Source organism: Glandiceps talaboti, chromosome 5, assembly GCF_964340395.1.
Source record: "Glandiceps talaboti chromosome 5, keGlaTala1.1, whole genome shotgun sequence".
Lineage (NCBI taxonomy): Eukaryota > Metazoa > Hemichordata > Enteropneusta > Spengelidae > Glandiceps > Glandiceps talaboti.
The window spans coordinates 25,976,246-26,048,334 of record NC_135553.1 but is presented as its reverse complement, the minus strand read 5'-3'; the positions used below and the strand labels follow the sequence as shown (position 1 = coordinate 26,048,334).

General features: G+C 35.6%; 2 protein-coding genes across 2 annotated transcripts; one reads left to right on the top strand and one right to left on the bottom strand.

The window, feature by feature from the left end:
- Positions 1–20,471: 20,471 nt before the first annotated feature.
- LOC144435543 (uncharacterized) lies at positions 20,472–21,104 on the top strand. The gene has a single exon (XM_078124130.1). It carries the CDS (start codon positions 20,472–20,474, stop codon positions 21,102–21,104), a length of 633 nt encoding a protein of 210 aa, XP_077980256.1.
- Positions 21,105–29,741: 8,637 nt separating this feature from the next.
- On the bottom strand, positions 29,742–68,158 carry LOC144435755 (transient receptor potential cation channel subfamily M member-like 2). The gene is made up of 23 exons (XM_078124369.1): positions 67,780–68,158; positions 67,366–67,503; positions 66,755–66,935; positions 65,618–65,787; positions 62,761–62,953; positions 62,080–62,281; positions 60,966–61,113; positions 60,199–60,271; positions 59,863–59,975; positions 59,190–59,324; positions 58,209–58,289; positions 56,973–57,231; positions 54,232–54,331; positions 52,863–53,094; positions 52,224–52,541; positions 51,471–51,614; positions 50,123–50,377; positions 46,944–47,118; positions 43,887–44,037; positions 40,908–41,086; positions 39,967–40,056; positions 31,245–31,377; positions 29,742–30,117 (listed from the first exon to the last, which is right to left on the bottom strand). Exons 1-23 carry the CDS (start codon positions 68,140–68,142, stop codon positions 29,865–29,867), a joined length of 4,086 nt encoding a protein of 1,361 aa, XP_077980495.1. The 5' UTR covers positions 68,143–68,158; the 3' UTR covers positions 29,742–29,864.
- Positions 68,159–72,089: the final 3,931 nt, after the last annotated feature.

Here is a 72,089-nt window from a genome sequence, read left to right as displayed (position 1 = left end):
TAAAGTTATGATTTTTCAATTTCAGTTTTTTTAAACAATAATATAAGAATACATATAAATATGACTTTATAGCTACGTATACTTTGGTTTTACAGCTTTGAATGCCATGATAATAGCAATGTTAAATCTACACTAGCTGAAACAGGAAATGTTTTTTTTAAAGATGTTTTGCTGGAAGTAATGACTTTTGTACTCGTAACATACACTTTCAACAATATTGAACAAACTATGCGTAATTATAGATGTATACATTTATGATATTACAATGAATACCATCAAACTGATGTTTGGATCTATACCCTAAAATCAATGAACAAACATGATCCTGATATCAAACAATAATGTCCCACTTGCAGCTAGTGCAGTTTGCAAGTTGAAAAGTTAAACTATTTTACTCTACTCACCATAACATAAACACCAACATCTGGTCTCACTAAATACTGTTGATTTTCTGACCGGGATATGCGAGTACATATGTAGTCAAAGGAATCTGGAATCAAATCTTGGAGGTCTGGATCACTCCATACACCTGAATAATATGATATCATACATGTAGTTTACAATTACCATTACTCAGATAATTTTGAGCATTTTGTATTCGTTCTCAATATTTGACATAACTATCTTGACAAATACAAGTTAAACTTGAGGAGTTTAACACATCAATTTCAAGATTATAATAAATTTGCAAAATGCAACTTTTTGCTGGTTTTTTTTACATTAACTTTAAGGAGTCTGTTGAAAAAATGCATCAAATATCTTTTATGAAATTTATTCAATCATTCTGATTAATAGGGTTACCTCTTTACAATTAGTTACTAATTAACAAAAACAGTAGCAAAAACTCACAAAACTATGCTAAGTACTAGGATTTGGATCATTACAAGGTATACAGACCTTACGTAAATGTACATGTACATAGTATTTGCTTTGTGTGAAGTACGTACCACTGTACACTGTACAGCAACCATTCAACTTACTAGGAAAGACACAAGTCAAAACCATTATTGTTTGACGACTGTGCTAGATTACAAAAGTGTATGATAAGATGCTTTTGTTGTCGGATAGTGTAAACAAGTTGCAAGTTCTCAATAATGTGCATTGCAAGATAATGGAAGTCATCAGAAACTCCACTCTACCATGAGCACCGTACAAACATGTCACAACAGTAATTTTAGTCTGTGTCCGTCTTAACTGAAAGTTCAGTTCCACTGTCGTACAAGTTTAAGTCAAAATATTAGCATATGAATTGATATTCTCCTGAAAAGTCCTGACATTAGCAAAGACGATCCCATCATCTAATTCAACAACTAATTGTTATAATGTTTAATAACTGACCTTCCATGATAGTAAACGTCTTGCCCGTACCAATTTGTCCGTATGAAGATATTGTAACATTAAAGTCCTCTGGTACAGAGTCGACTACAAGACGGAATCTCTCGTCGTACAATCCTCTTTGTATAATACTGAAAAATTCATTAAAGTAGAGAAATGATTAGGGTATGTACATGTATAACTATCAAATTAAAATGATGGTACATGTAGCTTAGGGCAAGTTTGTGCATATAATCAACGGTGGTAAAACTAGTTCTGATTAGCGGCTGGCAGTATCATGAGAAACCAACTTGGTAATATGTCTATGACTGCTCTCAATCATCCAGGTATGAAGTTAACAACAAAGTAATTACAATCTATCATGATACTGGAATTGCTGTACGGTTGTTTTTGAATGGCAAGGGTTTCATGTCCTATCCAAGACACTTCTTCAGGCCAACATGATCTAATGGTAAATTGTTTATAAGACACCTGACAGAGTAGAATTGTCATGTGATGATGAGAACCCAACACAAGTCTACTCCAGATGTCACCAACCATCATCTGTCATTACACCATCAGTTGGCCTGAAGAAGCATTTAGGATAGGATGTGAAAGTTGAAACTGTTGTCATTCAAAACAACAGCAAGTCAAGTATGATAGATTGCAATTACTTTAATTGTTACACACTTGGTAAGTTATAAACAAGACCAGTACAGTGGTTGATGAATGATTTTTAATTTGACAATGTACCTTGCACTAGCTTTTAAACAATCTCTACATACTATAGTAATAAGCAAAGAATATCTGCAGACCTATCACACTACCAGTATACATAAAAGAAACTACTTTATTTTCTCTCATTAAAGTTTTATCCAATAATAATGTCCACATTTATTGTTCAATAAAAAACAGAAAAAAAAAAATTATACAGCAAACCTCATAATACTGTTGGGCTTTCCTGTTTGATACAACACTATGGTGGCTTGTTAGAGCCAATTAAAAAAAGTTGTTTGGTTCCGGTTACCCGACCGTACCTAGTTTTTCACACCAACCTTAAACAATTGTTTAAGTATTCGCAAAAAATCATGCGAAAATTGTGAAATCTCGCAAGAAACAGTGGATGCAGAAACTGACATCAACTTAAAAAAAGACAATATAAACCTATTCTTCATATCTGTAATGGCTGTACATCTGATAGGAAGAAATAAACAACACAGAAACTATTTGGAAAACAGTGGAAAACCTGAACTAGACACTCACACATGAAAAAAAATATATAATAAAATGAAATATACATAATCTACCTACCCCACTTATTTCAAAATTAAAGGTAATCGGTACCAGACAATTTTTTTTTACACCTTAGTGCCATTAGCTGATTTTGAATTTCCAACATTTTCATCTATGAATTTTTCAGTTTATTGTCAAAGTTGAAAACAGAAAATGTGGAAAATATACAACTTAACAAAAAAAGTGAAAATGTTGGAAACTCAAAATGAACCTGACTAAACCCACCATGGTGGAAATGTATTCACTGTGGTGGAAATAATTCCACAGCGGTGTAAATAATTGTCACCAAAAATCACTGTTTTGACCTAAATCACACTCCGGTGGTAAGATCATTTTGATTTGAACAAATTCCCAACTAGACTTGACACCCACGGTAATGCATACACCAAAGGTCATGGCAACCGATTCAGCAGCATTTGACTAAGTTGTTTATACACACATCCACAGACAGACAGACAAACAGACACTTGGCCATGCCTATAGCACTACTGAACATTATCAGTTCAGTTGTGCTAAACAAATACAAATAAACAAGACAAGATAGACACACAGACAGACAGACACACACACAGACAGACAGACAGACAGACTTACCCTTATCAGTTCAGTTGTGCTAACAAAAACTACTTCATTATTGTTTTTCTAGACAACACAATGTGAAACAACAAAGACTTGAAGTTCATTGCTTGTAATTCAATGAGAATAACAAGAAGCTTGCTTACCCAACAGCTCTGTTCTGATTACCAACATTCGTCACATGTTCAATTTCTGTCACACTTTTTGTAACAAATGAGATGAGATCCTGTAAATAAATGAAAAAACAGTGAGAACAAATAACATCACATAAATCAATCAAATATTAAAGTTATGATTTTTCAATTTCAGTTTTTTTAAACAATAATATAAGAATACATATAAATATGACTTTATAGCTACGTATACTTTGGTTTTACAGCTTTGAATGCCATGATAATAGCAATGTTAAATCTACACTAGCTGAAACAGGAAATGTTTTTTTTAAAGATGTTTTGCTGGAAGTAATGACTTTTGTACTCGTAACATACACTTTCAACAATATTGAACAAACTATGGGTAATTATAGATGTATACATTTATGATATTACAATGAATACCATCAAACTGATGTTTGGATCTATACCCTAAAATCAATGAACAAACATGATCCTGATATCAAACAATAATGTCCCACTTGCAGCTAGTGCAGTTTGCAAGTTGAAAAGTTAAACTATTTTACTCTACTCACCATAACATAAACACCAACATCTGGTCTCACTAAATACTGTTGATTTTCTGACCGGGATATGCGAGTACATATGTAGTCAAAGGAATCTGGAATCAAATCTTGGAGGTCTGGATCACTCCATACACCTGAATAATATGATATCATACATGTAGTTTACAATTACCATTACTCAGATAATTTTGAGCATTTTGTATTCGTTCTCAATATTTGACATAACTATCTTGACAAATACAAGTTAAACTTGAGGAGTTTAACACATCAATTTCAAGATTATAATAAATTTGCAAAATGCAACTTTTTGCTGTTTTTTTTTACATTAACTTTAAGGAGTCTGTTGAAAAAATGCATCAAATATCTTTTATGAAATTTATTCAATCATTCTGATTAATAGGGTTACCTCTTTACAATTAGTTACTGATTAACAAAAACAGTAGCAAAAACTCACAAAACTATGCTAAGTACTAGGATTTGGATCATTACAAGGTATACAGACCTTACGTAAATGTACATGTACATAGTATTTGCTTTGTGTGAAGTACGTACCACTGTACACTGTACAGCAACCATTCAACTTACTAGGAAAGACACAAGTCAAAACCATTATTGTTTGACGACTGTGCTAGATTACAAAAGTGTATGATAAGATGCTTTTGTTGTCGGATAGTGTAAACAAGTTGCAAGTTCTCAATAATGTGCATTGCAAGATAATGGAAGTCATCAGAAACTCCACTCTACCATGAGCACCGTACAAACATGTCACAACAGTAATTTTAGTCTGTGTCCGTCTTAACTGAAAGTTCAGTTCCACTGTCGTACAAGTTTAAGTCAAAATATTAGCATATGAATTGATATTCTCCTGAAAAGTCCTGACATTAGCAAAGACGATCCCATCATCTAATTCAACAACTAATTGTTATAATGTTTAATAACTGACCTTCCATGATAGTAAACGTCTTGCCCGTACCAATTTGTCTGTATGAAGATATTGTAACATTAAAGTCCTCTGGTACAGAGTCGACTACAAGACGGAATCTCTCGTCGTACAATCCTCTTTGTATAATACTGAAAAATTCATTAAAGTAGAGAAATGATTAGGGTATGTACATGTATAACTATCAAATTAAAATGATGGTACATGTAGCTTAGGGCAAGTTTGTGCATATAATCAACGGTGGTAAAACTAGTTCTGATTAGCGGCTGGCAGTATCATGAGAAACCAACTTGGTAATATGTCTATGACTGCTCTCAATCATCCAGGTATGAAGTTAACAACAAAGTAATTACAATCTATCATGATACTGGAATTGCTGTACGGTTGTTTTTGAATGGCAAGGGTTTCATGTCCTATCCAAGACACTTCTTCAGGCCAACATGATCTAATGGTAAATTGTTTATAAGACACCTGACGGAGTAGAATTGTCATGTGATGATGAGAACCCAACACAAGTCTACTCCAGATGTCACCAACCATCATCTGTCATTACACCATCAGTTGGCCTGAAGAAGCATTTAGGATAGGATGTGAAAGTTGAAACTGTTGTCATTCAAAACAACAGCAAGTCAAGTATGATAGATTGCAATTACTTTAATTGTTACACACTTGGTAAGTTATAAACAAGACCAGTACAGTGGTTGATGAATGATTTTTAATTTGACAATGTACCTTGCACTAGCTTTTAAACAATCTCTACATACTATAGTAATAAGCAAAGAATATCTGCAGACCTATCACACTACCAGTATACATAAAAGAAACTACTTTATTTTCTCTCATTAAAGTTTTATCCAATAATAATGTCCACATTTATTGTTCAATAAAAAACAGAAAAAAAAAAATTTATACAGCAAACCTCATAATACTGTTGGGCTTTCCTGTTTGATACAACACTATGGTGGCTTGTTAGAGCCAATTAAAAAAAGTTGTTTGGTTCCGGTTACCCGACCGTACCTAGTTTTTCACACCAACCCTAAACAATTGTTTAAGTATTCGCAAAAAATCATGCGAAAATTGTGAAATCTCGCAAGAAACAGTGGATGCAGAAACTGACATCAACTTAAAAAAAGACAATATAAACCTATTCTTCATATCTGTAATGGCTGTACATCTGATAGGAAGAAATAAACAACACAGAAACTATTTGGAAAACAGTGGAAAACCTGAACTAGACACTCACACATGAAAAAAAAAATATAATAAAATGAAATATACATAATCTACCTACCCCACTTATTTCAAAATTAAAGGTAATCGGTACCAGACAATTTTTTTTTACACCTTAGTGCCATTAGCTGATTTTGAATTTCCAACATTTTCATCTATGAATTTTTCAGTTTATTGTCAAAGTTGAAAACAGAAAATGTGGAAAATATACAACTTAACAAAAAAAGTGAAAATGTTGGAAACTCAAAATGAACCTGACTAAACCCACCATGGTGGAAATGTATTCACTGTGGTGGAAATAATTCCACAGCGGTGTAAATAATTGTCACCAAAAATCACTGTTTTGACCTAAATCACACTCCGGTGGTAAGATCATTTTGATTTGAACAAATTCCCAACTAGACTTGACACCCACGGTAATGCATACACCAAAGGTCATGGCAACCGATTCAGCAGCATTTGACTAAGTTGTTTATACACACATCCACAGACAGACAGACAAACAGACACTTGGCCATGCCTATAGCACTACTGAACATTATCAGTTCAGTTGTGCTAAACAAATACAAATAAACAAGACAAGATAGACACACAGACAGACAGACACACACACAGACAGACAGACAGACAGACTTACCCTTATCAGTTCAGTTGTGCTAACAAAAACTACTTCATTATTGTTTTTCTAGACAACACAATGTGAAACAACAAAGACTTGAAGTTCATTGCTTGTAATTCATTGAGAATAACAAGAAGCTTGCTTACCCAACAGCTCTGTTCTGATTACCAACATTCGTCACATGTTCAATTTCTGTCACACTTTTTGTAACAAATGAGATGAGATCCTGTAAATAAATGAAAAAACAGTGAGAACAAATAACATCACATAAATCCATCAAATATTAAAGTTATAATTTTTCAATTTCAGTTTTTTTAAACAATAATATAAGAATACATATAAATATGACTTTATAGCTACGTATACTTTGGTTTTACAGCTTTGAATGCCATGATAATAGCAATGTTAAATCTACACTAGCTGAAACAGGAAATGTTTTTTTTAAAGATGTTTTGCTGGAAGTAATGACTTTTGTACTCGTAACATACACTTTCAACAATATTGAACAAACTATGGGTAATTATAGATGTATACATTTATGATATTACAATGAATACCATCAAACTGATGTTTGGATCTATACCCTAAAATCAATGAACAAACATGATCCTGATATCAAACAATAATGTCCCACTTGCAGCTAGTGCAGTTTGCAAGTTGAAAAGTTAAACTATTTTACTCTAAATACTCACCATAACATAAACACCAACATCTGGTCTCACTAAATACTGTTGATTTTCTGACTGGGATATGCGAGTACATATGTAGTCAAAGGAATCTGGAATCAAATCTTGGAGGTCTGGATCACTCCATACACCTGAATAATGTGATATCATACATGTAGTTTACAATTACCATTGACATAACTATCTTGACAAATACAAGTTAAACTTGAGGAGTTTAACACATCAATTTCAAGATTATGGTAAATTTGCAAAATGCAACTTTTTGCTGTTTTTTATTTACATTAACTTTTAGGAGCCTGTTGAAAAAATGCATCAAATATCTTTATGAAATTTATTCAATCATTCTGATTAATAGTTACCTCTTTACAATTAGTTATTGATTAATAAAAACAGTAGCAAGAACTAAGCTATGTACTAGGAATTGGAACATTACATAGTATACAGACTTTACATATTCTCCTGAAAGGTCCTGACATTCGCAAAGACGATCCCATCATCTAAATTCTAATTCAACAAGTTGAACTAATTGTTATGTTTAATGACTGACCTTCCATAGTAAACGTCTTGCCCATACCAATTTGTCCATATGAAGATATTGTACCATTTAAGTCCTCTAGTACAGAGTCGGCTAGAACACAGAATCTCTCATCGTACAATCCTCTTTCTATAAAGCTGAAGAATTCATTAAAATAGAGAAATGATTCAGGTATGTACATGTATAACTATCAAATTAAAGTGATCAAATTAAAATGATGGTACATGTAGCCAAGGGCAAGTTTGTGCATATAATCAACAGTGGTAAAACTAGTTCTGATTAGTGGCTGGCCTCAATTCAGTGGTGTGGTACGGTACCGTCACCGACTATTTTTGTTTTGTAAAAAAATCTGAACATGCTGAAGCGAACTATACGGTTAGACATGTCTTACAGTACAATTTCTTTTGGCATGAAGTTCACTACTGTGCTGAGTCCATATGAACCTGTGTTTGGCAGCATGCATGATGTAGTGATTCTCTAGGTAGACACAATGATGGCAACAAAAATTCCAACATTAGTGTTGTGTCTTTTTACAGTAATTGCAACAGGAGTACACACTACATGTACTGGGTATGTATCAAAATAAAAACAATTGACTCCTATACTAGTACCATATGCTGGAAAGCAAAACATACAATCAAACCGCATTGTTTTTCAAAAAAAATTACCATCATATTGACGATGTTTTATGAACCTAACTTGCCTTCTTTATTAGTTGAAACACAATTTTCAAAGCATTTTACATTTGTATGTGTTTTCTGTTGTTTCACGTTAACCATGGGCACACACTTGGGAAAATTTGATAAATGTTGGCATTTATTGTACTTGTATTTTCAGAACTTGTTGGCATTTTTAAAGTGCTATTTCATAAACTGCTGTGTAATGAAGCTCATATATGTCATGTACATGTATGTTACCAATTGCTCATACATAACATAAACCCCTTAGTGATGGTGATTTTATGCCAAAACATTACATATTCTGTGATTATCTATTGTATGGAGCACTCATTGTCCCTGAAAATCACAGATTCATAGACAGCAAGGGGTAGTTACCAGACAGTCACGATGTATACAAACTTATAGACATGAGGCACACAAGATGTACATGTTCCTTCACAGAAACCAAACTTCCTAGTAATTTGTAAATGTTATACTCAACTGCTGACAAATAAAATTTAATACATTGCCAGAGTTAAAGTATGGGTCAAATAAATCCCTGTGAGTTGTTTTTCCAATACAAGTTTTTTGACAAAGGATTAGAAATCATTTTATAACGATGTTTGAAGGCTTTAGATGCAAAGTAGTCCTGGGTGAAGTTGTGGTTATGTATCTTCAGTTTGAGCACTGTTGACATAAGAAGAGATTTGTTTGGCCATAAATGGGGAAATGACTGAGATATGCATATTATCATAAGGTTGTTATATTGTCTGAGTATATATGAATTGGTCTATTAATTCAAACATTAAATTGGTGGGGTTGCAAACATCATTTTTTTACCTGAGTGGTTTTCTAATGTTGACGTCCATTTCAATCACTCCTTCATGCCATGCAGCAATTTCGTCCTGGTTCACTGGTCGACGTCTGACCACCACCACTTCCTCTGACTGAAAAACAAAATGATCAATATGTTTCTGATTAGAGAAATAAATACCAAGGAAAAGTGTCATTATTATACCGGTACTTACTGAATGAAGAAAAAAAGAAAAAAGATTTGGAATTAATAAAAACCTTATTTTCCCCATGTTCCACCACTTAGATTTTCCTAGACTTTTGATATGTTGTTCAGCATAAAATTCTGAGTAAGACGCACTTAAAATTATTTCTGTTGCAATTATGTCCGGGTCAAACCTTATTTGGACTATAGTGTGGTATGATTGAACTACATGTCTTCTTATCAAAAATAACCTTTCTGTGTTTGTCTTTCACTTTTTCTCCGATACCCATGACTGTCACCAAGTTTAATACATGAAACCCCCCTTTGTCTTGCTCAAATTATTGTTTTACACCATAAACTAAGAATGACATATATTCCAAGGTGAACACAATATCACTCAGGATTCTTGGAGAATATATTATATGAATGATTGATAAACTAAATTAGAAACACAGACTTGTTTGATAGTGATCTACTAAAGGGCTAAGTACTATCGCCAGGACTTTTATAGTACAGACACAGTGCGTGCAAAGCTTTGAGGAAAATTAGATTTTACATCTTCCCATGTCATACGTAATCCTGTTTTTCCCAGACAGTACAACTATCACTTGGGACAAAGTCAGGATTAAATTGAATATCCTCATTGAATGACCGTATACTATGAGTAAAATTTTGTCAGCAAATCATAAGGTGGACAACATAGCCAGTAGTAAGTGAATTGAATTACTAGTATCTTGTTCTGAAACAGCTGTAGTACAGAAAAAATTTTGATGACATTTTTTTAATTTCTATTTTGAAATCAAGGACATTCATCACAATTCATAATATTCAAACCTGTTCAAAAACATTTTCATTAAAATTACCAGATTGCTCAATGAAGAGAAGGAAGTTTGAGTCAGTGCCATTATTAAACTTAACATTTATGAACAGAATTATGAACAAACAAGTGAATGCATGACATCAAGTGGCCATGCCAAGTCATTTTCTAATATACACTGCAACAAGTCATATTGAGAATGACATAGTCCCCGCTATGATTGGGTTTTAAGAAACTGGCAGTTTATGTTGACATTTTCTTGATATCACAACTCTGATCATGCAACAACACTTGTGAACCTAAATCAAACTAGTTAGATATGTTGTGTCTGCTCGCTGGACATGGAACGTGCCTACTCATGTTGGGTCTCCTCGTTGGACATGGGACATGCCTACTCTTCAAGATGATGTGATGGAATAAACCATTCAACAATAAAGGATGGGCTGGGTACTGGGGGGGGGGGGGGACGACCTGTTCAAGCATGTCTGAGTTATGGCTTTGGACATGGAAAATTCGCAAAAAAAATGGCTGCCAGGCAGCCATACTACGATCATATCACGACGAAAAAAGATATGCACATGTATGTCATAGAACACTGTCCTAATAGCAACTTTGAATGAGATCTGTTCACGCATGTCTGAGTTATGGCTTTGGACATGGAAAATTTGCAAACCCTGTACCAAGTTTGAAAAAAATCGGTCCAGCCATCTCCAAGAAACGGCTCTGGATGAACAGACGGACGGATGGACGGATGCACACATGGACGGACGGACGGAACCAATCCATAAGTCCCCATCCCAGACTTCGTCCGGCGGGGACTAAAAAGTCTACATTTTAGCCAGAAACAGGGGTTAAATCGCCTCAGTGGTCAGGAGTTTTAAAATTGCCTACAAACTCTGGGGGCGGGAGGAGGCGGGGTATCTACTTCCCAATAAAGATGACCTCAAACAACCCATGGAAACAACCTTGTTCAAAATATGGGGTTAAAACGTGACAAAAGTCGTATGTGTATTTAAAGAGGTGGGTCATAAAACTTCAAAAATCAAGACTCAAAAGTCTACATGAGTTAAAAAAGGGGAGGGAGGTAAAAAATGCAGTACATGTTATATACCTTTTCTATGGGTGTTCACCCCTGTCTAAAATTTGTCAAAATACCCCTCTGAATAATACTATAGACCTATAAATTAGTGCATGTGTAGTGTGTGATACTGGTATCAGCAAGCTTTGAGTAGAAAGTATCTATTCATACAAATGTCCACTCTATCGTTTATGTAGAGCCACGCCCAAATTCAAATAGGAAGTAGGAATTTGGTGCTTATTTCTATTTTGTATTACCTTCCAATAGAATGTCTTCAGCATTACCGTTTTCTAGAATTTTCAAATTAACATTGGAGGTGTAATTGCATTGGGCCAGAACTTATAAAGTCACCCATGTACTTAAAAGCATTAGTTTAGTGATTTGTAGTGACAGTAGAAATTAGATAACTTAAAAAAAGAGAAATAACACAAAAAACATAGATCATTAATTGCAGGATGGAAATCAAATTTGGAAATTACCCTTATTTCTAATTCATTCATTGAAGTGTACATTAGAAAATAACTTGGCTACTTGATGTCACACATTTAGGTTTCTTGAAACGTGCAAACTGGTCAATGAGTATACATGCATTGACAGTTATTGACATGGGTTTGCAATTATATTAACCCATTTAACTCCATTTCTTGTATCGTTCTTTATAATAGCTAAATTAATCCATGACAATAATAAACTCAATCAGAGAGATGTCCTGGAATTTTGGGTTACTAAACTATGAATATTTGTATGTCCATGAACAGATAATGATACTTCTCATAGGGTTCCGCTCTATAAATACATGTAAAGCAATGGATTCGGTTAGCAAATTACCAGATACAATTAAATTGCTGAAAATGTGAAATGTAAAATTAACTATGCAGGATATGGAGTGTCATTTGCAAGAGCAAAAAGAATGTTTCTTGTCAACAGATAGGAGGGGAGGGTCTCAGTGTGGAAGGGGGGGGGTTGTTTTGTGGATGAACTGGAGGGGGTCACTATTATTAAGAACAACAGAAATTAAAAGTCACCGGCCCACCTCCAGTCATAAAAACTGATAGTTCCCTTCCTGCTGGTGATGTTAATTGAGGTCACTTGAGGTCAAAGGTTAATCAAAATCGATAATCTAACTATACCTTTCAGTAAGACTGGTATATAATTAGTCTTCTATTAATATGTTGATATATTTTGGGTTGTTTTTTTCCATTTATGTCACATTGCCTACTGTAATAGTTAATTATTTAAATGAAGACATTTGAATCAACTTAATTTCTAATTACCTTTTTTTTCAGTTTGAGTTCTTTCATTTCTATCCATTCTGGATTCACTACTGTAAAGAAATGGAACATTCAACATTATACACATGATAACACTTATAAATCATAATAACCATACATTATCAAATTATCTATGACCACAGGAAATTCAGTTAGGTGGCAATATTTTTTCAAGCTACCTTTTTACAAATGTAAGGAAGTTTCTTAAAAAAGAACACAATGGCATATGATTGTAGCACTTCATTTTTTTTTCTTTACCAAAAACACATTTTTTTGCCAAAATCACACACAATCACCAAATATGGGGGTCCCCAAAAATATGCAGTCCTACGTTTTTTTTAATTAAGGAGGCTCACTATTAATTATTAAATTACACTACAGGTTCTCCCAAATTTGTACAGGTGTAAGGGTTAGGGTTTGGGTTAGGTTAGGGTTACACTTGAAAAATCAAAATACATGTATGACAAAAATATTCAGTGTCAAGAGTCCAGTGTTCTCTCTGAACAAGGTAACAGGGGCACAGCGCCCTCTTGGAAATTCATTGGCGCCCCCTTGCACGTTTTGACGGGAAAAAATGAATCGAATATTTTTTCAACAAACGAGGCAAAATGATTTACTTCTCTCGCGGTTTCGCTACGAGCTCATGGTCGCCATTTTGGAAAGTCAAATATCTCGGTAAAGAGGCTACTTATATAATATAAGTTATGTCAAACTTAGTGCGAATCACATTCATGCATATTTTTTTCAAACTTGTCATTCATTCTATAGCTCTCAAACAGTCAACATGTCTTTCCTCCGTCATTTAGCTCAATGAAGATCAGGAGGTACACAGAATATTTTCCACATCGGCCCTTTTCAGGGCGAACTTGAAGCCGACTCAGATCTGGATTGTTTGTATGCATGCATGTGAACACACACACACACTGTCTCGTGTACGCTAATACGGTACAAAAACAAAATGAAATGTGAAACTTTGAAAGGCTAGGCTCGTGTTGTTCACCAACACTAATAGATGATACTAAATAAAATGTCACTAAAATGAACAAAATGGTACATTCTAGTTACTTAACAATTGAATTGTAATCGAGACGAAAATGGACCTAATATTTTCGTGCCCATCGAATTCGTACCACGATCGAACTTACAGAGATATCGGGTGAGAAGGTAGTCTATGTGCTAGACCTCTGATGTTCTTCCGATACAATACAACATACGACCGAACATCGCTATCGAGGATGTTCGGGCAAGTCCTCACTGCGAACTTCGTTCGCTTATAGCATGGAAGTATATACATTCGTCTAGCAGCAAGCCCATACCAGCTCAGGGCGCAGGACACTCCTCCAGGCCGGACACCAGACGCGTGACAGCTACGCGTGACAAATCAAGTGCAAATCCACTGCGTGCGCCGGACACCTCCAAGCTCGGGACGCCCCCTAGGAACATATTCGCGAAATGCTTTCGTTTATCCTTTTGTGATTTGTATATCGATACCGCACCGTGGTACCGTAAGCGTACGTCTATCGTTGTTCTGTCCATCTGCCTTTTTATCGATACTCTTAATTTTTTTTACCCTTTTTATGAATCGAAATCGGTTGTCCTTGTAAACTGTATTTTTTGCTTTTTATCTCTTAATTTCCTTATTACATGTCTTTGTATGTTTTCAATAATATTGCATTTCGTACACTTTTTCTTGTTTTATTTTGTTGACAGCTAGCTATAGATAAATTCCTAAAGGATCACTGATATAACAGTAATAAATTACATTTTATTATAATTACATGTAACGTTGATGTAAGCTTGTAAAAGCACAAAGCAAAGCCTTAGAAAACGACCTTACGTGCACAATATTGCCACCTTCCGCTATGTGTCATTTCAAACTGAAAATTAACTCATAAATACAAAACATGTGACATTTAATGTGATCTCATTCGAAGTAGGCCCACGCTTCCAAGTGGAGGGCTTATAAATACACCGTGTACATAACCACCTAAAAGTTTAGTATGGGGGGGGGGGGGGGCATTAATATTCTTACAAACATGAAGGAGGTCCCTTGAATACGGCTAAAAGAACACTGTTAATACATCTAAAATAATAACTCGTGGCTACTTATAAAACTAATGCTACACTATGATATCACCATTTGTTATTTTTTTTTATGTTTTTATTTATTATGCTTCATCACTGGGTATACACAAAAAAATGACAAGTACAATGCATAATAAGATTGAAACAGATCAATGAGGCTGCAATTATTTTGTTAGGATAACCAGGTATCAGGTACCAGACGAGTATTCCACAACATTCTTACTGGATTGAAATTAAAATTAAAATGTGAAATAAAACTAAAAAGATTACAAATTTATTTAGAAAACATGCATAAATACGTGCTAAGATCATAATTATAAATTCTTACAGTTTCAACAATGACGGAATGATAAATCGTTGTCTGTCAATTAGAAATACACAAGCCTATTGAAATAGGAGTGTGTGAAAGACTGTGTGAAAAAAAAAACCGTAGGTGTCAAAGTTAGATGATAATTTAAAGACCTGGTATTGTGATAGCCTAGTTGAGATGTATTGAAATGAACGAACATTTTCTAAGACTGTCTCCAGCCTTGAGATACTTATAATACGATATAAGACTAGCACAATAACATAATTTGGGACAGTCCCCAGCCAGGAGCTACTTACAATACGATATTAGACTACTACAAAACCATGTTCTCTTTACATGCTGAAGAGAACTATACCATGGCTATGCATGTCTTACAGTGTGAGTTTTTTGACGTGGAAGAGTGACGTGTTGAGTGTCCATTGAACCTGTGCAGCTGTGTTTGGCATGTACTAGTAATTTTCACTAATCAATTTTCACTATTAATATCGTACTTTTGTCAAAAATGTCACACAAATCTTTAATCACATATGAAAACTACGTCATTTCCAGGCAAAAATTCGGAAACTTTGGAAACCTATTTACATACACTTTAAAACTTTATGATTTTGCTAGCTGCAAATTTTAATTCTGTTTTTATCTACAATACTTTTCCATTTAAAAAAAAAAATAGGTATATTGTTTTTGTGTGACACAACATTGTTCGTTTTACGGTTTATTTTCTTACAGGGTTTGCAAAGTTCTATTAACAACCCTGGTCAATCTAAAATCTTTCAACAATTACTTCTATGGTTTTCTCATAAAAATAGTCAATTCCCTCGCTTTAATACCAAAATTCACTACTGGTATGCAAGTACGCAAATAAATTTATTTTTTCATCATAATGGCAACAAATACTCCAAACCACTACACTGGAGTCCTACTCTGCAGCCTATTGAAAGATGTTGTTCTAGTACATGTAACATGTGAAGTACTAGTAACATGTCAGCCAAATTTGAAAAGTTATCTGAAACATCGAAAATATAGTACGATTTCCACTTGAAAATAACAGAAAAGAACATTACATTTACACACCGGTGACACTCAGACAGACAGACAGACAGACAGACAGACAGACAGACAGACACTTTTTAATGCCTATAGCACTAATGACCCTAAGAAGTTCAGTTGTTCTAATTCTAAAAATGAGTTACATATTGTGCAGCATGATACTTACGCTTCTGTTTTCTAAATCTCCGAAAAAACTTTACAATTTTCATAAGAAACATCTGTGTAGACATAAATACATGATTAAAAGTGTTACACATGTTACACATGTCGCCTTGTCACATCGCTTGTCAAACGAGTTTACTTTCAAACTTGGGTCAAATCACTCTCTCTCTCTCTCTCCCGATCATGAAAACATTTGGACGTTGTCCTTTTCTTATGACAGCCATTTAAAAAACAAGATTCCATCTATTTTGTAAATTTTGAGCGAAAAACCGGCCGAAATTTACAACATAAGTGTCAAATATGCGTCAGAAAATCGCTGAAAAATCATCATTCCTATCAATAATTCCAAAATTGATAAAAAATATCACGGAGGAAATGTCAGTCGAGATTTTTGCGTTTATTGTATCTAAAACTTGTGAAAGTTACAGCGAGTTGAAAGGACCCAAAACACGGCTGGTGAACACTTTCGTTTCTGTGTCTTCCTATCAGATGTATAGCCATTATAGATTGGAAGAACAGTTTACATGTGATGTCAATATATCCACATCCACTATTTCTCGTGAGACTTCACAATTTTTACTATTATATTTTTTTTCTCGAATACGTAAATGTTTAGAGTCAGCAGTGAAAAACGGGCTGGAGTCGGATAAACCTCAGAACACTAAAAATTAGTGGTCTGATAGTAAAAGGAACCAAACAATTATTTGTTTGGCCTAATGGTGCTGAGATTCATGAATATGCAAATATATGTCATTGCCGCCACTGAGTATTTTCCGAATACCTCCGACAGGTGTACGTATGTTTTACCTGTCGAACTCATTCGAAGTCGCCATCACATTTCCAAAACAAATTATAAATGAACATATCTAATATTCACGTCAATTTTAGTCAGTGTTGTGGTGAAAAAGAGTCAACGGTGATCAAATGAACTAGATATGATGTCATTGTTCCTAATTTTAGGGCATGTTGTTTAATCTCATCATGGAAGTATAACATACTGTTTCGTGTTGGCTCAGACCACGAGACACGTTTTTCGCTGTCACTTGCAGCGAATACAGCGAATGACACGTTTTTCGCTGTCACATTTACATGAAATCGTGGAAGTATAACATACTTCCATGATTCCATGTAAATTGTGACAGCGAGCCAACACGAAACTGGTCTGAGCCAACACGAAACATTTTTTGTTGTAAAAACATGAAAAAGCAAGGTATTTTTTCGCATTTGGTGACTTGGCGAATGTATCGAGTAGTATGAGAAACCCCACACACGTCTATTTTTGTATATATAAAAGTTATTTTATCACAAGCAAGAAAAGTTACCTTGTCGTTCTGCTCCGCTAAATTTCTCTGGCGCAACTGAATTGAAGGTGTTAATGTTGTCACGTGACCAATACTCTACAAAAGTTATTTCATTAACATGTTAATGAGGGTGACACTGAGCACGCAATTCGGATGTTCAATCGCACATGGACCATATCTGTTTACTAATTGTTGTTTTTGTTATTGTTTTTATGTTCTCTCTTTACAGTTCTGAAATTAGTTCTTTGTTTGGTTATATTTTTTTTGCTCTTTAAAAATATCTTTTCCCTACGAGGTGCCATGTACAATGAATATACACTTTGGGACAGCGTGTCTGCCCGACATCCTCGAGAAGTGCAAAGAGCAGGATACATGTATTGCATATATAAGCGATTTTCTCATATATCTAACGTTCAACCGCGCTTCAAGGCTGTCTTGTACAAAAATGTGCTTACCGTGGGAGGGGTGTCATAGAATAGTTCAAGGTCAAACTTTCAATCGATCGATCGATCAATCGATCGTTCAATCAATTACATGCTCGATGAGCCCTGTGTGCTCGTAAGCTCTGTTTAATCTCTCTAATGTCGATTTTCGTAGGGAGTCTTTTAGCGCTACTCTTATAAAAAGATCTTCATTGGACTTTTTGGGGAGTTATATTGATATACGAGTGGTATGTTTGAAAGAGAACACGTACTTCTAAACGATTACTTGCATCTAGCAGTGATGACCCTAGTCTATCTGCTAGACCTCGGATGTTCTTCCGATAGAATATGACACACGACCGAACATCGCTATCGAGGTTGGAACATCCAAGGCAAGCCCTCACTGCGAACTTCGTTCGCTTATAGTATCGAAAAAAAAGCCCGAACGTCTAGCAGCAAGACTATGATGACCCCGACCAATATGCACTAAATATGCAAATATTATCAATAAATATCATTGCCCTAAACATTAACGCTTAGATAAATACAGTGCATCCCTTTGACTAGTTATTGTGTTCCTGAAGCAATGAGCTCTGGTCAAAAAGCCAACGGACTGGATTGTAGCGAATCAAGTTGTAATGTACCTGCAATGAGACGGCCTAAGTATCAACAAGTGACAGTCGCCAGTCAAAAGAATCCATACTCAAAACTCGCGAGTAGAAACAAAAGAATGAAATACGGACAAACTCAGGGGGCGTCATACATCCCAAGACTGTATCTTGCCGCGCCATATGTATATGTGTGTGTGTGTGTGTGTGTGTGACAGATTCGTTCCATTGCATAAAAAGTGACCCCCCCCCCCAAAAAAAAAAAAAGAATGAAAAATGATCACTTTGCAGCCAAAAAACAACAGTCTCCCAAGCCCCGTAATACAACACGTGTCCAGTCCATAGATGCAAAGTTTTACATGTCGCAACTTGAATAAATAAAATGTAATTTGTAAAGACAAACGTTGACACCCATATTCGGCCCGGGTTGTCATTCGTTTTAGGGTCACCCACTGTGGCATTGCCCCACCAAACGATGATTGACAGTGTCAGGACACTCTCAATCACCGCTCGGTAGAACTTGATCAACAGTCCCTGGCTGACATGGAAACTTCTCAATCGTCTTAAGAAGAACAGTCTTTTCTGTGCTTTCTTCACAATATGATCAGTATTGATTTCCCATTTCAGATCGGCTGAGAGGTAAACACCGAGAAACTTAAAATACTGCACTATTTCAACCTCTGAATTGTTGATGACTAGAGGAACAATATCAGATGGATTCCTTCGAAAGTCCACAATAATCTCTTTGGTCTTTTTGACATTCAGTTCAAGATTGTTTTCAGAGCACCATGTTATGATAGAGTTCACTTCATTACGATATGATGTTTCATCGCTTTTGATTAATCCGCCCATGGCGGTGTCATCAGCAAATTTGATGATAAAAATATCATCAGACGCAGTAACACAATCATGGGTAAATAATGAGTATAACATCGGCGACAAATAACAACCTTGAGGTGTACCAGTATTAAGAACTAGAAATTTCGAATAATTATTTCCAATTTTAACAACTTGTGATCGATCTAATAAAAAATCCTAACCCATTTACAGATACTAGCAGTAAGTCCCAGCGATATTAGTTTGTCATATAATCTGAAGGGTGAAATTGTATTGAAAGCTGAGCTGTAATCGATGACTCAAAGTCTGGAATAGTTAGGTATTTTCTGGTCAAGGAAGCTCGTTACATTGAATAATGCTAATGAAATTGCAGATCTGTTCTTTCTATAAGCAAATTGGTATGGATCAAGAGACGGTGGGAGTTTAGATCTAATGTACTGACTTACTAGAGTCTCTAAACATTTCATAACTATCAATGTTAACGCAACTGGACGGTAGTCGTTCAAACATGTAACCGGTGAATGCTTTGGCGCAGGAATGATGATCGCTTTCTTAAATATATTTGGGACATAACAGATCTTTAAGGACCAATTGAATATGGGGCAAATAATTTCACACAGTTCATCCCTGCATGATCGCAAAAGACGGGGACTAATTCCATCAGAGCCTGGCACCTTCTTCACTTTCAGCTTGGATAGAACGCGATGAGTGTCTTCATGTGATACCTCAAACGGTTGAGGTAGACTGTCGCTACTGATCACATGTTGTGTGCCCAGGGGTTGATCAAAACCTGCATAAAATTCATTGAGTTTGTCTGGCAAGGAAGGTTGTGATTATGTGGTCTAGTTGCTAGACATAATATTTGCATACATTTTGGGAAGATTTATTCACATGCCTACCCATCCATTGTGTTATACCAGTAATATAGCAACAGGTCTGACAACATTAAATGACATACACAAGACACTGTAGACTCTCACCTCTAAAGTGGATAGACTTGCAGGCATGGAGAAAGAACTACATGAAGTACAGAAATCAATTGCATATGTAAGTAATTCTTTTGACGACTTCACAAAACAAATACAGAGTCTTAAAGACGAAAACAATGATCTGCAACAACAGCTCGCCAAATCTACTAGGGAACTTAATGATCTACAACAATACACACGAAGAAATAACCTGGAGATAACTGGAATACCACAGGATGATGACGAAAACACTGATAATATCGTTGTAAAGGTTGCTGCAACTATTGGTGTCAACATTTCTCCAGCAGACATCGACATATCGCACCGTCTACCTCGGAAATCAAACTATCACGAACGAAATCATCCACAACCAGTACCCATTCTTGTCAAATTTGTTCGACGAGCCGTTCGAAACAACATTTATTCTGCAAGAAAACATCTCCGCGGCGTGACTTCTCGAAATATCGGTGCCAACAGTAATAATAGGATATACATTAACGAAAAATTAACGCCAGCAAATAAACAACTGTTCTACCAGGCAAACCAGCGACGTAAAGAAGCTAACTGGAAATACATCTGGACCAACAACTGTAAGATCTTCATAAGGAAGATTTCTAATGATCCAGCAATCTGCATATCAACCCCAACAGATCTGAACCGTATTGTTTAAACTTACATTCTGATATCAAACAGTAAGTAACATCTTCAAAATGGAATCAGCATCGGACATGAATCATATCAAAGCTAACTGCACCTCGCATACTGTTGACAGTTTTATTTCAGGCACAAAAAACTTTCAAAATCCATTTTCCTTTCTACATTTAAACATTAGATCTTTAGCGAAGCATTTTGATGACCTTGTGTCATTCTTGGAGGTTATAAACTATAATTTCAACTTCATAGGATTATCAGAAACTTGGTTGAATCGAAATTCAGTTGCCTCACTTTAAATTTGCATAATTACAATCTTATCACTTCAGACCGTGTAAATTCCAGGGCGGGGGGTGTAGCTCTTTACCTTCATAAATCATTGCCTTTCACACGCATGAAAAACATCACTATTATGCACTGTGAAACGATCTTTGTGGAGACAGTCATAAACAACAAAACGATTATTGTAGGTGTTAATTATAGGAAACCAAATACATCCCACCAAGAATTTTTAAATAGTCTAGATTTGTGTCTTGACCAGCTGTCTGCCACAGGTAAAGCTTGCATAATCCTTGGAGATGTGAATATTGATACATCCATGAATAACACACCTGTTCCTGAGTATAACAATCTCCTAAATTCTTACAACTTTCATCAGTTAATTAACTCCCCCACCCGTGTCACGGAAACTTCTCGAACAATCATTGATCACTGCCTTTCAAACATCATGGACTATTTTATAAACTGTGGAACAATTCAGTCAGATATATCAGACCATTATCCTATTTTCTGCCTTATTAATCAACTCAACTCTGTAATCTATCAGGAAGCCCCCGCATCATTGTTCAATTTTAATAAGTATAACCAGGACGCCTTCTTAAATGACTTGACAAATACGTCATGGCAACCTATGTATAATTGCACGGATGCTAATAGTGCATACTTAGCCTTTTATGACATTTTTTACAAAATTCATTCAAAACACCTTCCCTATAAAAATTATAATAACCTGTCTAAGCCTATTCGTAAACCATGGCTTTCAAACGGACTTATCAAGTCGATACGTACAAAACATAGACTATTCAAAGTAATGCGAGATAATTCTCACAATGCATATCACAAAACAAAATACAAGGTATACAGAAATATTTTAACTAGGCTTCTGAAGTCATCCAAAAAAGGTATTTCATGAACAGGTTTCAGTGGGCAAACGGTAACACACATAAAACATGGCAAGTGATCAATGAAGTTCTAAATAAAACTACTAACAAACTCTCTCCACGTAAAATAAACTCCCAGATTTCTGGTAAAGGTGCTGTAACCCGAAGTCTTGATATCGCTGATGAATTTAACGAGTTCTTTGTAAATATTGGCACAAATCTAGCAGCAGGCATTACTTCATCCACTAACTTCTCTCAGTATCTTCGTGGCAACTATCCTGAGTCAATTTTCTTTCACCCAGTGACCGAACAAGATGTCCTGAATGAAATTAACAGTCTTGACCCACGCAAAGCCGTTGGCCTTGATAAAATTCATCCAAATTAGTTATACATGCTGGAAATGTTATTTCAAGCCCCCTTGCACATGTTATCAACTGTTCACTGAGCCAAGGGATTTTTCCTAGTTCACTAAAAATAGCCAAAATAATACCAATCTATAAAAAAGGCAACGCTGAAGAAATCAATAACTACAGACCTATTTCAATTCTTCCAATTTTCAGTAAAATCTTTGAATCTATCATTAACAAGCAACTTGTTCACTATCTTGACATTAAACATATACTCATTAACACACAATTCGGCTTCCGTAAGAAATTTAGTACAAAGCTTGCCATGGCAGACTTAGTCTCAGAAATTAGTGATCATCTTGACAACGGGTTTTCTACTTTTGGGGTCTTTATTGACCTCAAAAAAGCGTTCGACACTATTAACCACGAAATATTAATCAGTAAGCTACATCATTATGGGATTAGAGGTCTCCCTTTAGCATGGTTTAAAAACTTTCTCAGTAACCGACAACAGTCCGTAACAATTAATAGTGTCTCATCACCCTATAGACAGTTACAGTGTGGCGTTCCACAAGGATCGATTCTTGGCCCCATTTTATTTATAATTTATATTAATGACATCGCAAATGCAACTGACCAATTTCAATTCCGTCTATTCGCAGACGACACGAATTTATTTAAATTTATCAAGGATAATAATATAAACCTTACCCAAACCAATTGTGACTTTCAAAAGGTTTATGATTGGTGTCAAGCAAATAAACTTACGATCAATGCTGAAAAAACAAATTACATGATTATTAATACACCCCACAGGAAAATCTCAGTTGAGGGTTATATAGGAATAGACGGGAATGAAATACAGTGCGTCATGCCATCAACCTATCTAGGAGTTACTCTTGATCGCAATCTTACATGGAAATCACATATCCAAAATGTTGTTAATGCTATCACCCGAAAAGTTGGACTTATTGCACAGTTGCGACACTATGTACCGAAAGCCATTCTCTTGTTATTATATAACACACTCATTCTACCACACATTACTTACTGCCTAGAAATATGGGGTAATACCTATGCAACTTCCTTACAGCCAATACTTTTACTTCAAAAGAAAATTGCTCGCCTCATTACTTTTTCTGACTTTCATGCTCATAGCGACCCTCTTTTCAGACAACTTGGTATTTTAGACATTTATAAACTATGTAAACTGCACACATGCGTTTTCATCTTTGACTTGTTGAATAATCACTTTGCCCATGATATAACACATTACTTTAAAAAACCTCCTCACATGTATCCCACCCGTTTCGCGACTCAAAATAATTTCTCTGTCCCTAAAGTTAGCTTATTTCATAGTCAACACAATATCAAGTATGCAGCTGTAACACACTGGAATTCACTCCCAGACTACATAAAAAACATAACCTACAGACATTCATTCAAACATGCCTTAAAAGCTTACTTACTTCAATAAGTAAGTAAGTACTTAGTAATAGGTACTTCAATGTATGTATGTATGTATGTATGTATGTATGTATGTATGTATGTATGTATGTATGTATGTATGTATGTATGTATGTCTATCTTGCTGTTTTGTTGTTGTTGTTGTTGTTGTTGTTGTTGTAAATCCTATTTATTCGTTCATGCAAAGCATTATTTTGACAATTATTCTTATCACATTTTGTTTATTTTTCCGCTACCCGAGTTTTACCCAGTATTTTCGACTTAACTCATTCTGTAAGGGTTGTGGGCTTGACTAGTTCTGTAGAACTATTCCTACAACCCCCACCAGGTCCATGTAATAAATGATGTACATATGTATTTGATTGAATATTCTTTGACTTAATTTAATTTATATATTTTGTTAATTTATTTGTTATGTATGTTTTTTTTCCTGGTGAAATCAATAAATCAAAATCAAATCAAATCAAATATACATCATTGTTTAACTGTTGCTATGAGTTTGGTATTAATACTAGGCATATTTGCATACATTTTTTGAAGATTTATTCACATGCCTACCCATCCATGGTGTTATATCTGCAATATACACCATGATTTAACTGTTGCTATGAGTGTGGTCTTGTTGCTAGGTATACATTTTTGGAATGTTTATTCATTTGCTTTCCCTTCACTGGTGTTATATTGGCATATGTCATCCTTTACCTGTTGCTATGGGCGTGGTCTTGTTGCTAAGGACATTTGAATATGCTAAGATGATGTTCACACAATTGCCTACCCATCCCTATTGTTATATTGCTATAAACCCTATCATTTGACTGTTGCTAAGGGCACGGTCATGGTTGCTAGGGCCGATTACGTAAGTCTGACACAATAACAATTTTTAGACAAACACTTTTTGAATCATTAACAAATTTCATCCCCAGTAAAGTTCGATACCAAAATCACTTGTATCATCTACAAGACAGACAGACGGACAGACAGGTAGTTTACCTTGAACCAATCTATGGTTCAGTTTGTCTTAAACTTAGTACACTCCATCTACTTAAATATTCCTTAGAAACATTTCACCAAAAACATCACGTTTTTTTTAGCCCTAATTTGCATATTGATGGGATCACCATGTAATTAATATCACTTGATCTGTACATCCCTAGAGACATCCCTGCAACATTTCAGCCAAATCCGCCAAGTACTTTTGGAATTAAAGATTTTTACCAAAATGTCATATTTGTATTCTCCATTTGCATATCTCTAATAGGATAACCATTGTCATGAACAATCTTTTGTGTACACACACCTATCAACATCATCATCAAATTTCAGGCGAATCTGCCCAGTAGTTTTTGAGTTGAAGTATTTTTTAACCAAAATCACATTTTCTTTACTCAAAACACAGACCTAAGGTGCAATCATTTTCCTTTGGACAATTTCCCAACTAGACACCACAAGTAATGCCCCCACCCAATACCAAGTCAATTGGTCTGGCGATTTTTGAGTTTATGTGGTCCACACACACACACACACACACACACAGATGGACAGACACTGCACCATGCCTATAGCACTACTGAACCTTCTAAGAAGAGAAAGATTATATATAAGTACTGTGTAATTTATTTTGTACCCGGTATATATTCGCTTTGTTGTAATAAAATGTAAACCATATCTTTCCTAGACAATTGTACTGCTTATTTGATGTACTGTAAAATTTTGAATCAGGGTGACTTATAAGCCCCAAAAGGGTTTTGTGAAAAATGCTTCTTTTTGTGTATTCCTACTGCAAAATGTCACAAGTCACGATAATAAACTAGTACTACTATAAGTTCAGTTGTGCTAAAAAAAACATCCATTTTAAACGTACTGTTTCAAGTATATGAAACAAAGGCTCTTAGCAAATAATTCCCTTTTTAGGTAAGTGAAATAAAGAAGAATGTACAATATTGGTACAGGAGTACTTGCTATTGCCCTCTCAGCTCTTCTTTTAGCTTTCCATCATCACATACATCAGTGGCCATTTTATGACGAATGAACGGATGTTGTTGTTATTGTTGTATGTAAAGATTGATTGATTGATTGATCTAGGTATAATAATAGACAAGTGCCATAACATACAACATGACAGAACAGAGCTAAACATGACACTGTGAAATAATTGATATTGTAGAATTTTATTACAATAGAGATCAACATACAATGTACTTTTACTTCACTTTATGTGTGAATCTTCTCTTCGTTGATTGCAATATGTAAATTACGTCATGTGTGATATTTGTAAAGACAGCTGTGTGAAGAACTACCCAGTGACATTTCATTAATAGTTCTCTATCTTTCTTAAGTTGTAAAACTGACAAAATCACTTGCAACTAGTGCATTAAATTGGTGGCACAACTGGGATCATTTATATCCAGAATGATATTGTAGGAGTTGTAATAACATATGACGTGGGGAAACATCTTAGAGTCCTTAAAGGATATAAACACTTCTTTGTATAATTACTGTGTACAAAGTTCTAAGACTAAATGAAATCTTGAAGTCAATGTAACCACTTGAAACTGTACAACACTACAAATATACAAATATGAAACTATTAAACATATTTCCTGGAAGTCAGATCATAGAATTATCAAAACTGTTACAAAGATTATAAAGATTGTACAAAAATATAAATGTTGCATAGACATATCTCAGTCTTTATGTCTTCACCTTTCACTATTATGGCATTGTTGTAGTTTTATCATTTACAAAATGACTAACATATGGTTTCTCTTCTATGACACAAGATCTGTTGAATGGTTGTGTTTACACAGCTTAACTATGATTGTTTAAATACACAACCATACCAGAATACAATACCATACTGCTATACATGTACAGTATTCACATATACCCAGTATCGATTTCAATGCAATTTAATGGGCAATAATTTTCCATATCACATCCTGAAACATTTTGCCCAAATATAGCAAATGGCATGCTAATCGATATCCGTTCTCTCATATGATTTGGTTATGTTAATTTCTTCACTATTGTTATGTTTTCACGAATGAAATAATATTTCACTGCCAAGTTATATGATTAAGCCTCAAAAAACAATTGTGTGGTTCCAATCACACTCAATTTTAGAATAGGTAGGGTAGGGAGATTTTTTTATATGCAAGTGTCGAGTTCAGGTAGTTATGTTTTGTGTTGTTTTCCATATGGTCTTTATGTTATTGATTTCTTCCCATCAGATGTACAGCCATTACAGATTGGAAGAACAGTTTTATATTGTCTTTTTAAGTTGATGTCAATTTCCACATCCACTATTTTTGCGATTTTATTTATTTTTGCTTGACTGCGCAAAAAAAGTTTGGGGTCGGCAGTGAAAAACTATCTGGGGTGGGGTAACCAGAACCAAACAATTTGTTTAGGTCTTATGATGTTTCTATGCCACGATAAGGCTATACGATAAAATCTTTATGGATATGGGTTTTGTGGACCTTGGTAGTATGGTTTAAAATTGGGTCCTTCTATAGCCAGGGCCCTTCCGTCATATAACCTCGGTCCACAAAACACATATCCTGGCTGTAAAGATTATTACTATATACTTTGTAAATCTATCTATTGTCTATTATCATGAATGTCTACATACTATATATACTGTTACAATAGATTACTCGAGACTCTGTCTTATGCTGTTGATCTGTTTCTATGATAACTGTCGCCTCCACTCAATTTGTCACATATAGTAATGATTCAAACTGATTTGGTGACATCTGACGACAAAGATTTATACAATTTGTACAAAAAGTATTAAATGTTACAATATACACAAAAATGATAAATATACGTTGCCTGATATCAAAGTGACTACATAGTATTTATTATTTTCTTTGCTAAGAGAAATTTACAGGCTATGACCATATCTTGAAATATTTGACAAGCCATATTAAATGTTGATGTATTTACATATACACAATTGTGATTAATAATCAGTATAAAATACAAGTATGATGATATACCAGTGTCTGAATTCAAAGTCTGTAAAAATCTACTGAAAATACATAAAAAATACACTATTTGACACATGAAATGAAATAAATACATTCCCTTGTAAAAAAACATTTGCATACAATTAAGTTTTATAAATTCACAAGAAATTTACCAGAAAATAAACATATCCACATCAAAATACCTAAACTAATATGTGAAGAAATGCGAGTAAAACAAGGCAAATATTAAAATGACATTTAATAAAATATGGTACTGTCTCATTTAGTCTAGTTTGAATTAATTGTCAAGGACTGACAGTAGTACTGGTATGATAAAACTTGTGTGGAAGTCAGTCAAAGAAACTGAAACCAAACAATATAAACACAACTTTATGTTAAAAACACTTATAAAGTCATATGCATAACATAACAATAAGATTTAATTAATCTTTGTATTCACTTTAACTGTTAAATACATAACACTTACAATATATACGAGTTGGAATTAACCTTGTACAGAATTATTTTATGAAGTGTAGTATAGGCAAGCAATTAAAGTATGACTCAAAACTAAAATGAGTTCCTAAATTAAATGGCAAATGAGTTGTGATGTGGTGATTGAATGGCATATCAAGTGTTGACTTGGTATGGTGATTGAATGGCATATTGACTTGGTATGGTGATTGAATGGCATATTGACTTGGTAGAGTGAATGGCATATTGACTTGGTATGGTGATTGAATGGCATATTGACTTGGTATGGTGATTGAATGGCATATCAAGTGTTGACTTGGTATGGTGATTGAATGGCATATTGACTTGGTATGGTGATTGAATGGCATATCAAGTGTTGACTTGGTATGGCGGTTGAATAGCATATTGACTTGGTATGGTGATTGAATGGCATTTCAAGTTTTAACTCGGTATGGTGATTGAATGGCTCATCAAGTGTTGACTTGGTTAGGTGTGTGAATGGCATACCAAATGTTGACTTGGTATGGTGATTGAATGGCTTATCAACTGTTGACTTGGTATAGTGATTGAATGGCATATCAAGTGCTGACTTGGTTAGATGTTTGAATGGCATATCAAATGTTGACTTGGTATGGTGATTGAATGGCATATTAAGTGATTGAATGGATTTCCAAGTGTTGACTTGTTTAGGTGATTGGCATATTGAGTTGTAAATTGGTAACTTGATTGAATGGCATTTTGAGTAGTACATTGATAAGGTGATTGAATGGCATTTTGAATGTCAACATGTAGTGATATATACTAGATATACCAATGTAAGTACTGTATTAATCATTTGGACATTAATTGTGATATATTTGACGTTAGGATCTGTGTATTTGTACAAGCAAGGAAAACATGATATCACAGACACTGCCCTATAGACTGTTGACAGTCGCTCGCGCCTTTTTTCCCCTACGTTTTATCTAAACTCCGATCCGGCGCAACATTAGTCTAATCGCAAACTGATATCGAGGGCCGAAGGCTTGAGTGATCGAGGGCCGAAGGCCCGAGCCTGGCCCTCGACCACTCGGGCCTTCGGCCCTCGATATCAGTTTGCGATTATACTAGTGTTGCGCCGGATCGGAGTTTAGATAAAACGTAGGAAAGAAAGGCGCGAGCGACTGTCGACAGTCTAACTGACCTATAGTAAGTGTAATTAGACCAATGTACTGAAACAATTATGGTTTTAGTTTGTGTCTGTCTTAGTTTGGTGATAGCTTGATTTCCACTGGCTTCAGATTTTCAAGAGTCATGAACAAAATCTGTGTAATCGTAAATGTGATATGACACTGTACTAAAGGCCTCTGTAAGTGTTACTTTAAAGAGAGAGAGATTTCTCCATCATTTCAAGGATTCTATCCATTTTGTTTTCCATCCGTGTAACTTTTGTAGTGAGTTGTTGTACTTGAGTGTCCATATCTCCTCTAGTACCATTACCACTAGTGGCTGTACGAGTGTGACTAGTTTGTCTTTGATATGCAGTGCCTGGTCGTCCCTGTGTTGGTTCCTGTTTACCAGAAATACCAATGAATTCTCTCATTTCCTCCATATCATTGGATATCTTGTCAATTCTGTAATATGAAGGTGAATGGATAAAACAAAACATGGTTATGATTTTTGTTATATCGTTCCAAACTCTGGGCATAAATCACTCAGCCTTCAGCTGTTTTTGTATACATTTCAATGTCAGTCATGACAGCAAGAGGGCACTGTATACTATCAGCAATTTCATCCCCTTGTCCCTATTAGGTATACAAATTACAATGTCTTCCAGCTGTCATACGACAAGTGTACATCATTGAACCTTACACAATAACAGCTAAAGAAGGCTGAGTGATTTAGCTGAAACGTACTACACAAATAGTGTTCTGTTGAGGACAGTGTTAGTAAAGCACCCTCAGAAGTAGTAATTAGTTGAGGTAACTTTAATGTGAACTTTGACCCATACTCTTCTACCAGTAAAGTTAGTCAGTTAACATTTGGTACTGTCATTTAAATCTCATCAACTTTCATCAAATTCTTTATGCTCTGAGTTTGGAACTACTACTAGATATGACTCCAGAACAAGGAAGCAACGTTTTGAGTTGTATGGTTTCAATGGTACCAGAGTTTCCTGTAAATCTGGCCCAGGCAACTATTTGGAAAACAGGGAAATTCAAGCAACTTTTTGGATGGGTGCATTTACAATAAATTCTGGTATAACAATGTGTGTAAAGATTTGTTGCACCAAGAACAAACATACATTTGAATTGCCTACTGGAAGATAAATCTCAGCATGGAGACATCATAAAATAGGATTCATTAGAAAGGCAATTTTCTATAGTGTAATATACATGTAGGTACTTCTAATTATAAATTGTTCTTCATTAACAAATATTTCTTTAGATCCTGAAAAATGACTCTCAAAATTCAGCCTTTTACTATAATTTCATTAATACATCTTTATATCCATCCATGTTTTAAATTGAATACCCATCCGTCCGTCCATCTGTCTGTTTGCCTACCCACCAGTCTGTCAATCCATTGATCCCCCCTTCAATCCCCTAATCCACCCAACCAACCTATTAGCAAGCCTGCCATTCATTCATTCATCCATCACCCAGCCATAGCAACTTGTAAAGTGTAGGAATCAAAAACATATTCTACAGTTCATGGTGCATGCAGGGTCCATAATTTATAAACTTTGTTGAATTCCTACCTTTCTCCAGAGGAGGACACAGTTGATTCCCAGGATTTAGCATACTCCTGGTTCATCTTAATAAAATAGTTCTCCATGTGTTTCTTTTCAAATCCATTCAAGTAGTCTTCTAATCTATCATCTACCTGTACCTCTACAAAAAAATAATACAATAATAATGTCAAGGTTTGATAAAACACTGCAAGTAGTTAGTTGTTTTAAATAGTTCTGAAATATAATAAAAACATATATTTTGAGCAATGGCACATCCTAGATGCTGATAAAGCTGTGGATTTTTATAAAGTTTTTATAAAGTGCTTTCCTGTACTGTATTAAAAAGCACTTTACAATTATTACCCCTAGCACAGACATATATTGGCACAATGGCCTTATATTACAATTATTACCCCTGGCTATAGCACAGACATATATTGGTACAATGGCCTTATTTTACAATTATTACCCCTAGCTATAACACAGACATATATTGGTACAATGGCCTTATATTACAATTATTACCCCTAGCTATAACACAGACATATATTGGCACAATGGCCTTATATTACAATTATTACCCCTAGCTATAGCACAGACATATATTGGCACAATGGCCTTATATTACAATTATTACCCCTAGCTATAGCACAGACATATATTGGTACAATGGCCTTATATTACAATTATTACCCCTAGCTATAGCACAGACATATATTGGCACAATGGCCTTATATTACAATTATTACCCCTAGCTATAGCACAGACATATATTGGCACAATGGCCTTATATTACAATTATTACCCCTAGCTATAACACAGACAGATATTGGCACAATGGCCTTATATTACAATTATTACCCCTGGCTATAACACAGACATATATTGGCACAATGGCCCTTATATTACAATTATTACCCCTAGCTATAACACAGACATATATTGGCACAATGGCCCTTATATTACAATTATTACCCCTAGCTATAACACAGACATATATTGGTACAATGGCCTTATATTACAATTATTACCCCTAGCTATAACACAGACATATATTGGCACAATGGCCTTATATTACAATTATTACCCTTGGCTATAGCACAGACATATATTGGTACAATGGCCTTATATTACAATTATTACCCCTAGCTATAACACAGACATATATTGGCACAATGGCCTTATATTACAATTATTACCCCTAGCTATAGCACAGACATATATTGGCACAATGGCCTTATATTACAATTATTACCCCTAGCTATAACACAGACATATATTGGTACAATGGCCCTTATATTACAATTATTACCCCTAGCTATAACACAGACATATATTGGCACAATGGCCTTATATTACAATTATTACCCCTGGCTATAGCACAGACATATATTGGCACAATGGCCTTATATTACAATTATTACCCCTAGCTATAACACAGACATATATTGGCACAATGGCCTTATATTACAATTATTACCCCTGGCTATAGCACAGACATATATTGGCACAATGGCCTTATATTACAATTATTACCCCTAGCTATAACACAGACATATATTGGCACAATGGCCTTATATTACAATTATTACCCCGAGCTATAACACAGACATATATTGGCACAATGGCCTTATATTACAATTATTACCCCTAGCTATAACACAGACATATATTGGCACAATGGCCTTATATTACAATTATTACCCCTAGCTATAGCACAGACATATATTGGCACAATGGCCTTATATTACAATTATTACCCCTAGCTATAACACAGACATATATTGGCACAATGGCCATTATATTACAATTATTACCCCTAGCTATAGCACAGACAGATATTGGTACAATGGCCCTTATATTACAATTATTACCCCTAGCTATAACACAGACAGATATTGGCACAATGGCCCTTATATTACAATTATTACCCCTAGCTATAGCACAGACATATATTGGCACAATGGCCCTTACATTACAATTATTACCCCTAGCTATAACACAGACAGATATTGGCACAATGGCCTTATATTACAATTATTACCCCTAGCTATAGCACAGACATATATTGGCACAATGGCCCTTATATTACAATTATTACCCCTAGCTATAACACAGACAGATATTGGCACAATGGCCCTTATATTACAATTATTACCCCTAGCTATAGCACAGACATATATTGGCACAATGGCCTTATATTACAATTATTACCCCTAGCTATAACACAGACAGATATTGGCACAATGGCCCTTATATTACAATTATTACCCCTAGCTATAACACAGACATATATTGGCACAATGGCATTATATTACAATTATTACCCCTAGCTATAGCACAGACATATATTGGCACAATGGCCTTATATTACAATTATTACCCCTAGCATAGCACAGACATATATTGGCACAATGGCCCTTATATTACAATTATTACCCCTAGCATAGCACAGACATATATTGGCACAATGGCCTTATATTACAATTATTACCCCTAGCTATAGCACAGACATATATTGGCACAATGGCCTTATATTACAATTATTACCCCTGGCTATAACACAGACATATATTGGCACAATGGCCTTATATTACAATTATTACCCCTAGCTATAGCACAGACATATATTGGCACAATGGCCTTATATTACAATTATTACCCCTGGCTATAACACAGACATATATTGGCACAATGGCCTTATATTACAATTATTACCCCTAGCTATAGCACAGACATATATTGGCACAATGGCCTTATATTACAATTATTACCCCTAGCTATAGCACAGACATATATTGGCAAAATGGCCTTATATTACAATTATTACCCCTAGCTATAGCACAGACATATATTGGCACAATGGCCTTATATTACAATTATTACCCCTAGCTATAGCACAGACATATATTGGCACAATGGCCTTATATTACAATTATTACCCCTAGCTATAACACAGACATATATTGGCACAATGGCCTTATATTACAATTATTACCCCTAGCTATAACACAGACATATATTGGCACAATGGCCTTATATTACAATTATTACCCCTAGCTATAGCACAGACATATATTGGCACAATGGCCTTACATTACAATTATTACCCCTAGCACAGACATATATTGGCACAATGGCCTTATATTACAATTATTACCCTTGGCTATAGCACAGACATATATTGGCACAATGGCCTTATATTACAATTATTACCCCTAGCTATAGCACAGACATATATTGGCACAATGGCCTTATATTACAATTATTACCCCTAGCATAGCACAGACATATATTGGCACAATGGCCTTATATTACAATTATTACCCCTAGCTATAGCACAGACATATATTGGCACAATGGCCTTATATTACAATTATTACCCCTAGCTATAACACAGACATATATTGGCACAATGGCCTTATATTACAATTATTACCCCTAGCACAGACATATATTGGCACAATGGCCTTATATTACAATTATTACCCCTAGCTATAGCACAGACATATATTGGTACAATGGCCTTATATTACAATTATTACCCCTAGCATAGCACATACATATATTGGCACAATGGCCTTATATTACAATTATTACCCCTAGCATAGCACATACATATATTGGCACAATGGCCTTATATTACAATTATTACCCCTGGCTATAACACCGACATATATTGGCACAATGGCCTTATATTACAATTATTACCCCTAGCATAGCACATACATATATTGGCACAATGGCCTTATATTACAATTATTACCCCTAGCTATAACACAGACAGATATTGGCACAATGGCCTTACATTACAATTATTACCCCTAGCTATAACACAGACATATATTGGTACAATGGCCCTTATATTACAATTATTACCCCTAGCTATAACACAGACATATATTGGCACAATGGCCCTTATATTACAATTATTACCCCTAGCTATAACACAGACATATATTGGCACAATGGCCTTATATTACAATTATTACCCCTAGCTATAGCACAGACATATATTGGCACAATGGCCTTATATTACAATTATTACCCCTAGCTATAACACAGACATATTTTGGCACAATGGCCTTATATTACAATTATTACCCCTAGCTATAGCACAGACATATATTGGCACAATGGCCTTATATTACAATTATTACCCCTAGCTATAACACAGACATATTTTGGCACAATGGCCTTATATTACAATTATTACCCCTAGCTATAACACAGACATATATTGGCACAATGGCCTTATATTACAATTATTACCCCTAGCTATAACACAGACATATATTGGCACAATGGCCTTATATTACAATTATTACCCCTAGCTATAACACAGACATATTTTGGCACAATGGCCTTATATTACAATTATTACCCCTAGCTATAACACAGACATATATTGGCACAATGGCCTTATATTACAATTATTACCCCTAGCATAACACAGACATATATTGGCACAATGGCCTTATATTACAATTATTACCCCTAGCTATAGAACAGACATATATTGGCATAATGGCCTTACATTACAATTATTACCCCTGGCTATAACACAGACATATATTGGCACAATGGCCTTATATTACAATTATTACCCCTAGCTATAGAACAGACATATATTGGCATAATGGCCTTATATTACAATTATTACCCCTAGCATAGCACAGACATATATTGGCACAATGGCCCTTATATTACAATTATTACCCCTAGCTATAGCACAGACATATATTGGCACAATGGCCTTATATTACAATTATTACCCCTAGCTATAGCACAGACATATATTGGCACAATGCCCTTATATTACAATTATTACCCCTAGCTATAGCACAGACATATATTGGCACAATGGCCTTATATTACAATTATTACCCCTAGCTATAACACAGACATATATTGGCACAATGGCCTTATATTACAATTATTACCCCTAGCTATAGCACAGACATATATTGGCATAATGGCCTTATATTACAATTATTACCCCTAGCTATAACACAGACATATATTGGCACAATGGCCTTATATAACAATTATTACCCCTAGCTATAGAACAGACATATATTGGCATAATGGCCTTATATTACAATTATTACCCCTAGCTATAACACAGACATATATTGGCACAATGCCCTTATATTACAATTATTACCCCTAGCTATAACACAGACATATATTGGCACAATGGCCTTATATAACAATTATTACCCCTAGCTATAGCACAGACATATATTGGCACAATGGCCTTATATTACAATTATTACCCCTAGCTATAGAACAGACATATATTGGCACAATGGCCTTATATTACAATTATTACCCCTAGCTATAACACAGACATATATTGGCACAATGGCCTTATATTACAATTATTACCCCTAGCTATAACACAGACATATATTGGCACAATGGCCTTATATTACAATTATTACCCCTGGCTATAGCACAGACATATATTGGCATAATGGCCTTATATTACAATTATTACCCCTAGCTATAGCACAGACATATATTGGCATAATGGCCTTACATTACAATTATTACCCCTAGCTATAACACAGACATATATTGGCACAATGGCCTTATATTACAATTATTACCCTTGGCTATAGCACAGACATATATTGGTACAATGGCCTTATATTACAATTATTACCCCTAGCTATAACACAGACATATATTGGTACAATGGCCTTATATTACAATTATTACCCCTAGCTATAGCACAGACATATATTGGCACAATGGCCTTATATTACAATTATTACCCCTAGCTATAACACAGACATATATTGGCACAATGGCCTTATATTACAATTATTACCCCTAGCTATAACACAGACATATATTGGTACAATGGCCTTATATTACAATTATTACCCCTGGCTATAGCACAGACATATATTGGCACAATGGCCTTATATTACAATTATTACCCCTAGCTATAGCACAGACATATATTGGCACAATGGCCTTATATTACAATTATTACCCCTAGCTATAACACAGACATATATTGGCACAATGGCCTTATATTACAATTATTACCCCTAGCTATAGCACAGACATATATTGGCACAATGGCCTTATATTACAATTATTACCCCTAGCTATAACACAGACATATATTGGCACAATGGCCTTATATTACAATTATTACCCCTAGCTATAGCACAGACATATATTGGCACAATGGCCTTATATTACAATTATTACCCCTAGCTATAACACAGACATATATTGGCACAATGGCCTTATATTACAATTATTACCCCTAGCTATAGCACAGACATATATTGGCACAATGGCCTTATATTACAATTATTACCCCTAGCTATAACACAGACATATATTGGCACAATGGCCTTATATTACAATTATTACCCCTAGCTATAGCACAGACATATATTGGCACAATGGCCTTATATTACAATTATTACCCTTGGCTATAGCACAGACATATATTGGTACAATGGCCTTATATTACAATTATTACCCCTAGCTATAACACAGACATATATTGGCACAATGGCCTTATATTACAATTATTACCCTTGGCTATAGCACAGACATATATTGGTACAATGGCCTTATATTACAATTATTACCCCTAGCTATAACACAGACATATATTGGCACAATGGCCTTATATTACAATTATTACCCCTAGCATAACACAGACATATATTGGCACAATGGCCTTATATTACAATTATTACCCCTGGCTATAGCACAGACATATATTGGCACAATGGCCTTACATTACAATTATTACCCCTGGCTATAACACAGACATATATTGGTACAATGGCCTTATATTACAATTATTACCCCTAGCATAGCACATACATATATTGGCACAATGGCCTTATATTACAATTATTACCCCTAGCTATAACACAGACAGATATTGGCACAATGGCCTTATATTACAATTATTACCCCTAGCTATAACACAGACATATATTGGTACAATGGCCTTATATTACAATTATTACCCCTAGCTATAACACAGACATATATTGGCACAATGCCCTTATATTACAATTATTACCCCTAGCTATAACACAGACATATATTGGTACAATGGCCTTATATTACAATTATTACCCTTGGCTATAGCACAGACATATATTGGTACAATGGCCTTATATTACAATTATTACCCCTAGCTATAACACAGACATATATTGGCACAATGGCCTTATATTACAATTATTACCCCTAGCTATAGAACAGACATATATTGGCACAATGGCCTTATATTACAATTATTACCCCTAGCTATAGCATAGACATATATTGGCAAAATGGCCTTATATTACAATTATTACCCCTAGCTATAACACAGACATATATTGGCATAATGGCCTTATATTACAATTATTACCCCTAGCTATAACACAGACATATATTGGCACAATGGCCTTATATTACAATTATTACCCCTAGCATAACACAGACATATATTGGCACAATGGCCTTATATTACAATTATTACCCCTAGCTATAGCACAGACATATATTGGCACAATGGCCTTATATTACAATTATTACCCCTAGCATAACACAGACATATATTGGCACAATGGCCTTATATTACAATTATTACCCCTAGCTATAACACAGACATATATTGGTACAATGGCCTTATATTACAATTATTACCCCTAGCTATAACACAGACATATATTGGCACAATGGCCTTATATTACAATCATTACCCCTAGCTATAACACAGACATATATTGGCACAATGGCCTTATATTACAATTATTACCCTTGGCTATAGCACATACATATATTGGCACAATGGCCTTATATTACAATTATTACCCCTGGCTATAGCACAGACATATATTGGCACAATGGCCTTATATTACAATTATTACTCCTGGCTATAACACAGACATATATTGGCACAATGGCCTTATATTACAATTATTACCCCTAGCATAGCACATATATATATTGGCACAATGGCCTTATATTACAATTATTACCCCTAGCTATAACACAGACATATATTGGCACAATGGCCTTATATTACAATTATTACCCCTAGCATAGCACATATATATATTGGCACAATGGCCTTATATTACAATTATTACCCCTGGCTATAGCACAGACATATATTGGCACAATGGCCTTATATTACAATTATTACTCCTGGCTATAACACAGACATATATTGGCACAATGGCCTTATATTACAATTATTACCCCTAGCTATAACACAGACATATATTGGCACAATGGCCTTATATAACAATTATTACCCCTAGCTATAACACAGACATATATTGGCACAATGGCCTTATATTACAATTATTACCCCTAGCTATAACACAGACATATATTGGCACAATGGCCTTACATTCTGCCTCAACTCTTGGGAAGTATACAATCCATTGCAGCCTTTGTAATGCATAGGATTAAACCCTAGCAACCTCTATCCTACCAGGTCTCCATTTATATAGCTGGGTTGACTGGGGTACAATCATGGTTCAAATCTCACTCAAGGACTTACACCAGGAAAAGTTACAAAGCTAAGAGGCTCAAATTGACAACATACAGAGTCTGAGAGCCTGTCACTAATTATTTATTGACAAACAATCACAAGCCTAAATGCATGATAAAGATGTCAGTCTATCAGTTTTACATGTTTCTTGCAAATACTAAAATTATATAATTTTTAATGTTTTAGTACAATATGGTGTGTATAACTTACTCAAACAATGTGATATCATTGTGTTATGAGCATTCATAATATCTTCCTTCTTCTTTTCTCTGTCTGTTGCAGGTAACGATTGTTCAGCCTCTGTGAAATACACCAGAAGACAGTTTGAAATCAGATAAAGAATGCCTTCATGGAAACCAGCAAATACATTATCTCTGAAACACCACTGTTGATAATTGATGAAGTCACAATAACTAGTTTTTCTCTGATCTTCACTAGTATTACATCTCATTCAACATTACTCAATTTCATCTGTAGAGTATTTCAATATTTCCTAGGGCACCATTCCTTCAGAGAATCACTGACCTGGGTATATCAAAAGTTCAATGAACCATGTACAATAGCAATTAATGATGACTTATATACAAGGTAAAAACTCAATGCTCCGAGTTTGGACCTCTACATTCTCTGAGTTAGGACCTCTACATTCTCTGAGTTAGGACCTCTACATGCTCTGAGTTAGGACCTCTACATTCTCTGAGTTAGGACCTCTACATTCTCTGAGTTAGGACCTCTACATGCTCTGAGTTAGGACGTCTACACACTCTGAGTTTGGACCTCTATACACCCTGAATTAGGACCTCTATACACTCTGAATTAGGACCTCTACATGATCTGAGTTTGGACCTCTACATTCTCTTAGTTTGGACCTCTACATGATCTGAGTTTGGACCTGTACATGATCTGAGTTTGGACCTCTACATTCTCTTAGTTTGGACCTCTACATGATCTGAGTTAGGACCTCTACATGATCTGAGTTTGGACCTCTATATGATCTGAGTTAGGACCTCTACACTATCTGAGTTTGGACCTCTACATGCCCTTAGTCTGATTGCCTAATGCTAGGAAAGGCTCCAGTCAATACTGATGTGAAAGGGAATGAGGGTGCCCTGACACAACACAACATACTTAACAGACAAGGTGCTACTTACTTGTCAGTTTTCTATTAAGGTCAATCTTGTACCAGCACATCTTACAGAATCTGTACAAATGGTTGATAATGATCAATGGTGGTGCTAGTGCTGGTCTGTCAAAATATTCACTGATTAATTCATACCGGTAATACCGCCAGATTGTCTCCGATTTCTCCTGGACTTTCTGAAATGTAAAACTGACAGAAAAAACATGGCAAACTGATTATCAAATATCAGTGCATAACATTAATAATTTTATTTTTTAAATAGTGCTTTCCAATATTGTGTTCAGAGTACTTTATAATTATTACCTCCTGGCATGGACCTACAGTGGCACAATGGCCATTCACAATTCCTCAACTGCCAGTGAAGCAGGCAATCCATTACAACCTCTGTAAGTACATAGGATTACAGGAAAACCTTCACATGGCAACCTTTATCCTATGAGGTTGCCAATTATACAGCTGAGTTAACTGGGGCACAACTTTGGTTTAAATCTTTCCCTAGGACTTTCAGAAATGGCAGTGGCAAGGCTTGAACCTGTAACCAGGAGATTCCAAGCTGACCGTCATTTGACCATCATGACACCACATGTATATAACCAACCAAATTAAAATCTGATCAGATCAGACAGAAGGCTTGAATTGTTTTACTTACCATATTTTTTTGTCATTAGTGTTTTCATTTGTTACAGTCTGGCTGTCTTTTCATTATTTATTACTGAACATCAGACACATACTTATCATCTTTGTGTGTTAGTTTATACTAAAGACCAGATCATCACAGAGGCAAAGTAACCTGATTTATGTGAGCCATTTTATCACAGACACTGGGGATTTGAGATTCTAGACACTGGGGATTTGAGATTCTAGACACTGGGGGTTTTAAATTCTAGACACTGGGGATTTGAGATTCTAAACACTGGGAATTTGAGATTCTAAACACTGGGGGTTTGTGGTTCTAGACACTGGGGGTTGTAGATTCTAGACACTGGGGTTTTGTGATTCTAGACACTGGGGGTCTGAGATTCTAGGCATTGGGGGTTTGTGATTCTAGACATTGTGGGTTTGTGGTTCTAGACACTGGGGGTTTGTGGTTCTAGACACTGGGGGTTTGAGATTCTAGACACTGGGGTTTTTAGATTCTAGACACTGGGGATTTGAGATTCTAGACACTGAGGGTTTAATGTGATTCTAGACACTGGGGATTTGAGATTCTAGACACTGGGGGTTTTAGATTCTAGACACTGGGGTTTTGTGATTCTAGACACTGGGGGTTTGTGGTTCTAGACACTGGGGGTCTGAGATTCTAGACAGTGGGGTTTTGTGATTCTAGACACTGAGGGTTTGTGATTCTAGACACTGGGGATTTGAGATTCTAGACACTGGGGGTTTGAGATTCCAGACATTGGGGGTCTGAGATTCTAGACACTGGGGTTTTGTGATTCTAGACACTGGGGGTTTGTGATTCTAGACACTGGGGGTTTTGTGATTCTAGACACTGGGGATTTGAGATTCTAGACACTGGGGGTTTTAGATTCAAGACACTGGGGGTTTTGTGATTCTACACACTGGAGTTTGTGGTTCTAGACACTGGGGATTCCAGACATTGGGGGTTTGAGTTTCTAGACACTGGGGGTTTGTGATTCTAGACACTGGGGGTTGTAGATTCTAGACACTGGGGGTTTTAGATTCTAGACACTGAGGGGTTGTAGATTCTAGACACTGGGGATTTGAGATTCTAGACACTGGGGGTTTGAGATTCTAGACACTGGGGGTTTGTGATTCTAGACACTGGGGGTTTTAGATTCTAGACACTGGGGATTTGAGATTCTAGACACTGGGGGTTTGAGATTCTAGACACTGGGGGTCTGAGATTCTAGACACTGGGGTTTTGTGATTCTAGACACTGGGGGTTTGTGGTTCTAGACACTGGGGGTTTGAGATTCTAGACAGTGGGGTTTTGTGATTCTAGACACTGGGGATTCCAGACATTGGGGGTTTGTGATTCTAGACACTGGGGGTTGTAGATTCTAGACACTGGGGATTTGAGATTCTAGACACTGAGGGTTTGTGATTCTAGACAATGGGGTTTGTGATTCTAGACACCGGGGGTTTTAGATTCTAGACACTGGGGGTTTTAGATTCTAGACACTGAGGGGTTGTAGATTCTAGACACTGGGGATTTGAGATTCTAGACACTGGGGGTTTGAGATTCTAGACACTGGGGGTTTGTGATTCTAGACACTGGGGGTTTTAGATTCTAGACACTGGGGATTTGAGATTCTAGACACTGGGGTTTTGTGATTCTAGACATTGTGGGTTTGAGATTCTAAACACTGGGGGTTTGTGATTCTAGACACTGGGGGTTTTGTGATTCTAGACACTGGGGATTTGAGATTCTAGACACTGGGGGTTTTAGATTCAAGACACTGGGGGTTTTGTGATTCTACACACTGGAGTTTGTGGTTCTAGACACTGGGGATTCCAGACATTGGGGTTTGAGTTTCTAGACACTGGGGGTTTGTGATTCTAGACACTGGGGGTTTGTGATTCTAGACACTGGGGGTTTTGTGATTCTAGACACTGGGGATTTGAGATTCTAGACACTGGGGGTTTTAGATTCAAGACACTGGGGGTTTTGTGATTCTACACACTGGAGTTTGTGGTTCTAGACACTGGGGATTCCAGACATTGGGGGTTTGAGTTTCTAGACACTGGGGGTTTGTGATTCTAGACACTGGGGGTTGTAGATTCTAGACACTGGGGGTTTTAGATTCTAGACACTGGGGTTTTGTGATTCTAGACACTGGGGATTTGAGATTCTAGACACTGGGGGTTTGCGTTTCTAGACACTGGGGTTTTGTGATTCTAAGACATTGGGGGTTTGTGATTCTAAGACGGGGGGGGGGGGGGGTGATTGTAAGACATTGGGGGAGGGGGTTGTGATTCTAAGATACTGAGGGGAGGGGGTTGTGATTCTACAACATTAACTTACCTGAACATAGCAATGAGTAGATTGATAAGTAAGATATTAGAGATTAACATGTAGATTGCTGTGAGTACAGGTGCAACCCATGAATATTGCTCTGTCTCAGGACATCTACCCATATACCTTGGATCCTCATAACAGGTATCATTCTCTAATCCTGGAAATGACATCAAATAACAGACAATTGTAGTGATTGTATGCTAATTAAACATCAGTGATCAACCAATTAATTCAAAGCATGTCAGTTTCCAATATGACATGAAGTCAATAGATGCTATACAGATAGAAGGCTCTAGTGAATAGATGCTATACAGATAGAAGGCTCTAGTCAATAGATGCTATATAGATAGAAGGCTCTAGTCAATAGATGCTATACAGATAGAAGGCTCTAGTGAATAGATGCTATACAGATAGAAGGCTCTAGTAAATAGATGCTATATAGATAGAAGGCTCTAGTCAATAGATGCTATACAGATAGAAGGCTCTAGTGAATAGATGCTATACAGATAGAAGGCTCTAGTGAATAGATGCTATACAGATAGAAGGCTCTAGTCAATAGATGCTATACAGATAGAAGGCTCTAGTGAATAGATGCTATACAGATAGAAGGCTCTAGTCAATAGATGCTATACAGATAGAAGGCTCTAGTAAATAGATGCTATACAGATAGAAGGCTCTAGTGAATAGATGCTATACAGATAGAAGGCTCTAGTCAATAGATGCTATACAGATAGAAGGCTCTAGTCAATAGATGCTATATAGATAGAAGGCTCTAGTCAATAGATGCTATACAGATAGAAGGCTCTAGTCAATAGATGCTATATAGATAGAAGGCTCTAGTCAATAGATGCTATACAGATAGAAGGCTCTAGTCAATAGATGCTATATAGATAGAAGGCTCTAGTCAATAGATGCTATACAGATAGAAGGCTCTAGTCAATAGATGCTATACAGATAGAAGGCTCTAGTCAATAGATGCTATACAGATAGAAGGCTCTAGCAAATAGATGCTATATAGATAGAAGGCTCTAGTCAATAGATGCTATACAGATATAAGGCTCTAGTCAATAGATGCTATACAGATAGAAGGCTCTAGTCAATAGATGCTATACAGATAGAAGGCTCTAGTCAATAGATGCTATACAGATAGAAGGCTCTAGTCAATAGATGCTATATAGATAGAAGGCTCTAGTCAATAGATGCTATACAGATAGAAGGCTCTAGTCAATAGATGCTATACAGATAGAAGGCTCTAGCAAATAGATGCTATACAGATAGAAGGCTCTAGTCAATAGATGCTATATAGATAGAAGGCTCTAGTCAATAGATGCTATATAGATAGAAGGCTCTAGTAAATAGATGCTATACAGATAGAAGGCTCTAGTGAATAGATGCTATATAGATAGAAGGCTCTAGTCAATAGATGCTATATAGATAGAAGGCTCTAGTCAATAGATGCTATACCGATAGAAGGCTCTAGTAAATAGATGCTATACAGATAGAAGGCTCTAGTGAATAGATGCTATACAGATAGAAGGCTCTAGTCAATAGATGCTATACAGATAGAAGGCTCTAGTCAATAGATGCTATACAGATAGAAGGCTCTAGCAAATAGATGCTATACAGATAGAAGGCTCTAGTCAATAGATGCTATATAGATAGAAGGCTCTAGTCAATAGATGCTATATAGATAGAAGGCTCTAGTAAATAGATGCTATACAGATAGAAGGCTCTAGTGAATAGATGCTATATAGATAGAAGGCTCTAGTCAATAGATGCTATACAGATAGAAGGCTCTAGTGAATAGATGCTATACAGATAGAAGGCTCTAGTGAATAGATGCTATACAGATAGAAGGCTCTAGTCAATAGATGCTATACAGATAGAAGGCTCTAGTCAATAGATGCTATACAGATAGAAGGCTCTAGTCAATAGATGCTATACAGATAGAAGGCTCTAGTCAATAGATGCTATATAGATAGAAGGCTCTAGTCAATAGATGCTATACAGATAGAAGGCTCTAGTGAATAGATGCTATACAGATAGAAGGCTCTAGTGAATAGATGCTATACAGATAGAAGGCTCTAGTCAATAGATGCTATACAGATAGAAGGCTCTAGTCAATAGATGCTATACAGATAGAAGGCTCTAGTCAATAGATGCTATACAGATAGAAGGCTCTAGTGAATAGATGCTATACAGATAGAAGGCTCTAGTGAATAGATGCTATACAGATAGAAGGCTCTAGTGAATAGATGCTATACAGATAGAAGGCTCTAGTCAATAGATGCTATATAGATAGAAGGCTCTAGTCAATAGATGCTATACAGATAGAAGGCTCTAGTCAATAGATGCTATATAGATAGAAGGCTCTAGCAAATAGATGCTATACAGATAGAAGGCTCTAGTCAATAGATGCTATATAGATAGAAGGCTCTAGTGAATAGATGCTATACAGATAGAAGGCTCTAGTCAATAGATGCTATACAGATAGAAGGCTCTAGTCAATAGATGCTATACAGATAGAAGGCTCTAGTGAATAGATGCTATACAGATGGAAGGCTCTAGTAAATAGATGCTAAATAGATAGAAGGCTCTAGGGGCATTAGACATTATAGTGGCATTCAAACTTAAATACCATGAAATCAGATATGAAATCATGAAATGACTCTCTAGAACCCAAAGTTCATAAAAAATATGAAAATAATCTATTTCCTGGAGTGGTGTTCCCTCTGAGACTCCAAGTGAGGACCATGGTTGTTAGTGCAATTATTCAATCTCTTTTTAAAAAAATAATAATTTTCCAGTTTTCCCAACAAAACCAGTTAAAACATTCTGCTAGCAAGCAAGTAATTTTCTAGCAGTTCTTTCAGCCACATTTAATTGACTGGGTTAGCATTGCCATGTGATTTGGCTCTTATTTAAGGTACCCTTTGGTGACACTTCTTTAAAAAATGACTGCAAAGTGGGTATTCATGATATGATGTATTATGGATCTTTCTTCTGTAAATTTGTCAATCAATGCTTGGAGATAATAAGCCCCTTTTTGTCTTCTACAAGTACCTTCAATTTCTTCCAGGAAAAGTTCTCCATACAGCTGCCAGTAGGGTTTATAGATAGACTTGAAGATAACCAGCAAGTTAGGCTCCATATTAGGATAGAGTATAGCTTCATTTGCAATACCAAAACTTAGGATAAAGATTACAAGAATGACCAGAAAGTACATCAGATCTTTTAACTGAAACAGGAAGAGAAAGAAAACACTTGATGAATGGTAAATGTAATACTTAATAGCAAATTATTGAAAATTTTTTTTATAATCTCATGGAAAGTCCACTTAGCAGTCAATGTATACATTTTTTGTGGCTCAGTTTGAATAATTTAGGGAAGTTTTGGTTCTTGTTATAGTCCCTTTACTTGTCACAGTTCAGTTTTTTGGATACCTTTGCCTGTCAAATAGTATAAATACTGTTGGATAGTATTTTGATTGTTTGTGTTGAAGAAGAATTTTGTTAGTTGAATGTTGTATTTAAATTTAAAACCATACACCAAAACCATCTATAAAGTACATGATGCAACTAGGGTACTATTATCAGTCTTGTAGTAAGACCCCAGGGTCTGCACTTGGTTGGAGACCTCTGGTCACAGAAAGGGGTAAAAATGGCAGTATTTCCCCCATAGACTCTATGGCAATTTTGTTTGGAACCCAGGTAAAATGACATGGGAACTATGGTAGCTTTTACCTACTTACTGCCCTTAGCAAAAACACTGGAAGGTTGTCGAACAAAAGTCAAAGGGTGACAGTACCTCTGGTGCACTCAACAGTACAATACCTCTGATGCACTCAACAATACAATACCTCTGGTGCACTCAAAGTACAGTACTTCTGGTGCACTCAACAGTACAGAACTTCTGGTGCACTCAACAGTACAGTACCTCTGGTGCACTCAACAGTACGATACCTCTGGTGCACTCAACAATACAGTACCTTTGGTGCACTCAACAATACAATACCTCTGGTGCACTCAAAGTACAGTACTTCTGGTGCACTCAACAGTACAGAACTTCTGGTGCACTCAACAGTACAGTACCTCTGGTGCACTCAACAGTACGATACCTCTGGTGCACTCAACAATACAATACTTCTGGTGCACTCAACAATACAGTACCTTTGGTGCACTCAACAATACAATACCTTTGGTGCACTAAACAATACAATACCTTTGGTGCACTCAACAATACAATACCTCTGGTGCACTCAACAATACAATACCTCTGGTGCACTCAACAATACAGTACCTCTTGTGCACTCAACAATACAGTACCTCTGGTGCACTCAACAATACAATACCTCTTGTGCACTCAACAATACAATATCTCTGGTGCACTCAACAATACAATACCTTTGGTGCACTCAACAATACAATACCTCTGGTGCACTCAACAATACAATACCTTTGGTGCACTAAACAATACAATACCTTTGGTGCACTCAACAATACAATACCTCTGGTGCACTCAACAATACAATACCTCTGGTGCACTCAACAATACAGTACCTTTGGTGCACTAAACAATACAATACCTTTGGTGCACTCAACAATACAATACCTCTGGTGCACTCAACAATACAATACCTCTGGTGCACTCAACAATACAATACCTCTGGTGCACTCAACAATACAGTACCTCTTGTGCACTCAACAATACAGTACCTCTGGTGCACTCAACAATACAATACCTCTTGTGTACTCAACAATACAATATCTCTGGTGCACTCAACAATACAATACCTTTGGTGCACTCAACAATACAATACCTCTGGTGCACTCAACAATACAATACCTTTGGTGCACTAAACAATACAATACCTTTGGTGCACTCAACAATACAATACCTCTGGTGCACTCAACAATACAATACCTCTGGTGCACTCAACAATACAGTACCTTTGGTGCACTAAACAATACAATACCTTTGGTGCACTCAACAATACAATACCTCTGGTGCACTCAACAATACAGTACCTCTGGTGCACTCAACAACACAGTACCTTTGGTGCACTCAACAATACAGTACCTTTGGTGCACTCAACAATACAGTACCTTTGGTGCACTCAACAATACAATACCTCTGGTGCACTCAACAATACAATGCCTTTGGTGCACTCAACAATACAGTACCTTTGGTGCACTCAACAATACAGTACCTTTGGTGCACTCAACAATACAGTACCTCTGGTGCACTCAACAATACAATACCTCTGGTGCACTCAACAATACAATACCTCTGGTGCACTCAACAATACAGTACATTTGGTGCACTCAACAATACAATACCTTTGGTGCACTAAACAATACAATGCCTCTGGTGCACTCAACAATACAGTACCTTTGGTGCACTCAACAATACAATACCTTTGGTGCACTCAACAATACAATACCTCTGGTGCACTCAACAATACAATACTTCTGGTGCACTCAACAATAGAGTACCTTTGGTGCACTAAACAATACAACACCTCTGGTACATTCAACAGTACAATACTTCTGGTGCACTCAGCAATACAGTACCTCTGGTGCACTCAACAATACAGTACCTCTGGTGCACTCAACAGTGCAATACCTCTGGTGCACTCAACAGTACAGTACCTCTGTTGCACTCAACAATACAATACCTTTGGTGTACTCAACAATACAGTACCTCTGGTGCACTCAACAATACAATACCTCTGGTGCACTCAACAATACAGTACCTTTGGTGTACTCAACAATACAGTAACTTTGGTGCACTCAACAATACAGTACCTTTGGTGCACTCAACAATACAGTACCTTTGGTGCACTCAACAATACAGTACCTTTGGTGTACTCAACAATACAGTACCTTTGGTGTACTCAACAATACAGTACCTTTGGTGTACTCAACAATACAATACCTTTGGTGCAATCAACAGTACAATACCTTTGGTGTACTCAACAATACAATACCTTTGGTGCACTCAACAATACAATACCTTTGGTGTACTCAACAATACAGTACCTTTGGTGTACTCAACAATACAATACCTCTGGTGCACTCAAGAATACAATACCTTTGGTGTACTCAACAATACAGTACCTTTGGTGTTATATGGTCACTTTTAAAGTTAGCAGAATTGCCACACATCTAGTAACTAGACTACACACAAATCTTTGAGTTTACATTCTTAGTTTACTTCTATACAGTTTATTTGTATCTTACCATTTTGAAAATCATGATGATTTTGGGTCCGATGTCTTTCTGTACAAATCCCATGTGTAAAAGCCGAAAATAGAACAACATCATGGTGATACAGTAGATGATCCTTGCTATGTAGAAGTTATCACTACTGAGTGTGAATCGCAGTATGACAGAGATGATGAAAAACACAAACATTAGAAAGTCAAAGATATTCCATGCATCTGAAGCCCAGCTCCATATCCTGTAGAATGCAGACTTTGGTTCCTTTACATGTATCTATTGGAGAGATTAAATCAATAATAGATTGGGGGTTCATTCACACAGTGTGAAATACAAATGTATAACAATGAGGTGATACAAATACTACTCTGGCAATCAAAGTTTCAGTTTACTAAGACAACAACTAAAACCATTGTTGCTCAATGTCATAGGTTTCACAAATAAGTGATTGTGATTGTGGTGTCTCTGTCATGTGGAGATAGTCACCCTGTAATCAAGATAGGGTGTGGCCACTTGAGAAAAACAAGTTATCAGAAATGCCACCCTACTGAGAGTATAAATTAAACCTACTGTTCATTCAACAGCTTATGTGAACATGTCACAATAATAGTTTCAGTTTGTGTTCATCTCAGTACATCAAAACCTCTATTTCCACAGTCATAAAAGTTACTGATGTATTGCAATGTTAAAAATACTATACAATCATCCTCATCCTCATCATCATCATAATAATGTTAATTTCTATGTAATGCTTTCCAACACTATGCCCAAAGCTCTTTACAAATATTATCCCTGGCATGGACCTGTATCAACACAAAGGCTCTGTATATTCCTCAGCTTCTTGGGACACATATAACCCAATGCCGATTCTATAAGTACACAGGATTAAGACATTCAATTTCAATCTCTATCCCACCCAGTCCCAAATTATACAACTGAGTCGGCTTGAGCACAATTGTTTTTTCACCAAATGATTTTAGATATATTGAAAGAAACGACAGCAACAAGACACACAAACTGGCAACCTGCAGATTCCAAGCTGCTCACACTAACTATTTGACCACCACGAAACATCTATCAAGCAATAGAAGAGTAAATTCTTAAAAAGCCACTCTTCATTTTGCAAAATTGGACAATTTTATCTCATGAAAATGTTCATTACATAAAGTTTATCAGGATCTCTCGTCATTTTACCCAGGTTCCCATACACAATTACCATAGAGTCTAAAAGAAACACTGCCTTTTGTTTTCTCCTTTCTGTTACATATAACGGGGTTCCCCGACCTTAGCAAAAACTCTAGTAAATGAAATGGTCAATGTCCCTTTACAGACAACTGTCATAAATAAGGTCTCTGAAATGCTAATTTACCTGTCTTATTTCTTCCACCATAAGTGTAGCCACCCATGCAATCACAATCCATTCTACCACACTAGGTGAGTTGTTCTCACTGGCTGGTCGTAAATCAGTTAATATGAACCAACTGAACAGGAACAATAGCGCAATATACAAGATCTGCCGACACATAAAAGAAACAAGCAAATCTGTTCAATAAATAAATAATAAATAAATAAATAAATAAATAAATAAATAAATACATACATACATACATACATACATACATACATACATACATACAAACATCAGTATGTTAGATATTCACTTGGGTACACTAAACACTTTAGAAGCAATTGAATTAATTTTCATTTTTATAAATAATATATGAAACTTACTTTGTCAAAATTCAGTCAGTGAATTTCTAAATTTGAATACCTAAATATTTTTTTGTCTACCTAATAACTAACTTGTCCCTAATAATACTGTCAACTGCTTCTCTTGGTATTGTTAGTGTAATTGTATGGTCTGCTAACATTGTCAATGTAATTATTAAAAGTTGCCTAGTAAGTATTGTCACTTCTGCCTAAGTTCAAATCATTGGCAACTCCAATGTATTCTGTATTATACCATGCATGAGCCAAGTTGAACAAAAATATGGAATATATACTCTGGTCGTTCTATATCATGACAATGCACATCTACGTCACTGATTCTGCTGTGTTTGAAATATGAGTCAAAAATAGACTTTGACTTGTAATGAATACAAGATACAGTGGAGTCACTTACTGTACTAAAATAGAACTTAGAGACAGGTGCCTTGTAATAGTAACTAAGTCCTTCCCATAGTGTGACATCATCTGGTTCACCTCCTATATGTCTGACATCAGATCCTTTCCCAGGTTGATAACTGGAGGTCCATCGTAATACATTCTTCACTTTCTCCCATCGTGTAAGCTCTAATTTCTGCTTATCTTCTTTTGTCTCTTCTTGTTTTTCATCTTTTGATGCATTGCTTTCTTCTTCTGGATCAAACTCCGCTTGGTAGTCATTGGCAAGGAATGTCATTGATGGAATAATGAACGGGAAGATGAATGCAAAGACATACTGTATGGAGAAAGAATATGTAGTAACTTGAAAACATACACTTGTATAGAAATGGAAAAATTGAATTGTGGAGATAACATTTTTAAGTTTGTGACGTTTGGAACAAAATATTTAGTTTGATCTCAGACCACTAGTGGTCTGAGGTTTGGTGCAATAATTAATAGTATCCAAAACATTCAGACAACACCAAGACTGCTGACAAAACATTACAGTGCATCATATGTATTTTTACCTTTACTTGTATGTGATTTGGATCAACCCTATATCTTACAGACGATTAGACCAGTCTATTGTACAATCAATAGGACATATACCACTAACCTTTGCCCACTGCTTGTAAGAATGTATTTGTACATTTCCTTTCCAAACTCTCTGTAGTTTAGTCTGACAACAATCATGTTCAATGAATTTCATCTGTTCTGCAGAATAAGCAATAGAAAAACATGTTGTTCCACCCCATTCTGGTAGTTTGCGAACCAATGCTAATTTGGACATCTTCTTGTTATCCTCATAGCAATTCTCCATCACTCCAATTGCCAAGTCTTCAAACTCACTGGGGACAAATAATATAAGTGTATAAAAGTTAAACATAGTGCAGTCCCTAAAAAAAGTATTGTAATCATTCCCCAATATTTCTCTTTGTTCATCCAAAGAAAATATGCATGATCTACGAGGGCCTAGTTACTATGAGTCACTAGACAAGTAGTGAAAAAACCCTCAAGTCACAAGTATTTTCTGGCTGAATGGAGAAAAATGTTTTAATAATATACCTTCTTCAAAGTGGCTATATGGATGACGACTGCCTGGGTATTTTTTTTTAATTTTAATTTATACAACAATTTTATCATGACTTCCTACTTCAAAAATCAATGTGAAACAACAATGTCAAGTCCTTGTTTGTTACTCAATAAATTACAAATTGTCTAAAATGTTTATTTATATATTGTACGTACAATAAACATTTTTACACATTTTTTTTAGCTTTTTTACAAAGTATTGAGTTACAAACACATACTTGTCACCGTTGTTTCACATTGACTTTTCAAGTAGGAAGCCATGATAAAACTGTTTTACAAAATAAATACCCAATCCTCATCTATATGGCCACTTTAAGTAGAATTATGAAAATTAAGAAAAACAAAATATGGTAATTTGGAGTATTTTGACCCATACTTCAAGCAGGACAACACCAGTGACATAGACTGCAAAGGATTGTCATGACATAGAATACCCGTACCCATGGTAAACTACATATAATCCATATTTTCTGTTCAAAGACATTAACTTGGCTTGTGCATGGTAAAATCACTGATGTTTTGAGTTAATCTTCTTTTTAATTAATGGTAAATGTCTGTAACTCCTAGATTGTACTTGTACTCAAGTCTCTGATGGGTTGCTGTTTTTCACTCCTAATTTGTACTTGCTAAGTTATAGTCAGGTCCCTGACATACAATTTATCAGTTGGCCGTGCAGGAACAAACTGTGTGCCTAGACTATGGAATTCTTTACCATTGGATGTACATTGTATAGCAATCTTTAAATCAGAACACTTTCAAGAACAAACTTAAGATATATGCATATGTTCAAACAAGTATATCTGTGTGGATTGACCCTGACATAAGCACCATTAGATTAGATTGGCTTAGCTTAGAATTATTTTGTTCAATTGGTGTGATCTTTGTCAACTTACTCAGCATGTTTAACAAGATCAAAGTAGAGAGTTAATTCTTCTTCTATTTCAGCATGAAGTGATAAAGCCTTTAATATTCTTCCAGCAATCAGGGCTGCACCTATGACAACACAGAAAACATGATATCTAAAGTTGAAGTTTTGGGTAACTGTTACACTAACATTTATGTATCGAAAAGTATTTGGGTAACTGTTACACTAACATTTATGTATCAAAAAGTATTTGGGTAACTGTTACACTAACATTTATGTATCGAAAAGTATTTGGGTAACTGTTACACTAACATTTATGTATCAAAAAGTATTTGGGTAACTGTTACACTAACATTTATGTATCAAAAAGTATTTGGGTAACTGTTACACTAACATTTATGTATCAAAAAGTATTTACTGATCAGGATAAGATCTATTTATAGAATTTTTGATGAGTAAGTTTTGTAACACTTGTTCTAGTTTTACTGGAAATCAGTTAAAGTGGGGAATGTGATGCTTCAATCTTTCCTTTTCTTGAGTATTATGATAGCACCTCATAATGCACCAGTCGAGTGCAAGTGTGCGGACTTGGGCTATTTGTATGAGAGCTTGCAGTGGTCTCTACGATAGTACTTTCATGAGTGTAGTGAGTGAAAGTGCAGCAGAAAACACTGCCAACACAATTGGAAATACCTCTGAGTACCCACACTGGCACTCACATGGCATGGAGTTCTGTTATTGATACATATGTTTATCTGAAACAACAAATTTCTGTAGAAATGACACTATGCGATCATGCGATGTGCTTTTGTGTAGAACAAACACTGTGTCCTCATTTGCATGTAGGTATGCAAAAATGTTTTCGGTATTGCACTGCAGTCCAAATACTACTAGTATGCACACACACCAGTGCAAGTAATCTCTGGTACATATGTAATAATACCACTTGTATATACATGCACCAGTGCAAGTAATCTCTGGTACATATGTAATAATACCACTAGTATGCACTCGCACCAGTGCAAGTAATCTTTGGTACATATGTAATAATACCACTAGTATATACACGCACCAGTGCAGCTAATCACTGGTACATATGTAATAATACCACTAGTATATACATGCACCAGTGCAAGTAATCTCTGGTACATATGTAATAATACCACTAGTATATACACGCACCAGTGCAGCTAATCACTGGTACATATGTAATAATACCACTAGTATATACAAACACACCAGTGTAAGTAATCACTGGTACATATGTAATAATACCACTAGTATATACAAACACACCAGTGCAAGTAATCTCTGGTACATATGTAATAATACCACTAGTATATACATGCACCAGTGCAAGTAATCTCTGGTACATATGTAATAATACCACTAGTATATACATGCACCAGTGCAGCTAATCACTGGTACATATGTAATAATACCACTTGTATATACACGCACCAGTGCAAGTATATATTCTCTGGTACATATGTAATAATACCACTAGTATATACACACACCAGTGCAAGTAATCTCTGGTATGTAATAATACCACTAGTATATACATGCACCAGTGTAAGTAATCTCTGGTACATATGTAATAATACCACTAGTATATACATGCACCAGTGCAAGTAATCTCTGGTACATATGTAATAATACCACTAGTATATACATGCACCAGTGCAAGTAATCTCTGGTACATATGTAATAATACCACTAGTATATACATGCACCAGTGCAGCTAATCACTGGTACATATGTAATAATACCACTTGTATATACATGCACCATTGCAAGTAATCTCTGGTACATATGTAATAATACCACTGGTATATACATGCAACAGTGCAAGTAATCTCTGGTACATATGTAATAATACCACTAGTATATACATGCACCAGTGCAAGTAATCTCTGGTACATATGTAATAATACCACTAGTATATACATGCACCAGTGCAGCTAATCACTGGTACATATGTAATAATACCACTTGTATATACACGCACCAGTGCAAGTATATATTCTCTGGTACATATAATACCAATAGTATATACACACACCAGTGCAAGTAATCTCTGGTATGTAATAATACCACTAGTATATACATGCACCAGTGTAAGTAATCTCTGGTACATATGTAATAATACCACTAGTATATACATGCACCAGTGCAAGTAATCTCTGGTACATATGTAATAATACCACTAGTATATACATGCACCAGTGCAAGTAATCTCTGGTACATATGTAATAATACCACTAGTATATACATGCACCAGTGTAAGTAATCTCTGGTACATATGTAATAATACCACTAGTATATACATGCACCATTGCAAGTAATCTCTGGTACATATGTAATAATACCACTGGTATATACATGCAACAGTGCAAGTAATCTCTGGTACATGTGTAATAATACCACTAGTATATACAAACACACCAGTGCAGCTAATCACTGGTACATATGTAATAATATCAGTGACTGCAGTCTTAAATTGTTCTTAAGAGTATGATGCAATGTCTATTGAAGCTGTATAAAACTTAAGCTTTTTCTTATCCATCCTGTTGCTCATGTCAGTTTTCAAATTGTATTGACTTGGAGTCACAAAAGTTAGTTTAAAATTATAAAGTTTTACTATTACTACTACATATACACATGCAGCAATATTTGAGTCACAAATATTATTACTAAATAGCTTTGTTCACATCAACCTCTTCCAGGATAGGTTTTTATGACCACTTTTTCACTACATGTACATACCTATATTACCAATGTTGAGCCTCTTCCAGAATACTTTAGCCATCTCTCTTCTGTTCAGCAGCACTGCCCATAGAAAGAGATGTTGATCAGGACACTCAAAGTCAACTTCCTTGGTATTGCATTGACCTTGATTCTGTGTTTTCACTACATATTTGTCTTCTCTGTACAATCTGTCGTATTCATGAAATGTAAGTTCTTGGATCACTCTACCCACACGTTGTAGGAGGTGAGTGTTCTCTTTTCCCTTCTGTACACCTTTCTAAAGTGAAACAAAACAATCATGAGATTAAAAATAGGCCCTGATATATTTCTATGTATCTTATGGCTGTCTGACCAACAAACAGAAAAACATTCTAAACATTCATATTTTATCTAATATTTATGCCCTCTATGGCCAGATCAGAGGTGTATTCTACCTAACAGTTGCAGCTGGTGTAGTTTTAGGATCACAGCAACAGAATGTATAATGTAAACATATCTTTTGGTAAGAGGATCACAGAACAGAATGTATAATGTAAACATATCTTTTGGTAAGTGGATCACAGAACAGAATGTATAATGTAAACATATCTTTTGGTAAGAGGATCACAGAACAGAATGTATAATGTAAACATATCTTTTGGTAAGAGGATCACAGAACAGAATGTATAATGTAAACATATCTTTTGGTAAGTGGATCACAGAACAGAATGTATAATGTAAACATATCTTTTGGTAAGAGGATCACAGAACAGAATGTATAATGTAAACATATCTTTTGGTAAGTGGATCACAGAACAGAATGTATAATGTAAACATATCTTTTGGTAAGTGGATCACAGAACAGAATGTATAATGTAAACATATCTTTTGGTAAGAGGATCACAGAACAGAATGTATAATGTAAACATATCTTTTGGTAAGTGGATCACAGAACAGAATGTATAATGTAAACATATCTTTTGGTAAGAGGATCACAGAACAGAATGTATAATGTAAACATATCTTTTGGTAAGTGGATCACAGAACAGAATGTATAATGTAAACATATCTTTTGGTAAGTGGATCACAGAACAGAATGTATAATGTAAACATATCTTTTGGTAAGAGGATCACAGAACAGAATGTATAATGTAAACATCTTTTGGTAAGTGGATCACAGAACAGAATGTATAATGTAAACATATCTTTTGGTAAGTGGATCACAGAACAGAATGTATAATGTACACATAAGAGGATCACATTTAATCTACTTACCAATGAAAAATTTTCAAGGCGAGATATTAGAATGTCTGTGGTACCTGTCCTTCCATCAATAGAATGCTTAGAGAAAATGACCTATTGAAAGAATGCAGAGGAAAATATTTACTCGGCTCAGGTTTAATTGTTGTACTTTTAATTTATCTGCCAAATTATAAAATATCATAATTTATACAAGTGGCAATATGGATCAGGACTGGGTATGTATTTTGGATTTTTAATTTACAAAACGATTTTATCATGGCTTCCTAGTTGAAAAGTTAAATTGAATATGAAGCAACATATGCCAAGTCTGTGTTTGTAACTCGATAACATGCAAAAGCATAATGTGTAAAATCTTTGTTACTGTACGTACAATAACAAACTTTTAACACTTTTTAAAGCTTTTTGCAATGTATTGAGTTACCAACACAGACTTGGTCTATGTTGTTTCAAATTGATTTTTCAAGTAGGAAGTCATGATGAAATTGTTTTGTAAATTAAAAATCCAAAATAAATACTCACTCCTCATCCATATGGCCACTTTAAATAAATTTAATTAGTTCACATTTCACATCAATTACTTACAGACTCATAATTTTATGGTTGCTACGGATTTGGTATTGGTTTTCCCTCATTTGCATACTTATTCCAAGGAATACCTATGAGTAAATTCTGTTTCAAATCTTACCACGTTACAGAGCAAATCATGCATTTTAAATCTAGTCTTTCAGTCGTAAGAAATTGATCAAGATGAAAATCTAATCATTCCCTGGACCACCCTAAAGTATACCCATTTCATTTATATAACCTTGTTAAAAAGTAAATTTAGTTTCTCAATGATAAGCAATTATCAAGATGGATATTTACTCATTTCCTGAAACACTTATTTCCTTATTTCACTCACTTGAACACCCATAAATAATTATTCATTCACTTGAACACCTAAAAATAATTATTCACTGGACCACCCATAGTTATCATCACTTTGATGCTTACCGAGTAATAAAGGTTATTTAATCTTTCAACTGTGAGAAATTTATCAAGATAAATAACATGTTGTAGGAACAACTCTACAAAGTCAGATCTATTGGCTCTCAACGCTGTCATCATGTTTTCCTCTAACTGGGCACCCTACAAAAGAACAAAAACACAAGAGTATGCATTAGACTGTAAAATAAAGTTACTTTAGAATGGTAACTCAGAAACAATTACAGTTTACTACTTTCAAAGCTATGATGAACGCTGAGGAAATAAAGTCCAGAGCATTGAAATGGTCACAACATGCATATCAGAGTTGTGTCAATGGTCTGTAATGATTTTTGGCTATTTGACCTTGAAGATAGAGGTCAAGGTCAAAGTGTCATTAGAAAGCTCATTATGCATATATATATGGATGTAGACACTAAAATGAAGTCTCTATCTATTAAGTTTACATAGTGGACAAATGTGAATTTTTAAGACAAAATGGCTGCCATTTTGCCATTATCATCAAGATCATGATCATATGCAGACTATAGCATTTGACATTTGTGTTGAAGATGAACACATGATCCAAAGTGGTAGATTTGCAGCAAGGAAAAAATCAAATAGTATGGCTGGGATAACTCTTTTATTACCGGAATTGAAAATGTAGAAGTTTCTGTGTTTTTTCAAAATGTGTAATTTGTACCTGCCACTTGACTCTTCTCTCAGCTGTAATAATTTCATCTCTGGCAATATCACATCGATTCCATCTCAAGGCAAGATTCAGCTGGGTTCTGATATCATCTGACAATGACTGAGCTGAAATGGAAACAAAGGTTGTCTTTATCAGCACCAAACGGAAACAATTATTCCTATCAGAATATGATGGTAAATGTACTATCATAGTAATGGTCATGTCGGGTTTCTCAATGCCAGAGTGATGTCATGTTCTGACATCTCACTGTTTGTTTGTACAGAGCCAGTTAAAGTGAGGTGAAAATATACCCTTACTGTGATGAATGTCAACTAAACGAAACTTTACCTTGTAATAACCCATGTAAGATAGCTCGATCAATGTCTTTGAAATTATCTTCTTGCATTCTGAATACTGTTATCTGGAAACAAAAGGAAGAGAAAAATGTTTGTTGCTTCACTAAATAAGTCTGCAATGTTTGAAATTGAAACTATCCCTGTACACTTGACCATTTTTCCACTTTTCTAACATCAACACCACCTGAAGAGACTAAAAGTAAATTATTATTATAATTATAAAATATCTTTATTCAGAGTAAAACTCAGTAAGAGTTAGAAAACAACACAAAGAGTTGATGGGTTGGTTTCTTTCCAATGAGTCCCTCATACATTAAATTGACAATCACGCAAATATCCACTTACAAATTGTAAAATTTAAAATACATTAAATCATAAAAATCTCAGAAGTCTCATTAGTGGTACTATACAAACATATCAACAGGAGTAAATCATCCTATGTCTATTAATATTTGTTGCAATGAAGTGCACCAATTTTGGGGGTTGTTTCCAAGGGAAGCTACATGCTAAGTAATCAATACAAGTATCATACACATGTAGCCCTCACTTCTGTTCCAAACGCTGTTTCTGAACAGCACCCCCTAGTGGCCAAACTATAAAATATTTTGTCTTTCTGATAACTGGAATATATATGGAGTATTTGCATGCATTTATCTTTCCACTTCAGAATAAATTCGGCAGAATGAAGACAATAACAGCTATAACCACTGTTATAGTCATTTCAAAATACTGAAGTCTGATGAGATAACAGTTGATTACCATATCCCTGTATGGTGGCATCATCATCTCTTGAAACCAGCCAACACATTCCTCAAATCTTTTTTCTAGTTTTCTTTCTGGATCAACCACTTCTCGTATAATATCCATGTTTTTAAGGGTATCTCTCACCAGCCCTGTGTCACTATTACTGTATATGAAATAAACAATGTGTATTAGGCAGCCTTTTTAACAAGTTCTACCATTGCTGTTACTAGTGAGTGAGCCTGTTTGTCTCTGTTTCTGTGTCTTTGTCACTGTACATATACATGCTCCAATGTATGTATGCATAAATGCATAAATGTATGTACATGCATGCAAGTATGTTCATCTATATATGAGTCTGTTTGTCTGCCATGAGTCTCCCTATCTCTATATGAGTCTATCTACAAGTTTGCCTATAGTGTATGAGTCTATCTATCCGTCTTGTCTGTCTGTCTGTCTGTCTGTCTGTCTGTCTGTCTGTCTGTCTGTCTGTCTGTCTATCCATGCCTTGTCTGTCTGTCTGTCTATCCATATCTTTGTCTGTCTGTCTGTCTGTATGTCTGTCTGTCTGTCTGTCTGTCTGTCTGTCCATGTCTTGTCTGTCTGTCTGTCTGTCTGTCTGTCTATCAAAGTCTGTCTGTCAGGCTGTCTATCCATGTCTGTCTGTCTGTCTGTCTATCCATCCATGTCTTGTCTGTCTGTCTGTCTATCCATGTCTTGTCTGTCAGGCTGTCTATCCATGTCTTGTTTGTCAGGCTGTCTATCCATGTCTGTCTGTCTGTTTGGCTGGCTGGTTGTCTATCTGTCTGTCTATCCATCCATGTCTGTCTATCCATGTCTGTCTGGCTGTCTCTCATCACATGTAGAAAGACAATGACTATATAACTTTGTTTTAAATCAAAATGTAGTTGAAAATTCATAATGAAAGTAGTAGATAGTTTACACTACCCTTTGCAAGGACTACTGAAAGACCAACTGTCTATGTTATTATGTAAAAATAACTACAGATAAAAAACAGTCAAACTGGTTTCCTTTGCAATTTGTTTTCAATACTTTCTGGGCATTTACAGAATTACAAGGGATAACTTACTTTTATCTGCAACTAAGATACATTGGATAATTTCAAGCCTACCTATCAACTTTGGTTTTACGCAATGCCTCAGCAATGGCGTCAGCAGCCTTTCCACTGCCTTCAACAATGACAACAGGAATGGACTGTACAGGGTATTCATTAGATGCATTGTCTTTAGGTGGTATCAGGGATTTGTACACAGTTTCTATGGTGCCATAACCACCCTGTACCACTACAAGTACTACCGGTATTGGTGGTTTACCTGTTGAAGAAAAGAAATTATGTGTTAACATAACCACCCTATACCACTACAAATACTACCAGAATTGGTAGTTTATAACTACCCTATACCACCACAAGTACTACCAGAATTGGTAGCTTATAACCACCTATCACTTTGTCTATTTTTAAAACACATTGACATTTTATGGTTGACTGTACAGGTTATGTACCACTTGGGTAAGGAACTTTCCCTGTACAAAAGATTCACATCAAAGCCTGAGCTAGCTACAGGTTATGTACCACACACTCCTTGGGTAAGGAACTTTCCCTGTACAAAAGACTCACATCAAAGTCTGAGCTACATGCATAAAGACAGTCAGTGTGTAATTATTATTTACATTGTAGTTTGTACAAATTTATCTTTTTCTACATACCAGCACTCAAGCACTCACAAATTTTTTTGGATAATCATAAAAATACTAAACAAAGTTGATTCACATAGATTTTGGTAACACTTACTTTTACCATTCTGTGTCTGTGCAGTATTTATGAACTGTTCAAGATTAGCTCGTAATCCGATATCAGCACCAAAATCCACTTTGCCATGATCCACCAAGATAAAGTGTGTATGGTTACTATCCAAGGATGTCAGCTTACCAGCCAATTTCAAATCTTTCTCTATGTACTCAGCTGGCCACCAACCTTCTCTTTTCTATGAACAACATCAATAGTATATGATTAACAGTGGCAAAAATAAGAATAGCACCAATGGCGTTGTACCACAACTGTATTTTGCTGTTGCTATGGGTGTGGTCTTGTTGCTAGGCATATTTGCATACATTTTCAGAATCTTTATTCACTTGCCTACCCTTCCCAGTTTTCATCTTTGCAATATAAACCATCATTTGGATGTTGCTATGGATATGGTCTTGTTGCTAGGCATATTAACATACATGTTTTGGTTCTTTATTCACTTACCTACCCATCCCTGTTGTTATATTTGTAATGTGCATCATCATTTCACTGTTGCTAAGAGCATGGCCAAGGTTGCTAGGACCAATTGTTTCAAAATGTTTTGAACAATAACACCTCCAGAAACATCCCTATAAGTTTCAGCCCCATTCACCATGTAGTTTTCAAGATATAAGTTTTTGACCAAAATTGAGATTTTTAGACCTAATTTGCATATTGCTGATGGGATGATCATATTGTGACCACATCTTCATGTACACATCCCTATAGGCATCCCCATTAAATTTCATCCCAATCTGCTCAGTCGTTTTGAATTACAGATTTTTAACCGAAAAGACACAGTTTAGCCCTAATTTGCACATCACTGATGGGATCATCGTGTCATGAACAATTCTTAAACTAAACACCCCAAAGAACATTCCCACCAAATTTCAGGCCAATCTGCCCTATACCTAGTTTTGGAGTTTAAGTTTTTTGAATATAGAATTATGTTGACTGCCAGGTCAGCACTGAGGAGAACCTTTGTGCTACAGCAGGAGGAAACTCTGTAGGATCAAACTGAGCATCACCCTTCTTACTTAATAGATCTGGTTAATCTTTAATAATTTGTATGGTTATGGCGTATGTGTAGGTCCTGTACTTAGGACTGATATGGTTATGGTGTATGTGTAGGTCCTGTACTTAGGACTGATATGGTTATGGCGTACATGTAGGTCCTGTACTTAGGACTGATATGGTTATGGTGTATGTGTAGGTCCCGTACTTAGGACTGATATGGTTATGGCGTATGTGTAGGTCCTGTACTTAGGACTGATATGGTTATGGCGTATGTGTAGGTCCTGTACTTAGGACTGATATGGTTATGGCGTATGTGTAGGTCCTGTACTTAGGACTGATATGGTTATGGTGTATGTGTAGGTCCTGTACTTAGGACTGATATGGTTATGGCGTATGTGTAGGTCCCGTACTTAGGACTGATATGGTTATGGCGTATGTGTAGGTCCTGTACTTAGGACTGATATGGTTATGGCGTATGTGTAGGTCCCGTACTTAGGACTGATATGGTTATGGCGTATGTGTAGGTCCCGTACTTAGGACTGATATGGTTATGGCGTATGTTTAGGTCCAGTACTTAGGACTGATATGGTTATGGCGTATGTGTAGGTCCCGTACTTAGGACTGATATGGTTATGGTGTATGTGTAGGTCCCGTACTTAGGACTGATATGGTTATGGCGTATGTGTAGGTCCTGTACTTAGGAGTACAACTACTAGGAGTAATTAACACACTGGAATGAAACCATTCGCCAGAATGGTAGGTGACAGTGACTGCCATTTTGAAGGCATCACAAGCTTTCCCACACACAGTACTATCATGATAACCAGCCAACACTGGGTGGATTCAAACCAAGACTGTATTGGTAAAGGTAGGGTTTTCAGTAAGTTTTGAAGTAAGGGGTCAACCAGCTGTGAAGCAGTAATGAAGCAGCAATAACCGAGTTTGTTTGTGAAATTTGCAATCAGTCCTGGCAACCTAAATGATGAGTAATTTTTTTTACTTACTTTCGTTTCGTTTATTTTATTATTGATTTTAGATCCTAAAGAAGACCTCCCATGTGAAGTAATGGAAATGAAGTGTTAACATACACTAAAGGATTTGTCTTTTTATCAAATCAAATCCAATCACTGCTAAAGTTTGGTGTAAAGTTAATATTTAGGGATAATCTATTATACACTTAGTGACTGGCTATGAGGGCATCAGTAGATGTATATTACCCAAGGGGCTGTTATGTTGCAACTATTTTCCCCATGGCTGAAATACATGTTACATAACAGCACAAGGGGTAATATGATGTCTACTAGTGCCCAAATAAGGCAAGGCGATAAGTGTTTTATAACACATCACATTCTCAGGCACATACATGTATTCTTTCCATAGTCACAGCAAATTTGCCAATAAGACTTTCATGCTACATGAATAGCACCCTAAGGAAAACAGAACATGACTAGTGCCTCATATATGCAAATTGGGGTCACTGAGGATAAATATTCCATACATAAATGTACCACATTATATTACGATCTAAGTCAATCACTGAAAGCTATATGGAAACAATTTATAAATTATAAATTATAAATTATAAATTGAGATAATCTGAAAGTAAAGGTCATGTGCACACATTGAAAGTCATTACTCTCCTTTAGAAAGTTATTTATATTACATAGACATCATGAGTGTTGCTTAAATATTCAAATAATAAATGACTGAGGGTAGACAAGTAACAGACTATATGGCCACTGACAAGTGCTAGCAAACACACAGTACTGTGTGCATACAAACTAACCACCCTTTGCATCTTACAGAATACTCTATGGTATGTTCAATTCATTCATTCATAACTTACTGGAGATTTTTGCAGGATGGCATTGTTGCTGATTATACCCCAAGTAGCGATACCTAAGGCTACAACTTTTCTGTGACTATCATTTGTAGTTCCTTTACTTTCTTCTTTGATGGCTTCACCAACCTTCTTCATCACACCCACACCAGTACCTCCAGTTACAATCCACCCTCCTACAAAGATATGAATCATCATGTTATGTACTACAAATCTTTCCTGAACATTTACATTCTGTTGTTACAAATGCATGCCTGGTGACTCTTGTTAGGCAATGTATGCCTGGTGACTCTTGTTAAGCAATGCATGCCTGGTGACTCTTGTTAGGCAATGTATGCCCACGGCAAGGACCTTATTAAAGAAAATGAGGAAAACAGTTACGATTCAGTGTTTCTTGGCTATCATGCATAATGTAAGGGATGTAAAATAATGAAATGACTCTCCAGAAACCAATGCTAAGCATACAAAATATCAAACTGAAATTAAAACTTGAATTTGAACTACGATTTGAAAAATACAAGTCATTGAGAATGACATAGTCCCCGCTATAATTGGGTTTTAAGGAATTATCACTACTGTGATCACGCAACAACATTTGTGAACCTAAAACAAACAGACTTAGATATGTTGTGTGTGCTTGTTGGACATGGAACATGCCTACAACAATAAAGGATTGGTTGGGTATGGGGGATCATATCACAATGAAAATGGAGTCTGAGTTATGGCTTTGGACATGGAAAATTCACAAACAAAATGGCTGCCAGGCAGCCATATTGGATCGTATCACGACGAAAATGGATATACACATGTATGTCATAGAACGCTGTCCTAATACCAACTTTGAATGAGATCTGTTCGAGCATGTCTTAGTAATGGCTTTGGACATGGAAAATTCACAAACAAAATGGTTGCTAGGCGGCCATATTGGCTTGTATCATAAAACAAATTGACGTGCATATGTATGCCATAGCATGTTGCCCCTGTACCAAGTTTGAAAAAAATCGGTCCAGGCATCTCCAAGAAACGGCTGCGGACGGACGGACGGACGGACGGACGGACAGACGGAACCCAATCCATAAGTCCCCGTTTCAGACTTCGTCCGCGGGGACTAAAAAGTAGATATTAAACTAGAGAACTACTTACCTGTACTAACTGCAGCTTTATACAAGCCCTTGTTAAAAAGGTTCTTTAGTCTGTCTTTAAAGAAGAAATCCTGAGCTCCTCCAGTGACAGATATTAGTACTTTAGGTGTTGGCATTTCCCAATGATCAATCAGAAGATCCCATAATATATCAGCCTTAGTATTTTTATCCACTCGAATATACTAGCAATAGAATTGACAGAAAATGATTAATATTTTTATTGCCCATTCCATTGGATGTAAACACAAGAGTTTTGTATCCATTTATATAGATTTAATATCAAAACATGACAGAATAGAAATGTGTGATTTACTCTAGATTATTAAATGAAAACCAGTCATAATGATCAAGAGAGAATCAAACCACTTCACCATCATCAGTATTGTGAATTATGGCTTATCTAAATGTCAAGTGACTACCATGCATGTTGAGGCTCTCTCCTTTGCCATACATATATTTGTATAAAAATTAAAGGGGAATGCATCTCAAGATATCTAATATTCATTTAATAAAATAGAAACACATAGGGGAAATTCTGATCATGTTCAAGACATTTGGAAGAAGCAATAAACCTACAGGTAAAACTTTCCTAGTAGTGAAATATTAACTTACCGGTGCACTTTTAGAACTATGACCAAAGCCAATAAAGTTGATCTCTCCAAATGAGTCACAGTCTTCAAGCTCCTTATCACCCACACCATATCGCTGTTTGATCTTCTTTGATTTGACAAAATCTGCCACCTCTTTGTGCTTTTGATAACAAGAAATACATACATATAAGGATAATATAAATGTGTTAGATTGGCTGTACCAAATTTTCAATTCAACATTTTGACAGATTTTTAATACTATCATCATAGTGCATGGGAGTACATGTACATTGTACACTGAAAAACACATTTCTGTTTGATGACAACATTGAGCACCAATGTTTGATTACAATTTTGGAGAATTGTATGATATACTGGAGTTTACACTTCTTAAAAAATTACGGTTTTGAATTTTATCATGTAGATGTATACTTACCCAATTTTGTTCAGAAGTACGTTTCAGAATATCTAAATTAGCTGTTTTTACATCATCTTCTGTCTTGGCTGTGATTATTTCTTCCTGTACTGGTTGTTTAGTTTTGTCACTTGTTCTGTGATCAAAGTGTTGCTGAGTTTGTTGTACATCAGGAGGTTGGCTAACACTTCTCTGTCTAATATTTGGACTAGATGATCTGTCACGTCCATGATTGTCATTGCCTTCAACATGACTACGTTGTGTACTGCCACTGTATGTGGTAGATGAATCACCAACTTGACTGCTTGATTTTGGTGATAGATGTCTCCTGGAACGTTTCCGTTTGTATTTTTTCTGTTTTCTTTGTCTTTCCTCATCATACATGTACTGTATTGGTTCTGGTTTGTATTCTACTTGCATTACTCCTGGTAGTGGTGCATCAGTGTCTGTATACAATGGTAGCATTTTTTTGTTTCTGATGGCATCATACTGTGGGTACTTTGAAGATTTGTGTTCAAGTTGGTGAGGAGGAGGAGGGGGAAGAGGAGGAGGAGGTTGATTGTCTTGTGACTCCATGGTTGTATCATGGTCTTCATGAAAGCATCGGAGTGGCAAAATTTCTGGATCTTCCAGTAATGAAAACTTGTATTGTACTGTGTCCATAGTATGATAACTTCATAATGTATTCAAGATGTCTGTACAACTACCAGGTCTGTGAAATCCATGCTATGAAAAATTAAAAAAAAATACTGTTTAACATTTGATATTGACATTTTCTTACCTGTGTTAAATCCCATATATAATGTAACATATACATGTATCCCTTTGGTTTGTTATTTGTACTTGTTATATTACATCAGATATTTACTTTGTTATAAATACAAAGACATGAACTCATAGAAAACATAGCAATCAAGTCCTTGTGATGCAGATATACAAGGAATGCAATTTAGTCAACTCTGGTCATTGTCTTTCAAAAGAAGTTTCTCACTTGGAGAGATTGAAATACAAGTAATCTAGGAAGATGGATAAGAGGAAGTGGATACTGAAAAATACACTATACATGTAACAGTGCCAAGTGTCGAAGTTCAAAATGAGCAAACAACTTTATTGTGTTATAGATTGAGACAATCTAAAATGGTTGACATTACAATGTACATTGTACATGTATGAAGAGGACTTAATCCTTAAGTGAATTATGATGACAGAAAATTGATGATATCAAAACTTAAAAGTTTTTGTACAAGTTTTGATGATCAGATTTGTAAGATCAAAAAAAATAATTTTCTAGTGAGATCTTCATCAAAAGGGTGTTAAACTGGACTACATTGCTCACTGACAAAAGAGTTGCTTATTCAAATAAAGAATGAAAAGAGTCCAGTAGTTTGACCAGGTCTAGTGAACTCTTTACAAGAACACGTATTTACAGTTATGACTCAAGTTTAGTAAATAGGGTAATTCAGAAGTTTATTGTCAGAAAACAATTAGAATATCAGGGATGTAGATAAGGGCCGGGAGTCAAAAAAAACAACCGACTACCATGTTATTTTTGATGGCGAATTTTTCAGTAATGTTTTAAAATTCTTTTATTTCAACCACTATATTTCCATCATTGAGTAGATTTATGAGTTTCGTTCCTACATTGTAGATAGCATATCGCCTACTTTTCACATGTTACCAGCTACATCCCTGAATACAGGTGATTACTGGTACTCTATTGTTTCAATAGGTTATTGTAACTTTACCCACCAAGTACCTGAGCTACATATCACCCCTCAAAATATTCCATATCTGACCAGTAATTCATAAATATATGGCATCAACCGTTGTACACCAAATGTTTTCCAACCATCGCTATTTTTATATTCAAAACAATTTCTCCTTGATCCTCAAGGTATCAGATCTGTATGTTAATATCCTTTCATTTGGGTTGACATGCCAAGGTAGTACAATGTATATGGTATATTGAATCTATTTAAAATGACACCATTCAGCCTTTCTCAAACCAATACACTACTGTGTGGAAACACAACAAAAGCTACTTGGCTACACAATAGGGTTGCTACAGGCATCAAAAGTTAGGTTCAAAATTTGGCGATGCATATCCAGTTGTCTGTACCGGTCCAAAATTTGGTGATGCATATCACGCCAGTTGTCAGAGTACCCAAGTGATTCTGTGTAGTTCTACATACCATATACATACCAAAGTATTAATTATGTTGTACATTACTTTGTCAAATCAATCAAGTGTAGTTTGGTCATAGGTTCCTAGCAAGATACCTGTAACATTTAGTAACTATGGTAATTTGCTACAAATTACTTCACTGAATTAAATCTCCCCTCCACTGTCTATGATTAAATTCAGGGAACTTATACTTGCAGACAGTTATGTGTACAGTAACTGGCTAAATTACTAAAAACGTTAACATACAAAATACCATTTTGTTCTGTCTATTCTTCATGTGATATCATGTCACCCAAACAATGTAGGTTTATCTTTTGTTCATAGTTCATCAAACAGGTGGCTCCCTATAGTTGTTGTTACCATGTACATGTAAATGTACTGTACAAACATGTTAATTACAAATCAATGTCTACCGAAGGGTTCTCCATACAGATACATTGTACATATAGCTTTAATGACAGAGATCTGCCAACATTACTTCATCACAGAATTTTAATTTGTCTTAAAGCCCAGGGTTTCAATCCTAAGTTCTTGCAATAGTGATATCTTAAATCATCAGTAGAGCTATGAGATTACACAGGATTTCTCATTTAATGTGGATAAACTGTTTCTTTACTCTGCAAGTACCAGATTCAATTTCTAGTAAGTCTATGTAAATAACTCCCTAAATATAGGGTGTCAGTCTTTTAATTTTAAAGGGGTAATCAGATAATATTTTTTATGTCTTTAATCATTATGAATAATAGGATGTTATGTATACCATACCATGCACGAGCCAGGTTCAACAAAAAATATGTAAGTACATGCATCTACTTCACTGGTTCTACCGTGTTCGAAATATGAGTCAAAAAGCTCAAAATTGCCATTACTTTCACAGACTTTTTTTAAACAATATTACTGGTGATGGCACAATTACATTATTCTCAACATTTTACTTTATTCAGCCGGAAAATATTCATGACCTAAGGATTGTCACTACTTGTCTAGTGGCTTGTGGTGACAATGGGGCCTGAGGTCACTTGTATTTTCCTTGGCTGAACAAAGAAAAATATTGGGGAATAACAGCATATATATGTACATGTACCGTAGGTGGTAAAGGTATATCAATTTATTTACATTTTTAATTTTAATATTAAGTTCAAAATATAAAATATTTCACCAAATCATAATACAATAACTTGAATAACTGTCAACAATGACAGATGTCCATTTGAAAAGTTTGTGAAAAAATTAATGACAATGAAGCAAGTAAATATGTTAGTCACTCTTAAATTTACAGCCTGAGAAAAAGTGCAGAACTTCGTTATAATTACAAACCTGGTTCAATGTTTTGTCATTAACATTTAATACATACATTGTGTATACATGTAGGCCTGCCATGTACATGTAATAAGGGTAATTGGCTACTCTAATTACAATATCATTGACTTTACAACATGTCCACTTACACAAGATATACGTACAAATGTACATATATGTAGGTTGTATACATTCTACAAAATGGACATGTACAAAGTCTGTGTCAAACCATAGACTCTACATGTATATGAAAGAAGGGTCTATAGCCAAACCTTGCTAATTGCCATATACATGTACTGAATTCATACATTGTTGGAGGGTTACATGTGCAATGTATCATTGTTGCAGATTGACACACATTTGTACATGGTTCATTATACTTGCTGACTAATGCATATTTAACCATGTTGATATTGGCATTGAATTCATTCATTTATTTATTCATTAAACTTTATTTAGTATTAAAAGAGGATATGGCCCAGTTGGCAGAGCCAATCTTCTATGCCCCCTCTGGAAAAATAATAGAGACGACAGGAGATATAACATTTTGGTGACAGCATGAGAAAGAAGACAGCAATGGTTTATTTCCCAGTTCAACTGATAACAAAAAAGGTGAAAGCAGACTTATTACAGATACTCTAAATGTATGATTGGCAACCATGTAAACTTCATATTTGTACAGGTAAATAACTTGACTGTCTGTGGGTGTGCATCTCACAAGAGAACATAGTATACATTGTAGAATACTAGATGTATGTATTCAGGAATAATTAAACATTTAGTAATACAATGACATAATTTAGTACAACATATAGTAACACGTTTTCATAGAAGACAAACATTATAG

Coding starts and splice junctions, on each gene's coding strand:
- LOC144435755 (XM_078124369.1), bottom strand. CDS start 68,142: ATGTATGATGAGGAAAGACAAAGAAAACAGAAAAAATACAAACGGAAA. Junction 65,788..66,754: donor TAAAGCTGCAGTTAGTACAG/GTAAGTAGTTCT, acceptor ATATCTTTGTAG/GAGGGTGGATTGTAACTGGA. Junction 58,290..59,189: donor TAAATAACCTTTATTACTCG/GTAAGCATCAAA, acceptor TTCTTTCAATAG/GTCATTTTCTCTAAGCATTC.
- LOC144435543 (XM_078124130.1), top strand. CDS start 20,472: ATGGAGAAAGAACTACATGAAGTACAGAAATCAATTGCATATGTAAGT.